This window comes from Lemur catta, chromosome 15 (genome assembly GCF_020740605.2).
Source record: "Lemur catta isolate mLemCat1 chromosome 15, mLemCat1.pri, whole genome shotgun sequence".
NCBI lineage: Eukaryota > Metazoa > Chordata > Mammalia > Primates > Lemuridae > Lemur > Lemur catta.
Genome location: NC_059142.1, coordinates 40,412,730 through 40,481,935, shown reverse-complemented (window position 1 = coordinate 40,481,935; position 69,206 = coordinate 40,412,730). Strand labels below are relative to the sequence as shown.

The window sequence follows — 69,206 nt, the reverse complement described above, 5'->3', positions numbered from 1 at the left end:
CTACATCTAGTTTGTTGTGAGAGTTGGTGACAAGGTCCACAAAGAGCAGATGGCACACAGGAAGGGCTTAATATGTTAACCCTTAGTAGGATAACCCCACAGAGCTGCTCAAGCACCCCTGAGCCCTGGCGTGGCTTCCCTGGGCGCATCGTCCTGGGGTGGCTGAGGGGCTCATGTGCCCCTGGGTGCTGCAGCTGTTCCTGGGGGTGCCCTTGAGTCTGCGGTCCAGGGAGGAGGGACTTTCAGTAGACTTGGGGCCAGGGACACCCCCAGCTGGCTGTGGCGTTCTGTCTCATTCCCCTGCAGGTGATGGAGGAGCTGCAGGCTGCCTCCGTGCACAGTGACGAGAGGGAGCTGCTCCAGCTGCTGTCCACCCCCCACCTCAGGGTAGTCACGCCACAGCCCCTGCCCGCCCACGCCTCTGTGTCTCCGGGGATGGGGGTGGAGGGAGCTCTCTTCAGGGAGACATCTGAGGGAGGCTGCTCAGCCCCAGTGTCTGGGGTGGTTGTCTCTCTGGCACGACGTCCCAGACCCTCCAGCCCACTGCCCAGCCAAGGCCTGCAGAGCCCTGTGCTCTGTGGGCCAGCCCATTTCTCTTGCTTTCCCGACAGGCTGTGCTCATGGTACATGACACAGTTGCCCAGAAGAATTTCGACCCTGTCCTCCCCCCTCTCCCTGATAATATCGACGAAGATTTTGATGAGGAATCGGTGAAGATTGTCCGCTTGGTGAAGAACAAGGAACCCCTGGTATGTGGTGCCCCCCTCCCTTCCCCACCCTTCCCTTGCACCCCACTGCCACCCAGAAAACTGAGTGACCTCCTGAGGTCTTCAGAGTGAGTGATGGCAGCTTTGTCAGGGCCGCTGCTGCCCCTGCAGACCTTTGTGTGTAGGGTAACCCCCTTTCCTGGGTGGATACAGCCCCCCTCAACTGTGGCCAAGCCACGTGGTGTAGTGTATAACCTGCACAGCTATATGGGGCGGCTCTGACCACCCTCTGACCCAGAAGTGGACAAATGCAGCCCCAGGGCCAACCCCAGCTCCTGGCTTGTTTCTATAACTGGGGTGTTTTGGGAGCACGGCCGTGCCTGCTCACTTGCATACGGCCTGTGTTTGCCTCTCCACAACCATGGCAGAGTCTCGAAGTTGTGACGGAGACTATGCGGCCTGAAAAGGCTAAAATATTTACATTTGGACTTTTATAGAAGCAGTTTGTGGACCCCTGCTCTGAATCCTGGGGAAGCGCAGGGCCCAGGCACTCCTCCGCCCAGCTGACAGTTTGTTGTCCGTTTGGTCCCGGTTCAGCATTGATTTACTGAGTGAAGGGACAGGGTTGTTTCTTAGCTGGAGGGAAGTGGTGGAAGTCCAGACAGTTGAGTGCTTGCTCTAGAGAACACCACAGCTGGCGTTCCTTATTTGCAACTCCTGCAAACAGATGAGGATCTCTTCTCTGCCTCTGTTTCCTCACCTGTCAAATAGGGAGACAGCCATCGGTTCGGCTACGTAGCATGGGCCCTCCTGTGCAGGCCCCACGTTGAGTACCTGCAGTTCAGAGCTGAATAAGTGATGGACAGAGATGCAGGAAGGTTTGCAGGTCTCAGGGACAAGAAGCCCTGGAGTTCTTACCTGACGACCTTTCTTCCAGCAATAATGATCTCATATAATTCAAATAGGTGACAAGGGTGAAGTTAACAATAAGTGTGCAAAGGTGTTTGCAGTGATGGCCAATAATAAATGGTTAACATTTGTTGAGCGCGTACTGTGTGCTAAGTGCCTTGCGTGCATTATTACCTGGTGTAATCCTTGCAACAACCTTCCACTTAAATGGGATCCCATACCCCAGAGGAAACAGGTGTGGAGAGGTTAAGGGACTTCCTTGCTTAAGGCCACATGCTTTTAGTAAATGGCAGAGCTGGGTTCACACCCAGAGCTGTCCAACTCCAGAGCTCTCAACAGTCCAGCCTGCGTGGTGCAGGGAATCCAGGCTCATTAGTACCTTTGTCATCCTAGGTGTCATCGTCACTGTGCTTCATGGGCCAAGTCCTTGTCCTGAAGCTCTGGCTGGGGCATAATTGGTTCCCCTCGGCAACAACAGAAGCCCCAGTAACCCTGTGGTTGGTCAGAGGCAGGTTGAATGTGCTGGCACATATTATCCTCATTACTGAATGTCTTTGCAAGTGGACAGAGCTGTGAAATGACAGAGAGGTGATAGTGACAGCATGGGGTTTGGCATCATATAACGCTTTCCACCTTACAGGCTGGGTGACCTTGAGGATCCTTAACTTCTCTGAGCCCCAGTCCCTCATCTAAAATGTCTCAGGGTTATTGTGCTCTGTAAACTGTAAAGTGCGGTGCTATGCTAACGGGAGACGTCGATTTTATTGTGTCCTCTGCAGTGGGAAGGTCCCCACTGATCTGCCTTCTGGGGTGGCAGATGGAGGGATGAGGGAGGCTGTGTTGGGCTCAGAGAGTCGGGGCCTGTGGTCTGGGACGGCTTCTTAGGAGCCTGCCTGCTCTGTGTCGGATGCAGGGTGCCACGATCCGGCGGGACGAGCGTTCGGGGGCTGTTGTGGTGGCCAGGATCATGAGAGGGGGTGCGGCAGACCGGAGTGGTGAGTGGTGGCAGTGCCTGGCCAGGATGACGGCCATCATCCCAGGGCCTTCCCCCTTTGCTCCCTGGCCTCCTTACCCGCTCCTGCTGGGTCACCTGTCTGGGATGCGCTTTGCTTTCTGGGGTTGGGGCTGGAATTCGCATCTCCTCCCAAGCCCAGTAGAAATTTTAATTGAAAGTGTAACAGGCATGGAGTACTTCGGGGCCACCAGGAAAGGGCTCATGCATTGGCTTAGCTTGAGGTCTATGATAATTAAGCACACAGCAAGGGCTTGGTGGGGGATTCCTAACTGGGGGGCAGGGATGACATCCTTCCTCCCAACCCCAGGTTCCTTGCAAGCTGTTCTCATGGGGAGAGGGTGTTAATGCCCCAGATTTGTTTGGGTGGAAAACAGGGTGAGAATCACTGGTGTGTGGAGGGACTGCTAAGCTGTGAGGCAAACCTGGTGTAGGGGACATTACCCTTGAAGTCCGGGGAATTGTCACAGAGAATCCTAGACCAGTTCCTCTCAAACATTAACAAGCATGTGCATACCCTGAGCAGCTTGTTAAAATGCAGGTTCTGGTGCAGCAGGTCTGGGTTGGGCCCGAGATTCTGCACTCCTCACCCGCTCCCAGGCGATGCTGCTGCTGCTGCCCGGTGCTGAGGGTAAGCAGTAAATAGGACCCTGCCATATGCAGGGACCCTTGTCGTCAAAGCAGAGGCTGATAGATGGTGTGTGTAACATTCTTGATGACATCTTCACTGGGGCTTTTAAGTTTCCTTGTTGAGACTTAGGAAGGCCATTGTTGGAGTGTGTCTTTAAACCCAGGAAGGTGAAGAGTTAATGATGTTCTTAAAAAAGCAGAGGTTCCAGTAGAAAGAACACAGGCTTTATACCTCCCGGTAGCTGTGCTCCAATACTAGCTCCATTCTTTCTTAGCAGCATAGCCTTGGGCAAGCTGCTTAATCTTCCTGGGTCTCAGCTGCCAACTTGTAAATTGGAGATTTGACTGGTGATTGTGAGACCGCCATGCCCAGTGAAGTGCCCAGGACGCAGGAGGGCTCAGTTTGCCCCAGTCCCACCTGCCGGCTTTACACCTGTAGTCTGCTGTGCAGTGGGCTCCTCGGGTACCCAGAGTGCAGAGCTCCGGGGGCCTCTTCCTGTGCTGATGGTTGTCCCTGTGTCTCCTAGGCCTGGTCCACGTGGGAGACGAGCTCCGAGAAGTGAACGGGATCGCGGTCCTGCACAAGCGGCCCGACGAGATCAGCCAGATCCTGGTCCGTGCTGCGAGCTTACGGGAATGTCGGGGGCTTCAGACACCGAGAACAGGGCGTTTCCTGGAGCCAGGGCAGGCTCTGGCTCAGCCTCGCTGTTGCCTTGAGGAGGCGTCAGGCACAGTGGCCTTACTGTGTGCCCGGGGTCTTCCCGTCCACCTGCTGCTCTCAGACCCACCCTTCAGCACAGCCATCCTCCCCGCCTCCTCCCTCCCTGCTCCCTTTCATGAGGACACTTTGGGGTCCTGGGTTCGAATCTTGGCTCCACCTTTTTGTAGCTGTGCAAGCTTGGACAAGTCATCAGATCATCTCAGTTTTCAATCTCCTTTCCTCTAAAGTAGGGATGGAGATGGTTTCTCAACAAACATGTGGTTATCATTAGGGCAGAAACATCTGGAACAGGATAAAGTCCTTTGCTACTATAGGGGATTCTAGATATTCAATGCTGGGATGAAAACAACCTCCGTCATCCATTCTGGGGAGTTTAAGTCAACACTGAAACTCCCCAGAAAAGCCCCCACCATAGCTTTGTTCCCTTTATCCTCGGGGATCTTCCTCCAGCATGACATTCCTTGCTAACTTCTGATTAGCAAGAGGACAGAAACAGGATGAGATCTCAAGAGGGGAGGCCCACTCTTTAAGGCCCTGCTGTAGGGGACCCAGATTGCGGGCAGGCCGTTCAGTCTTTTTGCCCCAGCTTTTGAGTACCAACCTCCTTGTGTTCCAGAGCCATGGTCGGGGAGTTCTGGGTAGTGACGCAGGGCCAGGAGATGATGTGGTGGGCTGTGCTTTCCTGGCTCGACAGCATTCTTCGTCGTGGGCCCCCAGCATTGGGGTGCAGGGTCTCTGGAGTGCAGGGAAGGGGACCTTCTAGAAAGCTGGGAGTGGCCTGATATTGGAGAGCTGTTGGGGAAAATGGAAGCAAAGCGGGAAATACTCATCAGGGCCCAGCCCTGAATCCGGCAGGAAAGAGGAACAGGAGACTGAAATTGGGTGTTCAGACGACCCAAAGGAAAGCAAGGAAGGGAGCCCTCTGGGGCCCTGGAGATCAGGAGGGGTGGAGAGGGGGGATTCAGTGCTTGGAGGATCCTTGGGTTCCCATTTAAAATCTCTGTCTGTTTGTCCTTTGAAAATGCAGATACTTGGTTTCTGAGTTTTGCTTTAGTTAACTCAACCAGGTCACCATCCTAGAAAGGTGGGCCTCAGGTGGGCTGTGAGTCTGACTTTCATTCTGAATGTCAGTGTTTGGACCTGAGAAGTAAGACTTGATCCCACGAAGGGTTGGACCTGGCAGGTGATGAGCCTCTGTTCTCTCTCCTTCCAGGCCCAGTCCCAGGGATCCATCACCCTAAAAATCATCCCCGCCACCCAGGAGGAGGACCGCTTGAAGGAGAGCAAGGTAGGGGAGGTGGGCTCACGGGGCCTCTCTCTGCTTGGGATCCAGTCTAGACTTTTAAAACGTCATTTGGGAACAGATCACAGACCTGGTCCTAGTAACCTTGGGTTTGCATTTAAAGAGGACTTTAATTCAGTCACAAAGTGATTCATTTGTTTGTACTCTGCCTCTTTCTAAACAGGATTTGACGTAGCTTACTAATCAAAGGCAAGGTTATTTGAATTGAAATAGAAAATCAGGGCCGTGAAGAGGAGGAGAAGGTACGAAATGTGCCGGATTCTGGACCAATTAAGTAATTGCCATTTGTTTAATTATTTGAGCCTACCTTACTTGGCCACCTCCTCTGTGCCAGGCGCTCTGCCAGATGCTGGAGACAGGGACGATTAGTGGCTTCGAGGGTTCCTGGTGCCAGGGAGCAAGTCTTTCATTGCTACGTGGAAGCAGGCAAGATTCTGTATGAAGAATTACGGTCACCTTGGAGGGCGTCACAGAGTAGGGGTGTTGGAACCGAGGCTTGAGGAGGAGGAAGATGAGTAGGACTTGGGGGGAAGCTGAGGCTGAGTCCTGTGCAGGTACAGAGGGTCCCAGGCATCACGGACAGGAGTGTGTGTCCGGAGCAGTGAGAAGGAGGTGGTGGTGGGTTTGCTGGGGAGGTGGTTAAGCCTGTGTTCTGAATGGCCTTGAATGCTTTGTTAAGGATTTGGGCATAATCCCTGCTTAGTTTGAGGTCTCTCAGAAGCTGACCCTGAGAAAAAGATTTGAATGCCAGTTGTTTGTTTGGGAGGCGACCTCAGGAAAGGCCAGTACAGGTGTGCAGAAGGGAAGGCAGCCAATCTGACAAGGGCTGTGTTATCAAGTAAGTTACTACTGTGGGCAAGTAGAGCTTAATCCTTCTGGGGAACTTGGGGATCCCCTGTAGAACACACACCTCCATCGTCCCACCCAAGAGACCTGGGAGCTGGGGAATCTATATACCAATTTCTGCCAGGCTGCTCCCAGGATTAACTCCTCGCAATTCCTGCTGTCAGATTAGGGTAGAGCAGGTTCCAGTGGCCAGAGAAAGTAAATCCTTAGACATAGAGGTACAGGTGCAGGTGTGGAAGTCCTTAGGCAAAGACATGCAAGTGATAGATGCTGGTGCCAGCAGCTGATCTGGAAGTCAGCCCAGGGTGCACTGAAATGGTACAGCTCTGGCGGATGGGGGAGCCGCCCACAAGATATCCCCATAGGTGGTGAGAAGCTCTTAAAGGTTTTTTTTTTTTTTAAGGAAGGGAGTGATGCAGCCATACTTGTGTTTTAGAAAGCTCCCTGGGGCAGCCACCTGTCCCTGAATTATAGAAGAAAACAAGGAAGCGTGAAAACGTGCCGTGTCCTCACCCCATCTTCTCCAGAGAGGGGGACTCCGGGGGGAGTTGGGGCTCGGCCAAGTCTGTGGCAGATGAGGCAGGACCGAGCTGTAAAAACTGTGGGTGTCAATTACCCACTGAAAAGTGATGCTGAGGAACCGGTAACAGTAGTTTTGTTGATGTTTGTGTTCTTACCAAAACATCGAGATTACTTATGTAACAGATGGCGTCTGACTTCCTTCGGAGCAGTTGGCATGTCAGAAATAACATTCGAGTTACAATTGTGCTTGCCTTTACTTTTTGTTCTAAGGATTAGTTGTTGCCGTGTGTGTGCTGTTGTGAGGACAGCAGGTCAGGTAAATAGGGAGATATTTAAGTGGGAAAGAGAAATTCAGTCCTCTGCCCATCTGTTAGGTTTTTGATTCGGGATGGATTTCCTGACGATAATATCCAATAATGGTTGAACAACAACAAGAACCCAGGTGCAATGTGTGTCTGATTAACTTTCTATTCTCAAGGCTGCTTGTTCTTCCTAAGTATGGTTGGTCACTGTCATTTGGCCTTCGATGCGGCTCACTTGGAGAGGGGCCACTTCACCGGAGCCCTCCCTGTGCAGGTGTTCATGCGGGCTCTCTTCCACTACAACCCCCGGGAGGACCGGGCCATCCCCTGCCAGGAGGCGGGCCTGCCCTTCCAGCGCAGGCAGGTCCTGGAGGTGGTGAGCCAGGATGACCCCACGTGGTGGCAGGCCAAGCGAGTGGGGGACACCAATCTCCGTGCCGGCCTCATCCCATCCAAGCGGTTCCAGGAGAGGTGAGTCCGGGGCGTGTCGTAAAGGGCTGGTTCCAGAATGGCAGAGGCTCGGGTACATGCCAAACCCCCAGTCTCTGCCGCCACTGCCAGCTCAGCCCACTGGGTGTTGTTCCCCAAGGTAAGTGCCAACTGCACTTGTGTTTGTTCTTCTTGTCCCCTAACAAGAGGGCTGCTTTAAGATTTAAAGAAAGGTATGGAAATTTATGTCATTAAGTTAACATATATTTTATAATGCATAGAGAAAGTTGAGAAATAAATATAACAATGTAGAAGTGCAGGACTAGGGAAAAAAAGTTACTCAAAGTCTCTCCACTATCTAAACAGCATCATTTTTGTCCTGCCTGTGCTTTTTCTGTGAGTGTGGCAGACAGAATGTGGGGTCTTGCCTTTTTTTTTAAACTTAATAATTTGACATTAGCATTTCCCATATTACTATATGTTCTATGCAGTGTGATTTTGATGACTATATAATATTTCATCAGGAGATACACCTTTCATTCCTGAGCAGCAAGTATTTATCATGAATTGAGCAGGCCTTGTGCCTGGCGTCTTGCAGACTGCTGTGGGCCCATGGTTTCTGCCTTGGAGGAGCTTGTAGTTTAGTTTTCCCACTTAAGTCAGGCATTCCTCAAGCGAACAGTTTATATAAATGAGATGGGCATGAGGGAGGAGGACATGGTGCTCTGCGAGTTCATATTAGAAGGTTACGCCCTCACCTGGGCAAGCAAGGAAGGCTTCTCAGAGGAAGGGTCATACCTAAGTGACTTCACTACTTTCCTTTGGCTGCACTTTTAGGTCATCTCCAATTTTTCACCTTTATAAGGCGGCAATACTTACCTTACACAGACTGTTCTGGGTATTTTAAATGATTTCCTTAGCATAGATTTCCAGAAGGGTAAAGTCTGGGTCAGCGGGTGTGGCAGTTATGACTGTGTCGCTTCCCTGTGGCTTATAGCCCTCTCTCCATCTCGTGTGTGGGATGCGGGTGACGACAGAAGCTCAGTGGCTTTTGTGGTGTGGTCCCCAGGCCAGGGCTGCCAGCATCACTTGGGAACTTGTTAGAAATGCAAATCCTTGGCCCCCACCCCAGACCTGCTGAATCAGAAACTCCAGGGCAGACTCTGATCTGTGTTCACGGCCGTTCCAGGTGCTTCTGAGATGCTGAGGTCTTGCTGTTTTCTTAGGGGAGCCCCAGACCCATCTGCTCTTTTGACTTGACGGATCTTGGCCACATCTTACCGGAGGGAGTGGGGGAGGGTTCTTTAGCTGCATTTAAATGTGGCAATCGAGACACCTGCAAGAACCCTGGGACGTTTCCTCAACTCAGAGATGAGGCCCTGGTCACCTGTCCACCCGTATTGGATCAGCCCTGGGGCTGGGCTCTCCCTTGCAGGGCAGGGGCATTACATTAGGGTCACTTTTGTCCTCAGCCTCTCTTGGGAGTCATTCTGCTGTCTCGCAGCTTCCTCAGCAATAGGGAGGCTGAGAGTAGAGAAGGGGCCTCGTTTTCTCAGGAATGAGCCCTAAGAAAGTAACGACCAGCTGGTGACCGTGGACACTGGGCTGGATCCCTGCGTGTGGCCAGCTTGGGCTGGACGAACTTTCCCAGAGGGAGAGACTTGGTTTCCTCCGCCTTGGGAACCCTTGGAATTCCCTGCGAAGCATGTGCCCAGGGATCCAGCCTCGGTTTCCTGAGTTTTCCAGAAGGCTCCTTTAAACTGATTCTCTGGCCCAGCTCATGGGCCCACCCATCCCCTTGTTTCCCTGCAGACGATTAAGCTACCGGAGAGCCACGGGCACCCTGCCGAGCCCCCAGAGCCTCAAGAAGCCCCCCTGTGAGTAGATGGGCATGGACGGCACTCTAGGGAGGGGCCGGGAAGAAGTGGGCACGGGACTAGGGGGGCCTCCGGAGGAAGGAGGGGGTGGGGAGAGGCATGAGGAGGGGGAACGGGGTGGGTGAGAGGCAGCTATTCCCCAGAGAGGAGCTTCTATATTTGGGACCCATAGATGACACTGGGGGATATGTTAGCGCCTCCCCCTAAATGGTGTGCAAACGCACGCGCACGTGTGTGTGTGTGTGTGTGTGTGTGTGTGTGTGTGTGTGTGTTTGGGAGCGGGTCTGCAGTGCTCATTAGAGTCCAGGGGCTCTCTGACCCTGCAGACTGAAGAAACACTGATGTTGGAAAGGAACAGAGAAGCCCTCAAGAGGTCCTGTGCCTCTATGTCAGGGCTGCTGGATTTATTTAGCAAGTGCAGATAAAAGACGCCCAGTTACATTTGAATTTCAGGTAGACGATGAACTGTTTTTTAGCATAAGCATGTCCTGTGCAATATTTGAGACAGACTTATACTAAGAAATGATGTGTTGCTTATTTGAAATTCAAGTTTAACTGAGTATCTTATATTCTGTCTGGCAACCCTGCTCTGTGTAGCACTTTACCTTTTAGGAAACACAGCCCCCAGCCTTTTTGCCTTTTCACCGTCACAGCAACCCTGTGAAGTGGGTAGCATTGGGCATCCCCTTTCCGAGATGGCAAATGGAGGTTCACAAGGTTAAGTTAAGCTGGGCTCTTGTTCCAGAAGGCCTGTGACCAGAGTCCCAGCTTAGGGCCTCATACAGAGAGGAAGCTTTTCCAGGGTGTGGCCTCTCTGAGGGTCAGGGGAGATCGCGGGGTCGTAACCGAGGAGAGGCCTGAGCTCGTGCCCTGTGACCAGGGCACGGCTGGCCTGCAGCTCTGCTCCACCTGGCTCCACCCTCTGGCATCTGCATTTTCCCGAACAAGTCTCAAAGCCCAGATGAGGAAGAGCAGGTGCGATTCCCACTGGAGGGTCCCGGAGTGAGCCGCTCCGTGGGCCGCTGCTAACGGCCACTTTTCCAGACGTGCTGTCATGTTGCAGGGGCTGCTGAGTGCATTGGCCTTGGGGCTGCCTGCACCAGTGATGAGCTGGCTTTCTCTGGGCTGCTAATGAGACACACACAAGAAGACTAATTAGAGCAGGTCTTGGGGTTTAATAATGGACCACAGCTCAGATCACAGGTTTGTTGGAGGAGAGAGAGAGGCCAGATGGTGGGCTCCTCAGGCACCCAGGGCTGTGGCTGCCTCTCAGCCGCAGGGCCCCTGCTCCCCTCCACTAACGCTGTTCCATCTGTCTTTTGTGCAAACCGCAGATGATCAGCCTTGTGACAAAGGTAGGCCTGGCATTTGTCCCCTGTGCCCATGGGCAAGGCCCCTTTTCTGTGGAATATCTAGGGCTGGAGGGGCTTTTTTTCCTTTCCCCACTCTGGGTGGCTGTGCCCCTCCAGCACTCTGCACACCTCCCCCTGCTCTGCCAGCTGGACCGGCCTATTCCTTGCTACAGGCAGAGCTGGTAGGGACAGGGTTCGAGGCCTGGGGGCCCTTCCCTGCCTACCTGGCACACAGGGCCCAGCCGTCCCCGTGATTGGGCTGGGTAGGAGACAGGAGATCGGAGGGTGGGGCAGGGAGGAATGAATCCTTCTTCCTTATTCACACCTGTCCCAACTCAGGGACGGGCCTGTGACCAGCACCCCCGCCAGGGCCCAGGAAGGCTATTTGGGCCCTAAGCATGGAGGCCTGAGAGAAACAACTTGTTTTCCTGGGGTGGCCGGGACATGGCATCATCCCAGAGGCACTTCCTGCCTGGCCCTCCCGGTGCTGGGTCCCTCTGGGTTGGCTGAGTGTCCCTCCCTCTGTTTGCTTCCCAGAGACCTGTGACTGTGAGGGGTACCTCAAAGGGCACTACGTGGGTAAGTAGCAGGGCTCTCCCCCCGGCACCCCCGCCCCCACGCACAGCCCACCCCACCTCGGGCTCTGGAACCCTCGAGAGCAGCTGAGCCTGCGGGACCCACATCTCCCCTCAGCTCTGTCAGCCAGAGGAGGGGCTGGGGCCCTACCCAGCCACTGGGCACAGAGCCCTCCATTAATACCAGTTTTATTATCCCGTGTTAACTGAAGTTGATTCAGTGCTAGCACTGCCACCATACGGTGCGGCACTCCAGAGTACCTTCACTTTGTTTATTTTGGTTTTGTCAGAGGCCTTAGAGATAGGCAAAACGTTTTTAAACTTTTGCTTTGAAGTAATTTCAAACTTACTGAAAAGCTGTAAGAATGGTACAAAGAACTCCCATATACTGGGCACCCAGATTCAACTGTTGACACTTTGCCATATTTTTACATGTATTTCTCAAGGCCAAGGACATTCTCAGGGTGATTATCAAATTCTGGGAATTTAACCTGGATACAATTCTATTATTTTCTATACTGTCATTAAAATTTCATCCGTTGTCTCGATAATATCCTTTAGAGCAGTGGTCCCCAGCCTATTTGGCACCAGGGACCGGATTCATGGAAGACAATTTTTCCGGGGTGGGTGGGGCAGGGGAGGCGGAGCTCAGGGGGTGATGCCAGCGATGGGAGCGGCTGTAAACACAGATGAAGCTTCGCTCACTCTCCTGCTGTGCAGCCTGGTTCCTAACAGGCCATGGTCCGGCACCCGTCTGCGGTCCAGGCATTGGGGACCGCAGCTTTAGGGCATTTTCTCCCGGTCCAGGATCCAATCTAGTACCACAAATTGCATTTGTAGATTTGTATCTGCATTTCACAGATAAGGGAATCGAGGCTCAGACAGAGGAAGAGACTTGTCCGAGGTCAGTCACATGCCGAGTAAAACAGTGACCTTGAATCCTAACTTGTGGATGCCAGGGATCACCCTGTCATTGTATTACCGTGCTTCCTGGACAGCCCCTTCCTGTAGCAGGAGAAGGTTGGGAGAAGTCAGGGGACTCAGTCCTACCTCCAAGTCTGGCCAAGCGGAGGAAATCTTTACTTTCTCCTGGGATATCCTGGGACAAATGCCACAGGGTCCCTTTGCTCCTCCCTCCAAGCTGGTCTTCGGAGGAGCTTCCGGCTGGGCTGTAGGGAGAGGCTGGGTGGCTCACAGGAAGGGAAGGCGTCCTCAGTAGCGGAGCCTCCGGAGCTGCTGACATATGAAGAGGTGGCCAGGTACCAACACCAGCCCGGAGAGCGGCCCCGCCTGGTGGTTCTGATCGGTAGGTGATGTCCTGGGTTCCCAGGGAGTGGGCTGGTTTCCTCCCCAGGGGGTAGGGAGGTCGCTCAGCAGGGACCCTGGTCAGCCTTCCCTTTGTTTCTCAGGGTCTCTGGGAGCCCGACTGCACGAGCTGAAGCAAAAGGTGGTGGCTGAGAACCCACAGCACTTTGGGGTTGCTGTTCCACGTAAGAGGGCCCGTGTGGGGGTGTGTTTGTGTGCACAAACATGAATATTTCTTGGGGACTTGACTCCGTAGATCCATCCTAATCCTTACTTTGGGTCTGAGGGACTGCCAGGCACTGTTTGCTTTAGGCAGATTGTGGGACCAAGGTATGATGGGAAGAAACTTACTCTCAGTGGTCCACTGGGACCCTCTGAGACAGAAGCTGGAAGACCACCTGCCTGGTTCCTACCTGGAGTAGAAGGTGAGTTCAGGGCACACTGCAGGCAAAGTGGAAGCCTCAACCTGACACTAAGGACCCCCATGTACCCACCGGATGGAGGTGTGACTCAGAGTTGCACTGTTAGGGGCGGGGGAAATTAGTGCAGATGATGTGGCGGGAGATGAAGCTGAGTCAGAGGTTTGGGAACATAATGAAGGTCTTATATGCTCATCTGAAGTGTTTAGAATGTAATCAGAAGATGAACAAAAGTTTTTAAGCAAGGGAATGACATGGTTGGAAAAGTGACCCTTGCAGCTCTACCAGGGGTGGGACTAAGATGCTACATGTAGAGCACAGAGCATCCCTGGGGTCCCCTCAAGGGCCAGAAGACACAGTCCCCAAAGATGCCATCTTTTCATTTGGAAAAAATTATGTGTTGCTTTGTGCATGTTCTTTTTCTGTGGAAGACCTGATTTCCCCCGGAAGTGTACATCTCAATTCTATTATGGAAATCAATGGGAAAACACTGTGTCTTAAAATTTTTGTTTGAGAGCCAGCCTTATTGGAAAATATCTAATCCATAAAGGGTCTGTCTTCATGTCTCCTTTTCTCCCGAATGAGAAATAATTGAATAAAGAATTAAAAGCATAGAGCAGGGTCAAATGTATTTGTGGCCTCTTGCTCTCAAAAAAGAAAAACAATGAAGAAATAAAAGCTAGGACTCAGGGTCCCTAATTCTTTAAAAGCCACGGCAGCTGTGAGGCAGTTCAGCAGAGTGGCTCAGGGCATGTGCCTGGTACGAGACAGACTGACACTGGCTCTGCTACCTACCGGCTGGGGCCACTGTGCATGGTGCTTAATCTCCCGCCCCTGAATTTCCTCAGCTGCAAAACGGGACGCCTCCTTTTGCCTACATCAAAGAGTTGTGTGAATCAGTGGTATGTCTGGAAAGGCAGAGAGCCTGATGAATGGAAGTGTTTGGTTTACACCCGCAAATCAGCAGTGGCCCCCCTGAGTGAGGGCACAGGTCTGCTACTGTCCCTGCTCACTGCGATGTGACATCTTTTTGCCCAACTTTCCTTCTTTTTTCTTGAAAAGATACCACCAGGCCCCGAAAGAGCCATGAGAAGGACGGAGTGGAATATCACTTTGTCTCTAAGCAAGCATTCGAGGCCGACTTACACCACAACAAGTACGTTGCTTGAGGGGCCAACTGGCTGTCTGTGTTTGTCACTGTCCCATAGGCCACTGGGCCTCCTGGGAGGGTGTCCGGAAAGGATGCGGGAAGCCAGAGAAAAGTGGTGTTGGGACGTCCGCTCTTTGCTAATTCAGGGATGCCCGGGCACTAAAGGTCCTTTCTCCTCTGGTGGCGTTTCAGGTTCCTGGAACACGGCGAGTACAAAGAGAATCTCTACGGAACGAGCCTGGATGCCATTCAGGCTGTTATGGCCAAAAACAAAGTTTGTTTGGTGGACGTGGAACCGGAAGTGAGTTCCTGGGCTAGTTGGGCATTTCCAGTTAGTGGAATTTATAACCTAGGAGATTGTGCATCTTAAAGAGCACTTGATCCCAGACTAGGGAATTTTTAGTCCAGAACACTGGACGTTAAATTTCCTTGGCTCGCCCTTTGAGAATCTGATGAAAGCTTTGTACCCGCAAACATGCTCCTCTATCCACAAACACTGCATTAATTGTAGGGAGCTCGTGGACCCTCTGGTGGCCCACAGTCCCAGGCAAAGCTGGGGCTGAGCTTGTGGCACCAGGCCACCCCCTCCCCAGCTGGAGCAGGTGGAATCAGTGGCTTAGGGAACCGATGAGGGGGGCAGTCAGGAGAACAGTTTGAAAGGGAAAAGGAGGGAGGAAGACATGACCCCGTGAAGTCCTTCAAACACATCTCCAGTTCTGCACACCCGGCATGCTGCTGGCTCTGCAGGGGCTTAACTGTCTTTTTAACCTTGTCTTTCAGAAAAACTTCCAAGCTTTGAGCTCAATCTGGGGATTTTTTTTTTCTCTATAGAAGCATATCTCTGATGTTATGATATAAACCGCAGGCTTCATTTTATACAAGTTTGCTTGAAACAAACATTTTCCAAAAATCACATTGTGCCTATGAAGGAAAACTCTCACTCATTTGGACTTACTAGGAGTTAGTAGTCAAAATTAAAAGTCCAAATTTCAACAATTTTTTTGAAAAGTGATTGTACTGTTTTTTTTGTGTGTGTGTTCAGATAGTGCATGCAGCATTTTAATACTGTTTCCAAATAGAGGCCCTTACATGGTAGATAAAATGCACTAATTTATACGATTTGCATATCAGAAACCTACGGTTGGCAATTTTGTTTCAAGTGATCTCATTTGCTTTGCAAAGCTTTTCTTCTTTGACTATCCAGAGGAGGCCTGTGTGATAGCACACATTGCGCATTAGCGTAGTCCAGATTGATGATATTTAACTAAATATTAATAGATACACATTGAGTTCTTGTTGTCCGACAGGAGCTGCACGGCAGAGGCAGAGCCTTAGAAGGTTAATTAGAGCTGGAGGGGTCAGAGCTAAGAGAGATGGTAACTCTCTGAGCTGAGGCTTTGGAACCTTCAGTTCTCAGCAAACATGCCTTCAGGGCCCCGCTGAGTTCAGTGTCAAAGTGAAGGACGAGAAAATGAGCAGTTGGTCTGCCTAGTAGAAGTCCATTGTCATGGGATCAGTGTAACCAGGACCTTTGCCATTGAGATTGTAGCATTGAAGCACAGGATCCTTGAGCTTTAAAAAGTGTGTTTCACAATAAAGTATTTCAAAAGTATATAATCCTGAACTTTCTCTCTCAGGCACTGAAACAACTGAGGACCTCAGAGTTCAAACCCTATGTTATATTTGTGAAGCCTGCAATCCAGGAACAAAGAAAGACGCCACCTATGTCCCCAGCTTGTGAGGACACAGCAGCCCCACTTGTAAGTTTAAAGCTGATCGTTTCTTTCCTGAAGGCCTGCAGGAGGCTGTTGGAGCGTAAGGGTGCTTGCAGCTGACAAGGGACACAGGACATACCTTCTGCACAAAACCATCTTTCCATTTTGTCTGTTGGCAAAACTTAGAGAAGATGGTCACGTGACCAGAAGGCTCAAAGTGAAACAGCCAGAAGTGCCTCCCAAACCAGGCAGGGGTGGCTTTGCCTGGGCTCACTACCTTCCACTCCCTTGTGTAAGCACCCTCCCCCAAAATATGACATCTGTCAAGGACCTGAACTGAGTATGACAAACTACACTCATCTGTTGAACTCCTAAGCCAAACCCCAGTATAAATTGCAAGGCCAACTATTAATAACAAGGTCATTATCATTGCTTTCACACCAGTTTGAATCATCAGAGAATTAATCTATTTCTAAAATTAGTAGATGAGATGATCTAATATGTTCCTAAATGAACTTCTGCTTCACTGTCATAGAGTCTCTGTTCAGCCCAGTGTGTGTCAGGACCCTCACCCAAAACCTAAATATTTGACCAAGTTCTTCCAGGACACATGGGCTTGGTGACTTATTTTTTCTGGTTTTCAATAGGGTTGGTTAGGGGAGTGAGATGGAAGTTGTTGCAAAGCAACCGAGTTCCAGAGTAGACTTTGCATGCTGTCCTGGGCAGCTGGTTTCAGCTGAAGGAAGCCTTCTCATGTCCTTCCCCTTGGTCAGGAAGCTCCCTCCAAGTAAAAATTTTGATGCTATCATGGTTCATACTAATTCCCTGTTTTAATTGTCCACAGGGATAAATTATTTAGAATGACATGCCTGGAAGGACTATTAGAAATTTTCTCCTTTAGGAACTCTAAGGAGATCATCAGCTTGGTCTAGCATCACTTAGAAACAGACAGTGTGCTCATCATGGTGGTGGGAATAGCAAGAACAAAAAATCAGAAACAACCTCAATGTTCACTAGTGGGGCTCAGTTTAATACCCTGTTATGTGACACTCGTAGGAGAGAATGGAATATTATTATAGCCATTTAAAAGTCCTGTATTTGAGGAATATTTGATACATAGCCAAATGCAATAAAATGTCAAATGAAAATAAATCAGAAAATTAAAAATTATGATTTTAATTTTGTGTCACACGCAAAGAAAATACATTAAAATGGTAAAGGCAGTTCTCCCTGAATAGTAGGCTCATGACTAATTTTTGTTTTGTTTTCTGTTTTACTATGTGTTTTTTTTTTTTTGAGAGGGAGTTTAACAGCTTTATTGAGATAAAATTCACATACCGCACAGTTCACCCATTTAAAGTGTACAATTTGGTGATATATTCACAGAGTTGTTGCCATTAGCACAATTTAAGAACATTTTCATTGTCCCCAAAAGAACCCTGAGCCCATTAGAATATCGCATTCTGTTTCCCTCCAACTCCTTCCTTGCTGTAGGCAACTGCTAATCTACTTTCCGTTACTATAGATTTGTCTCTTCCAAACGTTTCATATAAATGGAATCATACAACATGTGACCTTCGTATCTGGCTTCTTTTAATTAGTATGATGTTTTTAAGGTTCATTCATGTATCAGTACTTCATTCTTTTTTATGGCTGAATAATATTCCATTGTATAGAATATCACATTTTGTTTATCCATTCATCAACTAATGGACATTTTGGTGGTTTCTACTTTTTAAGCTATTACAAATAATGCTATGAATATTCATGTACAAGTTGGTGTGTGAACATGTGTTTTCATTTCTCTTGGGTGTATATTTAGGTGTGGAATTGTTGGGTTATATGGTAACTCTATGTTTAACATTTGGAGGAACTACCAGACTTTTTTCCATGGGAGCTGTGCCATTTTGCATTCCCACTAGCAGTGTTCAAGGGTTCCAATTTCTCCATATCCTCATTAGTGCTTGTCATTGTCTGCCTTTTGATTATAGCCACACCGGTGGGTGTGGTGTCTCATTGTGGTTTTAGTTTGCATTTCTTTAATGATTATTGATGTTGAGCATCTTTTCATGTGTTTATTGGCCATTTTTATTTCTTCTTTGAAGAAATATCTATTGAAATACTTTCCCATTTAAAAATTGGATTATGTCTTTATTATTGAGTTGTAAGAATTCTTTATATATTTTGCTTACAAGTACCTTATCAGATGCATGATTTACAAGTATTTTTTCCCATTCTGTGGGTTGTCTCTTCACTTTCTTGGTAGTGTTCTTTGAAAAATTTATCTATCTTTTCTTTTGTCACTTATGTTTTTGGTGTCCTATCTAAGAAACCTGTTGTCTAATCTGAGGTCATAAAAATTTCCTCTTTTGTTTTCTTTTAAGATATTTATAGTCTTAGCTGTTACATTTGGGTCTATGATCCATTTTGAGTAAATTTTTGTGTGTGGTGGGAGGTAGGGGGTCCAACTTTATACTTTGCCTTTGGATATCCAGTTGTCCTAGCACCATTTGCTGAAAAAACTGTTCTTTCCTCATTTAATTATTTTGGCATCCTTGTCAAGAATCAATTGGGAAAAAAATAAGGGTTTATTTCTGGACTTTGAATTCTATTCCACTGATCTGATCTGTATGTTTGTCCTTCTGCCAGTACCACACTGTCTTGATTACTTTACTAGCTTTATAATATGTTTCAAAATCAGGAAGTATGAGTCTTCCAACTTTGTTCTTCTTTTTCAATATTCTTTTGGCTATTCTTTGCACTTCCATATGAATTTTAGGATCAGTTTGTCAACTGGTTTTACTATATTTTGGGGAGATTTGTTTTATTTTAGAAATATTTCAGGATTGAAAGAATTTAATAACTGGGGGGAAGAGCCTTATTTAAAAAGAGTCAGGAAGGCATAAAGGAGAATACGAGGCAGCTTCCCAAGACACAAAGAAAGTTCTGCCAAATCGTCAAGTCCACAGGAAGCATCAGCTTTCTAGGAGTCAGAACCGTCCCTGGCGCATGGTTGTCTAAGAGAAGCAGAACTGCAGTCTGTTACCAGTGTCCTTCCAGCCTGACCAGTTTTGTCATCTGTTCCATTTCCTTTATTACCCACCACAATGCTGCGCTTCGAGCAGGTGGGCTAATGATGTAGTGCGACTGGCTGATGTTTTCCCTTGTCTGTGGGTCAGTTCACCTAGCAGTTGTGCAATCCCATCTTGCCCCTTTAGTGTCTCCAGACCCTGCGACCACAGTCATTCTCTCTCTCTCTCTCTTTTTTTTTTTTTCTTTAAATTGAAAGCTAGAAGCCACAGTCATTTTCCACACAAGTAAGTAGCAGGGTCACAGCGAGGCTGTTCAGATACAGAGTCCCTGGCTCTACTCCCAGAGATTCTGACGTAGGAGGCTTGGAGTGGGGCTCAGGCATCTCTATTTTTAACATACATTCCTTTCATGTGACTTTGATCATGTAGGCAGACCCCAGACCACATTTGGAGAAATTCCTCACAAAGGCCTGGGTTTTGTGTAATGTTAAATATTTGTCCATTATCTGGTACCTGAAGTTCAGATAGGGGGACTTATTATATAAAACACCCTATGGTCACGTATGTCCGTCTTTGCCACCCGCAAGTTAATGGGGCTTCTGCCTTCTGATCCAGCAAGCTAATCCAGCAGGGGGCGGGGGCCAGCGTCGGGGGGATCTTGCTTATGTGATCTTCAGGGCTGTGACTCTCTTGCTGAAGCCGTAAGTGGGTGAGTTCCACCTTTACAGGCCAGGAAAAGGGTTCAGGGGATCTATGGCTGCAACATAAATGTCACACATTTTACTCCATTAGAGATTTACTTGAGTTCCTTCCAGATGAAAATATTTACTAGGAAGATTGTGGTACCTAGCAAAAATTTTCCTTCTAGAATTTCTTAAATAGCTAAATGCTTCCAGGATGAACCATGTGAGTTCCCAGAGGAGGAGAAATTCTGGAAGCAGCAGACAGGTCCATAGGATGTGTGCATAATGGGGTGGGGGGGTGGGATTGAAGGTCCAGGGGCAGCACTGGGACACTGCAGAGTGCTTCTGAGTCTAAGAGTAGCCCTGCTAGAACATTCTATATAGGATCTAGAATTTGGAAGCATCTCCCAATTTAATCCAGTTTTTTTCCTCCTGGGAGAAAGAAGAGAAGAAATTATGCCAGACTTTGTGGTAGCAAGCAAAAACTGTTCCCTAGAACTTTAGAACGCATCTCCTGACATTGCAGATGTTCTCACTAAAGTAGGAATTGGGTTTTGATTGGTGACAGGGAAAAGAGGAGCAGGAAATATTTTGGAGTGTGGGTGTCTCTTTGGGAGGGGACAGAACTTACCCTCCCCACCCCCCATGGCAGCGTGAAGACACTGAGTCCCTAGAAGCAGAGGAGAGAAGGCAACAGAGGTCTGGAAAGGCACAGAAAGGGAAGTGGGAGAATGCCAGTGACAAATTCATTCTGTAGTTTTACTTAGAGTGGATCTGCCACTTTTTCTTCCAAAAACCAGGCTAATTGTCAGTCAGCTACCCACCTGAAATTCTACTTATTAGAGATTCTTTTGAATGAAGAAGCACACAGTGCCCATATTGGGTAAGAGGGGGTTCTTCTCTATACCTTAATGTTACATGTCAGGAAGACAGTCTTAAAGAAATCCAGTGCTCTAAGGAAATGGGGAATTTGATTAGAGTTGTCCCAGCACTTTCTTAAATAACTTCCCTTTGTCTACTGTGCTAGTGTTTGGCCTTGGTATGAGGAAATGGAAAGAAGAATTGAGTTCTGCATTATGAATTTAGGAGTCTGCAGAAGGGCGTTAGGGTTATTCTCCTTCTTCCCCTGGTTGATTCCAGAAATGCTAACTTTGCTTTTCTGCAGTTAATATTATTTATTGTTCTTTCTTGTAATTATTTAACCTGTATATTAAATTGCCATGCAACACAATAATACTTCTATGGAACTACTTTAGGGGCAGGAGATGTGAGGTTGACATATAATCACAGATAAGGAATCAGCATCCCCCAAAGCACTTCACGTCATGGCTTTCAGTTCCTAGGTCCCCAGTAGGAGTCTTATGGGTGAATGAATGAACAGCGATTATGTCTGCTGCCCATTAACTTTCTTTGAAGTTTGACGTGATGTTGTCCCTACTCTCTGTTTTTGTGTTTGCAGTTGGTTAGCAATGGGCACAGTCATCTGCTCATCACTTAAAAATTTAAGGGTGGAACGTGCCCAAGACAAAGGCTCTAGGTTTCTCATAGGAGAGCAGCCCAGTTCTCTATACTGCCCCTTTCCTTGCAGGACGAGGAGCAGCAAGAGATGGCCGCATCTGCCGCCTTCATAGACCAGCATTACGGGCACCTGGTGGACGCTGTGCTGGTGAAGGAAGATCTTCAGGGCGCCTACAGCCAGCTCAAAGTGGTCTTAGAGAAGCTGAGCAAGGGCACTCACTGGGTGCCTGTTAGTTGGGTCAGGTAACTGTATCCCAGAACAGCTTGGCTGGATGGGACTTTGAAGACCATGTAGTCCAGTCTCCCTCATTTCACCATCGAGGAGTCTCAAACGCAGAGAGGGGCAGAATTCTCCACAGATTCCATCATCAAGAAGAGTAGAAGTGGGAAGTCTTGTTCGTTGTTGGTTTTGTCTGTTGTTTTGCACTTGCCCCTCTTGGGATCGTGAGTTGAAAGGGGCATATCAGAAAACAACACATTTCATTCATTAAAGTGTCACAGGCAAGTTGACCCTGATTCTTTGTACCAAAGTTAAGTAGCCACTGTCTTTTTGGGGGTGGTGGTGGTTAATTTATACAGCACTGATTTGTAGAGATGTTTAAGCTTTATAAACATAGTGACACTTCATTTATCTGAGTTTGTTGGAAGCTAAGTTGTTTTACTCAAGAGGATTTTCCATGCAGCTGAAGTTCTCCTGTCTTCAAAGCACTAAAATGTTGATTTTAACTTTTTTTTTTTGATAGTGAGTGCTTGCCTGGTAATAGAAAACTTGGCTCTCTGCTTTTTTAAATAGTGAGCGTACATGACCTTTTTCTGGAAAACTGAGGCACACTTGACCATCAACGGGAATTACTGTGCTATTCTGTAATGCAGTAGTGCCTTCAGGGTCTCTTGAGGAATGTAAGGCCACCTTCCCCTTTCTAAATACCCTCAGATTCCTAAAGTTGAGCCCTTGCTTTGTTTGATTTGTCTGTATCACCAGTGGTCCCTCTTGTTACTGACGATCGCCTTGGTTCTAGCCTGTCCCTACACTGAGATTATAGGGGCTCCTGTTGCGCTAGATTGTGGGGAACCAGATGCCTCTCCCTGTTAAAACTATGTCTAAGCCATAGTAAAGCATTTCTGTCCAAATAAAAGTATATAGACTCAGAGTGTGGGCCTGATGGGTTGTCTCTGAGCAAAAATGATGAATGTCACACAGGATTTGTGATTTTTCTTAGCTGCTCGGAGGGTTTTATTTGTTATTAATAACCAGCATTTGTAAGTCTTTGTTCTGTGCTGGATGCTATGCTAAGGCCTTTATATACATGACCTTGACAAATATACCAAGCCAGTGAGGTAGGATTCTTATCATCCCATTATATGAATAAGAAAAAAATAAAGCATAGAAAGTTTAAATAATGTGCCCAAGCTTCCATAGGTTAAAAAAAATGGCAGAACTATGGTATTTGAGCCTAAATCTCCCAAATACCAGAGATGATCATTAGCCACTATATTATACTGCCTTGTTCTTTTGTGGTCTCATAACTAAGGCTACTCATTAACATAATTGACTTATAAGTGAGGAATATGTTCACAGCTAGAATTAACAACAATTTGCAGTGTGGCTATAACTTCTAAGCCTTAAAAGAGGCTGCTTACACATGCATACATTTTCAAACTCTTTTACTTATGAGAAGAAAAGGAGGCCAGGTCAAAGGTGAAGCACCAGGGAGAAGGTTTGCTGCTCATTTAGAAATTTCTATTTTACCTTCTTAGAGAAGGACACCTTTGCAGTTCTCTAGCTCACTAACCTGGTAGGTCCACCTAACAGGGTCACATTCTTCAGAACTTTCTAGCAAAAGGATGGGGACTTCTTTGTATTTACAAAGTATTGGATTCTTATCAGATGAAATTAGTCTTGAGCTGTTACAGAGAGAACCAGGCCAGGGAGGGCGGCTACCCCCTGAAGCATGAATGGCACATGCAAAGTTGTTTTGCAGGATAACTAGGACCTACAGGCTGCTCACAGGTTAAACACACACACACACACACACACACACACACACACACACACAAATTACTCTTGAACTCTTCAAAATACCTTAAGGAGGCAACATGATGGAGACCTAACCAACTCTTAGAAGTCCAGGTGGTTTTTCCTCTAGTGTTGGAATATGATGGTTGAGCAGCAGTTGACATTTTTTTTCTGTGTTTCATACCATTCAACACACATTTTCTGCTGCTTACACAGTATTTTTACACAATTGTCAGATGAAATGGTAGCAGTACATCTGTTCTGAGTCCATGGGCAAAAGTTTTGAAAAAGTCCATCACTCCATGCCCCTGCAACCAATAAATCTCCTTATTTCAAACCCCTCAAGATGTACCTTTTTTATTCTTGAGTCTTCAAACACGGGTAAATTCTCTGTGTCTACAAGAGGAGAGACTGTGAGCTCTAGAGGAATTTTTTAGGTCGGGATGTTAAATGGGTGGCATATGCACTGCAACTGCCCATTCCTGCACCTATGGCAGACATTGTTAATTGATCACGGCACTCTCCTGTTGAATCTAGGCACTGCCTTTGCATCTTTCTGGACACAGTGTTCAGTATCAATTGAGCATAATTAGCAAGTGAGTTAATCCCATTTTCCATCCTTTATCCAGTGATTTATAAGCCTCCCTGCCACCCATTCCACTCTTTGCAGAAGATGGGTTTAAGAAAGTTACAACTATCTGCCATTCACAGGCAGTGCTCAGATATGTTAAACATTAGCCATGGTGCTTTTACCATTGTATGTTTGGATACATACGTGCTTTAAAACATGTGGCCAATCAAATTGCGAATCCACTTATCTAGTGTCACGGCATCTACGCTACCAATCATAGGATCATGCATGCAAACAATGATAGCACTTGATGACTTATTTAATAATAACTACAGACTTCAATATATGCACAAAGCCTATTTTTAATCAGATAGTTAAGAACCAATAAGCAGCATTTCTTTATTTGGTGGAGTTAATACTGATCAGTTGCTTACTCCTTGTTTTCCTGCCCTTTGAATACAGTCACCAACCATTGCTTCCTTTAAAAGTCAGGCTTGTGGTTGCAGAACAAGATGGTGTCAATTCACTTTTTCCTCCCCCTCTCCTCTAAATTCAACTAAATACCTTGGAAATTATTCAACAGACAATGATAAAAGGACTCTGAGAGCTGGAAAGATGATGGTGGCTGACTAGGGACTTCGGGACTTGAGAAACAACAATGTGGTGAGTTCCCTGGGTTTTCTCTTTATCTCCTATATAACTGAGACTGGGCTCTGGAGAGACCTGCAACCCAGAACTGCCAATGGGCATAGACAGAAAAAACGAAAAACCAAAAACCAAGAAAAGCTTGTTTTCTGTGGCCGAAGGATGGAGAAGGGAAAGCCTATAGAGACCTAGTGGGGATCCACAACCCTAGCTCCATGCTGGGTCACTAGCAAGTTGGGCATCTTGATTTTTTCTTTAAACCTTTTGAGATAATTGTAGATTCACATGCATGTAAGAAATAACACAGAGAGAGATCCTGTGAAGTCCTTATCCAGTTTCTCCCAGCGGTAGCATATTGATTGCAAAACTACAGTACAGTATCGTAACAAGAATATTGACATCGATACAGTCAAGATATAGAACAGTTTCATCATTGATAAATGGGATGTCATCAAAATGAAAATATTTTGCTCTGTAAAAGACCTTGTTAATAGGATGAAAAGAAAAATTATAGACTGGGAGAAAATATGTACAAAGCACATATCTGGCAAAGGACTTGTATCTAGAATATGTAAATAACTCTCAAAATTTACTATTAGAGGCCGGGCGCGGTGGCTCACGCCTGTAATCCTAGCCCTCTGGGAGGCCAAGGCGGGTGGATCGCTCAAGGTCAGGAGTTCGAGACCAGCCTGAGCGAGACTCCGTCTCTACTAAAAATAGAAAGAAATTATCTGGCCAACTAAAAATATATATAGAAAAAAATTAGCCGGGCATGGTGGCTCATGCCTGTAGTCCCAGCTACTTGGGAGGCTGAGGCAGTAGGATCGTTTGAGCCCAGGAGTTTGAGGTTGCTGTGAGCTAGGCTGACGCCACGGCACTCACTCTAGCCCGGGCAACAAAGTGAGACTCTGTCTCAAAAAAAAAAAAAAAATTCACTATTAGAAAAATAAAGAATCCAATTAGAAAATGAGCAAAAAACATACATAGACGTTTCACCAAAGAGGACATAAAGATGGCAAAGAAGCACAGGAAAGGTGCTCAGTTTCACTAAGCATTGGAGAATGCAAGTTAAAACCACATGAAATTTAACTCCACACATATCTGAATGGCTAAAATAAAAAATGGTGATAACATCAAATGTTGGTGAGGATGTGGAGAAACTGGAGCACTCATCCATTGTTGGCAGGAATGTCAAATGGTACAGCCACTCTGGAAAATAGTTTTGTAGTTCCATTTTAACTGAAAACAGACTTACCATATCACCCAGCAATTGCACTCTGGGGCATTTATCCCAGAAAAATAAAAACCTATTTTCATGCAGAAACTTGTGCACAAATGTTCATAAGCAGCTTTATTTATGATATTTTAAAAAAAACTAGAAATTACCCAAATGTTCTTCAGTGGTGTGTGGTTAAATAAATTGTGGCACATCCACACCGTGGACTGCTACTCAGCAATAAAAAGGAATCACACTATTGCCACACACAACTTGGATGAACCTCAAGAAAATTATACTGAGTGAAAAAAGCCAGTCTCCAAAGGATGGACACGTGCTGCGTGATGCCATTTATATAACACTCATGAAATAACATAGAGATGGGAAACAGATTAGTGATTGCCAGGAGTTAGGGATGGTGATACAAGAGTGTCTTTTGATTTTTTTTTTTTTTTTTTGGTAGAGACAAGGTCTTGCTAGTTGCCCAGACTGTTCTTTAACTCCTGGCCTCGAGTGATCCTCTTGCCACAGCCTCCCAAAATGCTGGGATTGCAGGCGTGAACCACCGTGCCTGGCCTAAGCGTGTCTTTTGATAATGGTACAGTTAAGTATCTTGAATGTAGATGTGGTTACACAAAGCTACACATGTGACAAAACTGCATGGAGCTATATACATACATACACAAATGAATGCATGTGTAACTGATGAAATCTGCACTCTGTGGATTGCACCAATGCACTCTGTGGATTCCACCCAGTTTCCTGGGTTTGATATTGTAATACAGTTATGCAAGATGCTAACGTTGGGGGAGGCTGGGTGAAGGGCACAGGAGGCCTCCCTGTACATTTATATGCAATCCTGTGAATCTGTCATTTCAAAATAGAAAGTTTAAAAAGTCAGTGTGATGGTTAATTTTAGGTGTCAACTTGACTGGATTAAGGAATACCTAGAAACCTGCTAAAGCGTTATTTTGGGGGTGTGTGTGAGGGTGTTTGTTTCCAGAGGAGACTGGTCTGAGTGGACTAGGTGGGAAAGATCTGCCCTCAGTGTAGGTGGGCACCATCCAATCTGCTGCACGTCTGAAGAGAACAAAAACAGCAAAGGTGAGCACGTAGATCTGTCTGCTGGAACTGGAAGACAATCTTCATCTCCCGTCCTTGGATAACACTCCAGGCTCCCCGGCCTTTGGACTTCAGAACTCCCACCAGCACCCCCTGCCCCTGGGGTTCTCAGGCCTTGGCCTGGGACTGAGAGTTACACCATCTGCTTCCCTGGTTCTGAGGCCTTCGGACTTGGACTGAGCCATGCTACCAGCATCCCAGGGTCTTTGGTTTGCAGCAGGTCTATCGAGGGACTTCTCAGTTTCCATAATCTTGTGAGCTAATGCCCTTAATAAATCCCCTCTCATCTGTCTACCTATACATCTATCGATCCTATCTCTCTGGAAATCCCTAATACAGTCAGGCTCAAAACCAGCACGATCATCATAGAAGCCATGCAACATTGTCTCACCGTACGTGTTGAGACATTGTCACTGTTGCTGCTCCCTATACGTGAAAAGAGTACTCGGAAACTCAATTCTTCATTCTTTTCAAAATTTGTGTATTCACAGAGGAACTAATGACATTTGTTCCTTGTGCTGTGTGAACCTCGATGTTGTCATGTCCTTTGTTTCTCATTTTGACAATTCTGTACTTGTGGTTGGATGATCTCACTCCACTTTTTGTTCCCCCCCAGGATGGTGAGTGTATGTTTAAAAGAGAGAACACTCAGATATCTCTCTCTCTCTCTCTCTCTCTCTCTCTCTCTCTCCCTCTCTCTCTCTCTCTCTCTCGTCTCTCTCTCTCCCTCCCTCTTGGTAACATTTCTTTTCCTAGCCCCAAAGAGAAATGCTCACTGCATCCTTCCTTCTACCTGCCCCATTTTGGGATGAGAGTGTAAAGCATTTGGGTCCCTTAAATGTGACTTACTCATTTTATGTTCCAAGCTTTATTGAAGCATCCTAAGACTGAGCATTCAGCCACTCAGGAGTGTCTTGAGATTTCAAGCAGCCAAGAAATCTTAGGGCTTTCCCTTGTGTCTTTTTCCACGGTGAGTAACCTGTATTCAACAGGGAAGAGAGAGGGAGACACATCAGTTATACAAAACTATTTTCTGGAAAACCCAAGTGTCCATTTATCCTTCTCCCTTGGCGTGTGTGGGGGAGACCACTTAGTCATTACTAATGATGTCAAATAATACAAAATGCCAACATGACAGTACTTTTGAATACTGACGGAGACCTGTAACATAACTTGGGTACAACTTTAAAGCCACGAGGCCTCCAGTTTGTCTTACTGGAACAAGTCACTTCCCTTTAGATTCCCATAAAGCCGCAAAGCTGTGACAAAAATTCAATGTCATTTCCTACACGTATGGAGAGAGGAAACAAAGTCAGAGAGACCTAAGTTCCCTGAACGGCTGACCAACCAGTATTATGTGAGAAGAGCAAAATCCATCCCCTTAACTAGGCCCCTCAATCACCATTTATGGGGCTATTTAGGGCCTTGGTACCAACTGTGATCCTGCTCTGTAGCAAAAAGACATACCTAGTCATCTCAGGAGAGAAGATATCTTGTTGTATTTCTGATATAGCGCCTTGAGTTCTTGAAGGAAAAATACCAGAAAGGTTTATGTCAGTGCCATGACGCTGGTGCTGCTGCTTAAGTTCTAAATCTTAAGGATGGCTCAGGAAAGGTTTACAGACCAAAGCCGGGGAATACAGGTTTTTTATTAATGAAACATCACAGATGAAGGGCCATTCCTAAATGCAGCAAATCAACCACTTACGGGACTGCGTACCCTTCATCCCTGTACATTTCCAGCCTTTCTTAGTGAATTAAGGGACAAGGAAAGATGCTAGCAGAAGCTTTCTGAAACTGACACATCATTGTTATGAAACTGACACACAATAGCTTTGCTTCCGAGCTGTCCTTAGCTGTTTGTTGGATGGTTTGTGCCTGTTAGCTTCGTACGCTTTGGATGGGTTTTGTTTTAAGGATTCTTGCATTTCACGTGGTCTGGCCCTTGCTGTTTAGGGACCCTTCTGAGACTCTCTCCAGGCCAAACGCAGACAAACTCTGTGTGTGCCTGGCATATAACAAGAGTGGCCACTTGCCTGCCAGTCTGTCTCAGATGCCCTGCGGTCGTAGTGGGGTTTGCGATCACCAAGTCTCTTCAGAATGGCCTGGTTTTCCACGGTGATTCTCACTAGCTCGCGGTTCCTCCATTCTCTGTTTAAGCTGAAAAACACAAAACCTCGAGATGGGTAAAGAAGGAAATGCTCCTCCTGGATGGGAGTAGGGAAGGAGATGAAGTCATGATGTCATAAACTCCCGGTCACCTAAGTGCAGGGAATAAACTGCTCCACTGAGCCCTGAGGCCCCCAGGGCAGCCCGGTGAACCACACTGCACTCTGGGAAACGTGCAAAGCATTTACAGGTTTATATCTGTGGTCCTCAAACTTGCTGCCCACTAGAAGATTCTACTTTATTGGTCTGGGGTGGACCTTGGGCATCTGTATTTCGTAAATGTTCCCCAAGCAATACAATGTGAAATCAGAATTGAGAACCTGTGGTTTATGTAATGGGAGAAGGTCTCCCTGGGGATAAATCACAAATGGCTGGTGACAAGTTTTGGTTCACGTCACTCCGCTCAGCTTTCAACTTATACCAGGATACCGGAAAGGCATCTTGACACCCCCCCCACCCCCTCTCACATACACACTCCACCAAATTCTAACCCTTGCATATGCTTCTTTTGTAGCCCTGACCACACTGCACTGGTATTTACATAAATGTCTCCCCTATAAGATCTTGAGTTCTTTGAGGTTAGGAAATATACATGTCATTTCCTCTTTGTATCCCTGGTGCCTAGCAGATAGCAGTTGCTCAGGATATGTTTGTGGAGCTGATTTTAAAATGTGTGTCACAGTCCCAGCTATGGTGCTAGGGTCTGAATGTCTGTGTCCCCCCACACCCTCCCCCCCATTCATATGTTGAAATCCTAACTCCTAAGGTGATCCTATTAGGAGGTGGGGCCTTTGGGAGGTGGTTAGGTCATCCTAATGGAATTAGTTCCCTTATCAAAGAAGTCTGAGAGAGACCCCTTGCCCCTTTTGCATGTGAAATTATAGTGAAAAGATGGCTGTCGGTGAAGCCAGAAGCAGGCCCTCACCAGACACCAAATTTGCTGGTGCCTTGATCTTTGGAACTCCCAGACTCTAGAACTGTGAGGAATAAATTTCTGTTGTTTATAAGCACCTTGTTTATGGTATTTTGTTACATTTAATAGCATTCTATAAAGGCCTAAAGCACGTGGTCATCATTTTACAAAAGTGTGCTGTGAATTCTTGTGACAAACTGAATAGGACTCTGAAAAGTCTCTTAGATGAAATAAAGGTTAGCGCTTCACTGCGAGAGAAAGGTCCCTATTTTTGAAGTTTTCATTGTCTTTAACGTGGTCTCTTTGGTTATCCCTCACGATAACTTCCCTTATGTACTCTCACTTGGGAGAACCTCGCACTGAAACCCACAGGGAAGGTCAATTTTGACTTTCCAAAAATGAAACGAAGAGAAAGAATACACTACCTCTTGGTAAAATATTCATTCCAGCAATCCACTTTGGCAGGGCCTCGTTGGGCATTCGCAATTTTCTGGCACAGTTGCTTATTTTCGTACTCGATTTTGTCGATTTTCTTTTGTTCATCCTGGTAAGAAACCGCACCCCACCATGGAGACATCACTACACTTCCTCCAGCACACGATGGCTTAGCACCCCCCTTCTCTTGGATTGTGGGAAGGGGGCACACTGAGGACCACAGTGGAGACTGGAGGCAGAGCTTAGGAAACGGGTGATGTGTATGGGAAGAAGTATTAACACATCGTTGAATTCGGCAGGTAGTTAGAAGGCTCTGGGAAATTGGACCTCTTTAGGACATAGATTAAAAATCCATAAAATACATCTGAAGATGGCAGGAACAAATACCTGTAGTTTGCTCAATTTTAAAATGTGATGTGTGTGCGCCACTGGAGGTTTGGTATCAACAGTAGGCTTCGCTGGAAGAGGGATAAAAGAGAGTGGTGTTATATCACAGGAATGCCAATGCAGCCTCAGAAAACCAACTCACATACAGGCAATGACCCTGGCTAATGGATGATTTTGAATTATGACCTTAATCTGGTTCAGAAATTTCAGTTTGGTTTAATTTCCCAAATGGACATCTCTGAAGAGTTTTGAGCAGAAATGAAAGAATGGTGAGGACTAGAAAAAGTAAAATTTACAGAGATAAATGTCCTTTTTATTTTATTTTAATTATTCATTTTTTAAAGATGGGGTCTCACTCTGTTGCCCAGGCTGGAGTGCAGTGCAGGATCATAGCTTATTATAACCTTGAACTCCTGGGCTCAAGCGATCCTCCCACCTCAGCCTCCTGAGTAGCTGGGACTACAAGTGTGTGCCAACCCCCAACCCCAACTAATTTTTCTACTTTTTTATAGAGATGGGGTCTTGCTATATTGAGACCAGACTGGTCTCAAACTCCTGGTCTCAAGTGATCCTCCCACTTCAGTCTCCCAAAGTGCTGCGAATATGGGTGTGAGCCACTGTGCCCAGGCCAAATGTCCTTTGTAATCCAATGAAAGAACCTCTCTCCCACCCTTTCCCAATATTATTAGTCTGTCCATTGGGTTCTGAAGGCTTATCTTCTTTCTAAGCTACCTTGGCTTTAAAGAGTTTAAAATGAGTGTTTCCATCAAATGAACTCCCCTGTGGAAGATAAATTTTGCTGGTGATGCTAATGTCCTCTTGACCAAACTCAGCAGATAAGGCCCTATCATCCCAAAGCCATGTCCCGGTCTGGTTTACTGTCAATATCTCCATGGGGGAACCCTTCCAGAATCCCTGAGAGCAGTGGCCAGCCCAAACTGCCCACGTACCTATTTGGATTCTATTCTTGTGAAATAGGTAGTGCCCAAAGTCCAGTTTCTTTCTGAAGGTTGTGCTTTGCCTATGATTAGAGACGATAACAGGGTAGGCCAGATAATCCAGGGAATTGTTCATCTTCTCTTCCTAGTCTCACTTTAGAAATGAGGTACCCAGGCTCCTCTGTGAGGTGCTTAGCTGTCCCCATGGCAGGTCGTCATAGCTACCCAGTTGTGACATCAGGGACCAGTCTCAGGAAAGGAGTAGGAGCAGCAGAGCATGGCTTCTTCTCTGGGCTTCTATTTTTAACGCTAACCTCGGCCTAAGTCAAAATGAGGGTCAAGGAACTCACAAGCTTCTCCCCCTGCCTACATGCAGATGCTGCCAATCCACACCAGAAGGAAAGGAGTGGTGTGCTGGGAGGGGTGGGAAGGCATGGGGTGGAGGTGGAGAAATTTTGGCCTTGGATACATATCTTGGGCTGTGAACCAAGCAGTCTCCACTGCAGTGGTTTCCCTGAAGGTGCAAGATCACAAGCTTTCTGGGGAGGGGAAAGGTGACCTTGACAATAACCTGATCCATTCCCTTCATTTTGCAGATGAGGAAACTCAAGTCCAGAGCAGCAATGAAGCTCCTCAAGAACCAAGTTGGTGGCAGAGCTGGGCTCAGGATGTGGGTTCCCTGAATTCCAGAGATCATATTTGCTCTTTTGAGGAAGGGAATTGCCAGTTTTCATGACAGTGGGGGAGGGCAGCTTTCTTTCAGAATACAGACTGTGTCTTTTGAACTTAGTGGGAGCTCAGGAACTGCTGGGGTGCTGATACCACGTGGCTCCTGGTGAGCTGACAGCTGCTCCAGGAAGGGCTGCGGAGTCTGATTTAGCTCCACACCAGCACAGGGTGTAGCACCCAGTGGGTGCTTGACACATTCGCTCATGCAGGGAGGAAGGGCTAACTAACACTGAGTGCTCATTATGTAGTGCTGGGCGCTTTCCTTGAATGTCACATTTAATTCTTCCAACAACTGTAGGAGTTAGGTACTATTATTATCTCGATTTTTTTTTCTGAGCAAACGGCTCAGAGAGGTTAATTCGCCAGGGTCAGAATTCCAAGCCTGGCTGGTGCATACAGCCCAAGCTTTTGAGCACGATGCTGACTGTCCATGAACGTTGAAAGCAGATGTGCCCCAGAGTAAGGCTTCCCAGACTCTGCCCTTCGTAGGGATCTCCTGGCGTAGGTAAAATGGACATTCCAATCCAGCAGGCGAGGAGATTCTGCGTTTCTGGCAAGGGTCGGGGAGATGCTAACACTGCTGGTGGGCAGCAGCGTAACAGCTCACACGCGGAACCCGAGTGTCCCTGTAATCACGAAAAAACTAAGCCACACCTTGGTGTACATTTATTAGGTACATTTATTGCTCTTCCACTTGGCTCAGTGAAGGAAGTTACTGCACTTCCCAGTTGACAAAAGATACACAAGCTGCCTTAGCCTGGGGTAGGGAGAAGACCCCCGAGTCAAGAGCGCGGCATCGCCCCCCACCCCGGGGACGCGCCCGGGGGTCTCGCGGATGGTCTGCTCGGCGCCCAGCGGCGCGCGTCCTCCCCGGCGTGGAGCGCGGGTGGCCCACGCGTCACTGCGCCCGCGCTCCGCAACTTCCCGCGCCCGGCGGGCCCGCCCCCGGGGCGGGGCGGGGCGGCTCCGGCTGGCGAGCCCCCGCCCAGCTGACCCGCCGCTCTCCCCCTAGCTCGCTGCGGGCCCCGGCGCGCAGGGCCGGGCAGCCGCCATGTCGGGCCCGTTCGAGCTCTCGGTGCAAGATCTCAACGATCTGCTCTCGGACGGCAGCGGCTGCTACAGCCTCCCGAGCCAGCCCTGCAACGAGGTCACCCCGAGGATCTACGTGGGCAACGCGTGAGTCCCCCTCGCCAGCGCACCCCGCCGCCCCTGCCTGGGGCGACCCGCCCACCCGGAGGCGCGGGTCGGTGGAGCCCGGCGCGATCGCCCGTCCGGGAGCACCGGGGGTTGGTGGGGAGGGGACCGGAGTCGACGCCCACCCTCGCGCGTGGGGCCGAGGGGCTGGACCCCGGCCCGGCCCAGCGCCGTCCTTCCCTGTCGCCGGGTGCCCGGAACCCGGGAGCGCCTGGCCCCCGCCCTCAGCCGCCACCCGCTTGGGTCTCGGGCGGGGTCGGGGCTACCGTGTTCACTTAACAGGTGGCCCTCTGTCGCCCGGCCAGTCTTCTGCCCGCGCGTCATGTGACAGCTGCCTGGTTCTGCAGTGAGGTCACCGCGGAATGTCTGCCTTCGCCGCCATGGCAACGGGCTGACGTCACAATCCGGGCGTGGAACTTACCCCCGCCCGGCAGGCGCAGATCAGGGAATCTAAATACCCCAAACCTGGGAGTTCAGCGAGCTGGGCCGGGATTTCCTGGCCTCTTCTCCCACCTTCTAGCTAGGGTTTGATTTACGTGAGATTCTAGAACGATCCAGTGATAAACCCATAAGGACCTGAGCCGTCACCTAGAAAAGGTTCCAGACCTTCTCACCACCAGGAAATGCATTTCTTATTTATTACTTACAGGTTCTTTTGTCAGATTGATTTCTCCATTTTCTCTTATTCAAACTACTAGTAAGAATTTCTCAGCAGCAGGAGACAACCAGTGTTAATTAACCTGAAAGGCTCTGAAATACCAGCCAAAGGAAAGAATAGATTAGCATGCCTACACTGCCATCTCTGAAGACCCAGTGATCAAAGTCCTAAGCTCCATGGGCCCAGCCAAGGGACAGCATGTTGAAAACCCAGAACTAATCCCTCCTCTCATTTACACAGGAGGAAATGGTGGCTCAGAGTAGTTGAGGGATTGTGAGGACAAGGTCAATGACTCGTTCATGTCTGTATCCCCTGACCTCTGCTAGGACCTGCTTCTTAACCTGCCAAGGACTGCCACAGAAATTTGGGTCATCATGGAGCTCGAAGGGGTCCATGAGGCAGGCCCCAGCCTCACGGGGACAGGTCTTGTCTATTCCATTATTCAATGTTCATGCATAGCAGAGGCAGTAATAATGATAATGGTCAATTTGTTTAATGTCTAATTAGTATTAGAGAAGGGAGATGAATGGGAGTGACTCTTCAAAGTGTTTTTTTCTAGCAGCCACTGCTTTATAGTTTGCGTATGAGCAGGAGTAGCTAAAACAGAGTCCCATGGTCCCAGCCAAAGGACCTAGTAATTGCAGAGTTCTGGGGACACCCTCTCCACCCTATCCCCCAACTACCCAAGCAGCAAGTGGGCTTCGGCAGCCTCAAGATCTCTGCTTGCTTGGGCATTTTGGCCACTCAGCTGTCCCTGCTTTCCAAGTAGGAACCAAGGGTGTGAACATCTGGTAGTAGCCAGAGTGGCAGGTGCTGATTGCCCTCTAAGGAAATCTGACCTTGACTTGGCCAGGGGTGTGGGAGGTGCTCAGCAGGGATGATCAACTGAGCATCAGGTACTAAGAGAACTTGGGCTCCCGCACCTGTCGGGAGTCCCTTAACATCAGGGCTCCAGCCTTGTCCTCACAGGGCAGAGATGGAGCCTGTGTGAGCCACGTTTGCCAGGTCTTGAAGTTTTGAATGGATGTGGGCATGAGAGCAGAGTGAGGTGGAACACAGAGCAGGGCTGGGTGTCGGGGGAAAGGAGGTTTCCTCCCTGCTCCGTCATCCGCAGCTCACAGGAACACATACGCGTCCCTCCACGTGTCCTGTTGGGCCAGAGCTGTGTCACATGGTGATATTGCAGTCCTTCCCTCCTCACAGGGCTGTGAACTGGGCAAAGGAGATCATGTAGGAGGTGGCGTTTTGTAAAATGTAGACTGCTGTTTGATTCGGGCTGTTTTGTGAGATGAAATAAAGGGGCCTTGGACCATTCAGATCAAGTATTTTGTAACCCCCATAGTTCTGCTGGGCTGCTTGCTCCCCAGGTGCTAACTCACCTGTGAGAGCCTCAGAAACATGGCCCGTGGAGTGTGGTAGGAAGGATCCTTCTGTGGGTGGGGGTGGGACATGACGATTTCATTCCTTTTCGCTCATTCGCCCCCTATTTATTCAGCACCTACTATGTGCCAGGTACCGCAGCAGGTACCCGGGGAGACAGACCTGAAACAGATATGGTTCCTCCTCAAGGAGCACGGAGCCTGGATGTCTGAACAAAGGAGCACCGTCAAGCATTAGAATAGTAGCATCACTACGGTGTCAGGCTCCATCAATGGACTAGCCCATTGAACACTCGTAACAACCCCAGGGAGTAGACACTGTCATCACCCCCATTTCACAAAGAGGGAAACTGAGGCACAGAAAGGTTAAGTGTCTTGCTCAAGGTTGTCTGGCTGGTGATGGGGCCGCATTCAGACCCAGGCAGTCTGGCCCCAGAGCCCATTTTTAACCACTTGGCCTTCCCGCCACCACAGGATAGGGAGATGGTGCCAGATGGGATGGAGGGGAGATGAGGAAGCCCCGCAGAGGGTGGTGAAAGATGAGAGGGTGCGTGTCTACAGAGGAGGTGGGGAAGGGCATTCCAGGCAGAGGGGACAGCGTCGGCGTGAAACCACCAGTCTATTTGGGGAAGCTGCTGGTAATATGATATGGCCGGAGTGCAGGGAGAGATCATAAGATGAGGCTGGAGCAGCCGGCAGGCCCAAGGGTTCCTTGCTTTGCCAAGAGGCTCAGAGCCTTCCCCACCCTCCTCCCCCTGGGCCTGCCAGTTGGTCAGTTAATGGCCCCTTCCCGCTGTCTCCTGTCCAGGTCTGTGGCTCAGGATATCCCCAAGCTGCAGAAACTGGGCATCACCCATGTCCTGAATGCTGCTGAGGGCAGGTCCTTCATGCATGTCAACACCAATGCCAACTTCTACAAGGATGCCGGCATCACCTACCTGGGCATCAAGGCCAACGACACGCAGGAGTTCAACCTCAGCGCCTACTTCGAAAGGGCTGCAGACTTCATTGACCAGGCCTTGGCTCAAAAGAATGGTAAGGGGCCTGCCACCCAGGTAAAAAACGGGGGCTGCTTTGACTGGACTATCCTAGAACACGGGCCCACAGCAGGTCTCATCTCAGAAACCCTCTTTTTTTGCATCTCCTGCAGTAAGTGACCTGGAGCCGTGGCTCGCTCTCTGCTCACCTGGCTGCCTATCAGCTATAGGACACGAGGTGTTGCAGCTCACGCACACAGTGGCAGCACCAGGCCCTTGCATTTGATTTGACTTTGGCTGAGGGTTGGTTTCCAGCCACTTACACATCCTCCACCCCCAGTTCAGACAGCCTTACTAATGAAGAGGATTTGTTATTGTCTGTGAGGTGAAGGAACCAGGGCTGGTGGGTTCAGCAGCTCTGAGGTGGCGCCTGGGCCAGTTTCTTTCCCTCTCTCTCCGCTCATGGTCACAAGATGGGATCCGGTCGCCACATCCCAACAGGACAAAGGGCAGCAGATGAGGCAGCCATCTCTTCCCACGTTTCTCTCTTATTTTAAGAGCAAAGACAGTATTCCCCAGGAATCCTCCTCGCGTCTCCCTGGCTAGGTGTTCGCATGATACCTGGCAAGGGGAGATGGCTCAGCAAACTGTGGCCCCCAGGCCAAATCTTCTAGCAACTTTTTAAATGCTTCCTGCAGCCCTAAGTATGAAGAAGGACTTCGGGAGCACTGCTGAGGCGCTGGCAGTGGGACAAGGCTTTCCGGCAGGAAATCCTAGAAGGCCACAGGGCAGACAGCAGCTGAGCAGGCTGGGCCACTTGCCCTTTCTGCTTTTAGCTGTTTCTCTCGGCTCCTCTCTTGACCTCTTCCTCCCTCCCCACCCCACACTCTCCCAGGGGAAGTGACCCCCGTGAGGGGTGATTGGCCTTGTCTCTGCTACGCCCAGCAGCCTCCCATCCAAGTGATTTCCAGGGGACAGACTTCATAGGCCACTGGCTGGCACATGGCCAGGGCTTCAGAGAGAGAAGTTTTATCCACTGGGGAGTCTGCAGACTTTACTGTGAGGCCCCTCATGGTCCTTCATGGTCACTGTCACCCTCAGCCCTCCACTTCAGCTGTACTGAGCTTGTCACCCTCTGTAGATGCAGAATGAGGGGCCCAATGGAGGGGGAGGATTGTGCTCTTCTCATATAATATTGAGTGGTTGGCTGTTCAGGGAACTTAGGGCTCTCTCACTTTGTTTCCTCTTTCCAACCAGTCAACTAGGAACATGCCCTGACGTTTTCAAACCTCCCACTTCAGCCCAGGTGGGCTGGGTCTTCAGTCTAGAAAGTTCTGTCTGCCTCTCCCTGCCCTGTCCTCTGGCAAACTCTTCCTTATGCTTTAGCACTGGGCATGTGTCTTCTCTTCCGTGAAGCCTTCCCTCAGTCTGGCTCCACTGTGTCGCTTGTCTGTCTCCCCAGCACCTGATGTAGCATCAGGCACATAGTAGGTACACTGCAAGTGATTACTGAACACATGACCATTCCGTGGGCTCTAATGCCAAGTGTAAATGCCTCTAAGATTGGCCAAGTGAGTCGACAGAAAAGTGCTGGCCTTTAATGGTGTGTAGGGCTCAGGGGACCCCGGTGCCCATCACTAAGAGAGCTGGGTGGGTGGCTGGTGGGGGGATAGAAGGGGGCAGTCACTTGCAGCTGGGGAGATCAAGGGAGGCTTCATGGAGGAGGTGGTGGCATCTGGGCTGGGCCTGGGGGATGGGTGGTAGGCTCTGTGCATCTTGGACATGCTGCATATGTTCCAGGTGGTAAGGTGGCTGCTCTGCGGGGGGTCCCTTTCCCAGGGAAGGGGCAGGGGCAGGGGTAGCCCCACTCTTAATACTTTAGGCATACTAGCCAGACAGTGAACAGGCAGGAAAGTGGAGGACCCCCTCTGTATTTGAGAAGTGCTGGAAAAGTTGAGTGGTGTTCTGGGGGTTGGTGTTGGGAGCAGAAGAGACCCTGGTGGACTTTGGGGTGACAGGTCTCCTTCCAGATAATGGCGTGTAGAGGTGTCAGTGGGTAAAATCCACTCAGTGGTCAGCACTGTTCACTGGGCACCTACCATATGCTAGAGATGTATATACCCCACAGTCCTCTCAGGGAATCCGCCCTCGGGAGGAGGGAGAGTAGATCTGTGCACGGCCGGCAATAACATGGGGCTGGGGCTGCTGCAGTTGAGCATGTACCAGGTGCCACCAGAGGGCTCCGAGTATTGGGTGACAGTTACTGCGTGCTCACCTTTGCGAGGCACTAACCTAGCAGCTTTTTGTGTCATCTCCTTTAAACTCCCAGCCACTGTATGCGATGGGTCTGTGGGCACAGATGAGAAAACTGAGGCACCGTGAGGTTAGGTGGGTCATAGAGTTAATAACCAGCGTATTGGTCAAGATTCCCCAGAAAACAGAACCAATAGAACATGTTGTTGGCCCTCTGTACCCGTGGGTTTCGCATCTGTGGATTCAACCAACTGCTGATTGAAAATATTTTGGAAAAAAAAAAAGCTTGTTGCATCTGTACTGATCATGTACAGACATTTTTCCTTTGTCACTGTTCCCTAAACAATGCAGCTTAACAACTATTTACATAGCACATGGAATGTAAATACATATTTACATTGTGTTAGGTGTTATAAGTAATCTAGAGATGATTTTTTTTTTTTTTTTGAGACAGAGTCTCACTCTGTTGCCCAGGCTAGAGTGCCGTGCCGTCAGCCTAGCTCATAGCAACCTCAAACTCCTGGACTCCAGCGATCCTACTGCCTCAGCCTCCCAAGTAGCTGGGACTACAGGCATGCGCCACCATGCCCCGCTAATTTTTTGTATATATATTTTTAGTTGTCCAGATAATTTCTTTCTATTTTTAGTAGAGACAGGGTCTGGCTCTTGCTCAGGCTGGTCTCAAACTCCTGACCTCAAGCTATCCTCTCGCCTCAGCCTCCCAGAGTGCTAGGATTACAGGTGTGAGGCACCATGCCCGGCCTAGAGATGGTTTAAAGTATATGGGAGGATGTATGTAGGTTATTTGCAAATACTGTGACATTTTATATAAGACTTGGACATCCACGGATTTTGGCATCAGTGAGAGGTCCTGGAACCCATCCCCCATGGATATGGAGGGACAACTGTACCTATTCATATATAATATATATGATTGTTTTAAGTCATCCTTATTACAGGGATAGGATTTATTTTTAATATATTATGTATGATATTGATTTATATATATTCCTATACATATACATATGATTGATTGGCGTCAGGTCATATTTGTATTTTGGAATGACCCTCCAGCTGCTGGTGGAGTGTGGAATGGTGGTGGTGAGGGTGGAGGGAGAGCTCAGTGTGGAGGTGTTGAGGGGGCACGAGTGAGAGGTGACAAGGATCTGAACTAAGCACTCTGTGTAGGGAGAAGCCAAGGTGTGTGGCTCACGGGGCCCCCTCTAACATGTGGGAACTTTGCTGACATCAGGCTCATTCCTTCATTCCTTCACCTAACACTGGGGACTCGGCAAGGAGCAAAACACGAGACATCCCTGCCCTGGGGGGCTTACATCTCGGTGGGAAGGTGACAGTAAACGAGTGAGGATGATCCCATCCATGGCATGTTGCAGGGGAATAAAGCCGGGAGAAGGGGATTAGCCAGGGTAAGTGATGGGACTGGGCTTGTGGATTTAGTGAGGGTGGATGGGAAAGGGCTTCCTGGGAAGGTGACATTTGAGCAAAGCCCTGGGGAAAGAGGAATTGCAGGCCAGGGCTGGGCTGGAGTGGAAAAAGAAGCTCAAGAAGGAGATGATGTCACAGCTAGGGGCCAGATTCTGTACAGGCTCGTGGGCCATTTGGGGAGCTGTGAGAGGGCGTTTGTGTTTGTGTGTATGTGTGTTGCTTTTTTGTCTTTATTTATATTTGTATTTGACGTGCGTGTCCTTTCATTCTTTAAACTGCATTGTTGAGGTGTAATTGACATTCAGTAAACTGCACATACTTCAAGTACACAGTTCAGTAACTTTTGACATGTGTATACAGCCGTGAAACCATCACCACAGCCAAGATAGTGCACGTGTCCATCACTCATGTCCCTTTGTGACCCCTCCCTCCTACCCCTTTCTACTCTTCGTTCCCTAGCAACTACTGATCTGCCTCCTGTCACTAGAGATTAGCGTGTGTTTTGTAGAGTTTTCTATAAATGGAATCACGCAGTATGTACTGTTTTCTTTGTCTGGTCTCTTTCACTCAGCATAGTTATTTTGAGTTTCACCCGTGCAGTTGCAGGGATCAATAGATCATTCCTTCTTATTGCCAAGTAGCATCCGTTGTATGGATGTACCAGCATTGGTTTATCTGTTCACCTGATGATGGACCTGTTGTCTCGGTGTTTTGCTTTTGACTGAAGCATAAAATACACATAGAGAAGTGCCCATATCACAAGTGTGTAGTTCACTCCCAGGGTCACCCTGTCCAGGCTTCCAACAGCACAGATCAGTTTCGCCTGCTCCCTGCTCGATAGCATCATACACCTCGTGTTTGTGTTGCTTCTGATAAGTTGTAGATTGCTCAGTCTTTTTATTTACCTCTTCTACTGTTGCTGGGCCTTTAGTGGTTTCCAGCTTGGGGCCAAGATGAGCAGTGCCGCCTGCGAACACTCTGGTCCGGGTCTGTTCGTGAACACATGCGCACATTCCCGTGGGGCACGGACCTGGATGCAGGTGTTCAGCTTGAGGAGATAAAACCGCCACCGTTTTCCAAGGTGGTTGTACCAATTTGCACCCTGCCTCCCCGAGCCGCGCAGAAGAGTTGTAGTGGCCCCACATCCTCACCGGCACTTTGTGTTTTCCGTCTTTTGCATTTTGTCCATTCTGGTGGATGCCCAGTGGCATGACATTGTGCTTTTAATTTGCATTTCATGGAAGAGTTTCAGCTAGAGTCGCGGGGTGATTGGATGTCCGTGGCTCACCATGTCTCCCCGTTTCTTGCAGGCCGAGTGCTCGTCCACTGCCGTGAGGGTTACAGCCGCTCCCCGACTCTTGTCATCGCGTACCTTATGCTGCGGCAGAAGATGGACGTCAAGTCTGCCCTGAGCATGGTGAGGCAGAACCGTGAGATCGGCCCCAACGATGGTTTCCTGGCCCAACTCTGCCAGCTCAATGACAGACTAGTCAAGGAGGGGAAATTGAAACTCTAGGGCGCCCCCGCTGCCTCCTCTCCAGAGGTCCGCCGGGGAGGCCCTGGTTGAAGGTGTCCCAAGCCGCCATGTTTAGGAAACACACTGTACCCCGCTCCCAGCATCACAAGGCACGTGCCCACAAGTCTGTCCCTACACAGTCCTGGGCCACTTTCCCCCTGGGGAGCACATAAAGATGCTTGCTGAGGAGGGCATCCTCGTTCCCTGGTTGTCCTGTTGTAACTTATGTCCCTTTTCCTGGGGTGGGGGCTTGGAGGGGGAAGGCCTGTGGCCTGCATGCTTCTTGACAGCCCAGGGCAGGAGGTCTGTGGAAGTGTGAGGCCGGAGATGCTCACAGGGGCCCCTCACAACCTCCCCTCCCTACCCCCAAATCCTCTGCTGAGAGGGAACCTCAGCACCTGAGCCCTAGTGAAGGACCTATGCAAACGCAGGCCCCCTCCCCACCACGTCTATGCCCCCTAGTGTCCCTGCAGCCTTCCACACCCTGTGCACAGGCAGAGTTCTCGAGTCACGAGCTCTGAGGCTGGGGCGGGGGTGTCTGTCAGTTGTTAGTGGATGGAAAGTCCCACAAGAGGTTGCATTTTAATGATTTTCTTGGGGTTAATTGGGTGGGCAACAAATTCTCCTGGAAGCCTCTCCTAAATCCATAGAGTTTTTAAAATGTGAATCTTTGGATGGTTGAATTCAGAAACCACGGCTTTGGACTATTTCCCTCGGACCTCTCTCAGTCACTTCGTCTGTTAGAAGAGCGATGCTTTGGGCATGGTTTTATTTTTCTTTTTTAGAAAACAGGGTGTTGAAGTCCAGCCTATTTAAAAACCCCACCATTTGGAGAATTACAAGGGTTTCGTCCTGAATTACAGTGCTGGCGAGCCCAAGCCACTTGTGCTAACTGCTTTTTGTCTCAGTTGCTATTCCTAGACCCGAAGGAGGAAGCTGGCCAGTGACAGCGCGAGTGCGTGGGTGCATGTGCGGGTGTGCCTCTCGGAAACGAATGGTCCCAGGCACACACCCTACCCACTTACAGGTGCCAGTGGAGGGTCCCTGGAGAGACTCAGAGACATGGCAGAGTGGCCAAATGGATCCTTTATTGGTGGTAGAGCAAACAAACAAACAAAAAGAAACAACCTTTTAAAAGACTTTTTAAAGATGGTATCAGAATGCACTAGCACTCACGTGTGTGCACATTTGCCAGAATATAGGAGTTGTGTTTTGGACACAGTCTTGTTAGGACTTTATGTTATTGTTGTCACGAAAAGTGGTGAAATGTTGGTTATATTCAGGGTCACTCTGGGCAGAGAGGTGGTCCACAGCCATGCCCTTGGCACCCAGCACATGGGTGTCTGAGAAAAGTTTGTGGAATTAAACTCTTTTTGAGCACCAAATATATATATAGGGCATTGTTCTGGCGGGTGTATCAGACTCCCAGAAGCCTGAATTCATGGTAGGATTACTTGCAAGGATTTGCAAAGGAGTCTTACCTGAACTGAAAGAAATATCAGGGACTTTTGTTAACTATTTAAAATTCAGTTTTAAATTTAGATTCAGATTTAGATTCAGGCAGTGTTAATATGTCAAGGTGGGGAATGTGCCTTTTTCAGAGTTGACCAGGAGCTCCCAGCCAGGACAAAGAGAAGCAGGTGTGCTGCAAGTCCCCACTTCCAGGTGTGAAGATCTCTGATGACACAGGAGTGGCCCTGTGCAGCCTGGACGTTCACTGTCCCCTTTTCTGTGTGACCACAGCAGCCCTGAACAACTAGGATCTGTCTTCTTTTCCAGATATGGGGCTGTCCAGGCAGATCCACTAAGTGAGATGGCCATCCTCTAAACTGTGTGCCTCATGTCACAGTTTTCAGGTAGCCTTCCTGCTTAATCTAGCTTGAGCCTCACAATAACCCTGTAAAGTGGGTAGAACTTATTCACATATTGTGATCTTTTAAAAAAAATAAAAGGGAACTGGGTTTCAGAATGATTAAGGGTATGGCCCCCAGGGTTGTCCGGCTCTTTAAGGCAGAGCAGAGGCAAGAGTTCAGGTTTGCCGCTCCCTGAAGCTAGATTCTCTCTTTAATACAATACTCCTCAAGAAATGAGCTCCCCGGGAGTATCCAGCTATGCTGCACATGCCCTTGACCCAGCCTTGCAGAAGGAAGTAAAAAGGGTGGGTCCCCAATTGGGTTAGAATGTGCAGCTCTTGTTCCAGGCGACATGTAGCACCCCTAAGTCAGAGCCTTCTGCTCTGCTCCTGGAGGAGGCTCTGGGGCTGGGGCTCCCCTCCCATGCCCAGGTAATGGTCACCCCACAGGACAGCCACAGCTACTTAGGTGAACACAGCAGTTTGGTGTGGCTGGTTCACTAGGACCTCCCGAAGGCCTCTTTGTGTGGGCATAAGGGAGAAAAAGCCATTGGGCGAATTACTGCCTTTCCTTTGGGACTACTTTTACGTGGATAACTTAGGATTTCTTGATAGTTTTTCATCCCAGAAACCTCATATTTGCTTTACAAGATTTAGCTCCTAGTACTTTAAGTAAAATATTAATAAAATTCTACTGTGTAAGAGCCAACACATGCCCAGCTGTGAGTGGGAGCTGTTCCTGGACAGTTTTCCACCCTCTGGGAAGTGATGGGATAGGAACTCAGGGTGCCCTACTTCCTCCCCAGACCTGATCCCTTTCTTCCGACAGAACCCCATCCAGGCAAAAATCCGAGGGCCAAATGGTTTTCTTCGCCATCTTAAAACAATATACCTTTCCACAGGCCGGTCTGTTTCCCTGCCACTCTGAGTTATCTTGAGAGCAGAAACCTCCACCTATCAAAAGAGGGGACTCATCTAGAAGGCCTCTAAGGTGCCTTTTGGCTCTGAGGGGTCTCTAAGAATCCCTGCTTGGAATTTATTATATAATAGCACCGCTGGGAAATGAGGGCATGTGAGTAATAATATGCTGGCCAGCAGGTGGCGCTGCGTCCCACCCGTGGTGATGGATGGTTCAGAAAGGGGAATGTTGGTGCCTTTTGTGCTGCAAGTTAATGTTAAGATGCTAATGTTTTAATCAAAATAAGCACTGACCTTAAATATAAAGATATGAGGTTTTCTCACAGGAAATTTTCTTTTTCATAAAACGGGTGTCAGAAATGACTGAAGAGCCAACAACGATGGTCCTTCAAAGTCCAGACTTTATCCTGATTGGAAATTAGAGACCATTTCAAGTTAAGAGAGCAGATTGGTTGAAAGCTTAACTTTTGTTCCCTCTTACTTCCTGCCAAATTTTATCGTAATTTGATTGTGAAAGAGTGAATTTTCTGGACAGAAAAGGGGGAGATATCAAATCGGTTAACAAAAAAAACAAGTTTAATGTTCATTGTATCACAAATCAGTGTTAAAACACTAAAATTGTAACCAAAATAAATGTCTTACATTACAAAGAAATCATCTTTTTTGTCCTCATCACAGTTGATTTTCTTTTACGCTTCTATGCTTAGCTTTTATGTTTGCTTTTTCTAACTCTTTAAAATAATTATCATCTAAAAATCAGCCATCCTTAGCTGGTTGTAGGTTCCATGAGGGTCATATTTATACAGTAGCTATTTGTGGAACATCTCTCCAGTACCAGAAATTTTCTGTGTTAGGAATATTCTTGGGTAGAGTGGCCCACCCAAATGAGGAAGGTAAGACTTGTGTATTTAAGAAAGAAGGGGGCCGGGTGCGGTGGCTCACACCTGTAATCCTAGCCCTCTGGGAGGCCGAGGCGGGAAAGCTGGAGGTCAGGAGTTTGAGACCAGCCTGAGCGAGACCCCGTCTCTACTAAAAAAAATAGAAATAAAAATTATCTGGACAACTAAAAATATATATAGAAAAAATTAGCCTGGCATGGTGGCACATGCCTGTAGTCCCAGCTACTTGGGAGGCTGAGGCAGTAGGATCGCTTAAGCCCAGGAGTTTGAGGTTGCTGTGAGCTAGGCTGACGCCACGGCACTCATTCTAGCCCGGGCAACAAAGTGAGACTCTGTCTCAAAAAAAAAAAAAAAAGAAAGAAAGAAAGAAGGGAACTAGGGTGACAATTTCAAGTTGGTCTCCCATGATTGGGTGGCATTTTGAGATTTGAGTGATCCTGCTAACAGGCAATCCCAAAATATATCCTCTGTCCCCAGATATCTTAAATCCTGCTATGGGCGCTATGTTCCTTTTCTCTCTGAATTAAAAAAAAAAAAAAAAAGAATTGAGAATGTGGGTGTCTTTTGTCCCAGACAAAAAAGGCCTGAGCAGAGAAAGAGGCTCTCTGGGCTCCATCCCTCCTCTGTCACATGTGGCAGTTACACTGGCTCACTGTTTGTCAAGCCTCTTTGACAACATAATCTTGATGGTTTTACATAAAATCTTAAGGCATAAAACTACTAGATAAAACTGGTAAAAGTATTTTTTAAGTATAAGTACTAAAAATATTTTAATGAAAAGGTAATACTATATATATATATATACATAGTAATAAGTTTAAACAATATAAAAGGCTTATAGTGACAAGTGAGACTCCTCTTACCCCAAATCTTTAATCTCTTACCCCAAACCTTTAATCTCTCTCCCCAAAGGAAGCCACTATTAACTATCATATCCTTCGAGAAAAACCCCATGCATATGTAAGCATACACATGTACATATGTGTATAGAGATATCTATGCTTTGTTTTTTCTGAAATGATATTTTAGTTATTTCTTAGAGTTCTACCCCATTCATTTTAACAGCTACCTAACATTCCATTGTGTATGGATGTGCAAATAAGGACGGTGATGTGGACATCTCTCCGTGCAGGCAGCCGCCTAAAAACGAGATTGCCCTCCAAATCCAGGTATTCCCTTCTTGCCACTGACCAGTGGGAGCAAAATCTGTTTAAAAATGCAGCCAATAAGGAGAACATTCAGTTTCCATTAATTAGAGACAGGGGCTTCCTCGAGAACCAAGTAGAGAATGACACCAGATGACCTTTGAGATTTCTTCCAGTTCCAAGATTCTATGATCCCAAGGAGTTAAAGGAGCATAATGTACTTTCCAAATTTGGCCTGTTTTTCAAAGTCTGGTCCAAATGCTGTGTCTTACCATGAGAATCCCAGATCCACCCCAGGGGGAAGAGATTGTTCTCTCCTTTGAAGGCCCGGTAACATTTTGTCCTTTCAAAAAATGCGTCTGGCCAGGATGTAGAATGACAGGAACTCTCACTTCTGGTAGGAATGCAAAATAGTACAACCACGTTGTAAGACAGTTTGGCAGTTTAGTTTCTTGTAAAACTAAACATACTCTTAACTATACAATCCATCAGTCACACTCCTTGGTATTTATCCAAATGATTTGAAAACTTGCATCCACATAAAAACCTGCACATGAATTTTTATAGCAACTTCATTCGTAACTGCCAAAACTTGAAAGCAACCAAGATGTTCTTTAGTAGTTGACCAGATAAACCATGGGTCAAGACAGTGGAATATTACTCAGCACTAAAAAGAAATGAGCTGTCAAGCCACGAAAAGACATGGAGGTACCGTAAATGCATATTATTACGTGAAAGAAGCGAATCTGAAAAGGCTATACTGCATATGGTATGATTCCAACTACATGACATTCTGGAAAAGGCAAAGCTATGGATATAGTAAAAGATCAGCAGTTGCCAAGTGTTGGGGAAAGTGAGGGAGGGATGAATAGGCAGAGCACACAGAACTTGGGGGCAGTGAAAATACTTTGTATGATACTATAATGGTAGATACACATCATTATACATTCGCCTAAATCCATACAATGTACAACACCAAGAGTGAGCCCTAATGTAAACAGTGGCCTTTAGGGGACAATGATGTATCAGTGGAGGTTCATCGATTGTAGCAAATGTACCACTCAGGTGGGGGATGTTGGTAACAGGGGAGGCTACATATGTGTGGGCACAGGAGGTATATGAGAAATGTCTGTACCTTCCATTCAATCTTGCTGTGAACCCAAAACTGCTCCAAAAAACAAAATTATCTTTTTAGAAAAAAAGCATCCGAACGTTTTCTCAGTGGCACCAGCCACTTTCTACTTGGTATTGGAGGTATTTGGATGAAAAACTTACTTCTTCCCTGGTATGGGAGCTTCTGGAGGGGGAGTGTGTGTCCCCTTTGCTTTATTAAATGTTTGGCAAGTGAACATAGAACAGGCAGCTCCGTAGGAACAAAAGCTAGTAAATCATCACATGGAAGAACAGCCTTTCTAGAAATTAAGACACAACTATTAAATTTAATATAAAAAATTAACGGCCCAAACCCAGTGTTGGCAGCCTTGGTTATGAGTTCAATTGTGTACCCACCCCCTGAATTTATATGTCGAAATCCTAATCCTCAGTACCTCAGAACGTGACCTTATTTGGACATAGGGCTGTTACAGATGTAATTATTAATAGTTAGGATGAGGTCATTAGGGTGGACCCTAATCTAATCTGACTGGTGTCCTCATCCAAAGGGGAAGAACGGCCTGCAACACATAGCCAGGCCTACCAAACTCTTCACTCCCTCAGACACCGCATTCACCTCTGGAAATAACCCTAATGTTAAAGAAAAAAAAATTATGGAATACTACTCAGCAAACATAAAAAGGAACAAGTTACTAATATGTAAAATTTGGATAACTCTCTGGGAAATTATGCTGGTTACATAGTGATCAATTCCATTTACATGGCATCTTTGGAATGAAAATATTATAGAAATGGAGATTAGATTAGTGGTTGCCAAGGGTTAGGAGTGGGGAAGGAGGGCGAGGGAGGGAGGTGGGTGTGGTTACCAAGGGCAACCCGAGGGACCCTCATGGTCACAGAGCTGTTCTTTATCTTGACTGTGGTGGTGCATCCTTGAATATACATAGGTGATAAGATTTCATGGAACTAAATACACACACGTGTGCATGCACATGTGCACACACACACACAAATGAGTACAGGTAAAATAAGATCGGTGAGTTGTGTCAATATCAACATCCTACTTGTGATGTTGTCCTATCATTTTTCAAGATGTTACTGTTGGGAGAAATTGGGTAAAGATTACACAGAATCTTGTATTTCTCTTACAAGTGTTTGTGAATTTATAATTCTCTCCAAATAAAAAAATTTAATTAAAAAAGTTACTTTGTAAGAGAATGTTCATAGCAGCCTTGCTGAGGATAGGAGAAAATTGAAAATAATCTAAACTACCCACGACAGGAATCAGCTAAAACCCTGGGGGTTTAACCCCAGGGAATGTTGTCTAACTCTGAACAATGACAGGTCTGTGGACTGAGTAAATATAAAGATCTGTCAGTGACTTAACATTGAATGAAAACACAGATGACACCACTGCAAGTTTTCCTTGGGCCATTCCGTGAAGACCATTCCTATACACTGGCAGACCATAATTCAGTGGAGTGGAGATCATTTAGAGGTTCAAGTCCAGTGGATTCTTCCTTTTTCTTTTAATATTACTCCAGTTGCAAATAAAATAATGAAATCAAATCAAATCAAATCAAATCCTGAGCCTCGCCATTCTCCAGTGGCTGGCGCTTCCTTCTGTCTCCAGCAGGTGGCAGAAGTGTTCCAAGGATGGTTCCCATGGTCTCTCCAACGCGGACAGTCCGGCAGCTCCCAACAGCAGGTGGGGCTCTAAGTGCCCATCCCGCCTGCCTGAGGACCGCCCCCCCCCCGCCCCCCCCAGGCATCAGAACGGTCGCTCCGAAGTCCATTGCAAGAAGGCAGTTGTCTGTCCCTGATAGGGTTAACAGTCCACATTCCAGAGCAAGGGAAAAGGACTGGCGGGTCACAGACAAGGAGGGGGGGTTCGGAGGCCCAGCTTCTCCCAACACTACCGGCTCTGTTGGGAGAGATAGATCACCCCCAACAATGGCCACAGCTGTTTTCTTCTGCCCCGAAGGAAACTGACTTAGGAAGCAGGTATCAGAGAGAGCCCTTCCTGCAGGGGCTTCTGTCTGGCTTGTAAAACTGTCAGAGCAGCTGCATTCATGTGTCAGGTGATGGATGGTGGAAAGAGGACAGTCGGCCGCAGATGGACACAGCAACCTACAAGTTGAGGCAGGTGGCAAAGGCCTTGCAGAGGCTCCGCAGGTGGGGCGTATTGATTCATTGCCCAGTTAAAATACCAAGGGGATCTGGGCCACAGCCCTCTTCCCAGCCTCCCTTCGGGGCTAGGAGCCGGAGAGCCGTCCTCAAACAATCCGTCTTCAATGAAAGCTTCCGCTTGGCCCTACTTTCTTTTCTTGCACCTCAGGTGTGAATTATCTCCCCCGTGCCTCTACCTCCCGCTCCCCGTGCCCCTCGTTCTACTCAGGGCTGAGGTGGCAATTCCTCTTGGCTTCTTTGCCGGGAGTAGGACCTGAGATGGCTTCTTGGAGCACACCCCGAGGTATGCGCCAGTGATGTCTTCCATATAGGACTTGAAGATGGTTTAGAAAAATGTAGCAGGCTGGGAGGTAAAAAAAAAAAAAAAAAAAAAAATGTCAGCACTAAAAATGCTGGCCTGGGCTTTTGCTAAGGAAAGGAATTCTCAGTTTCCACCCCCACCCACAGCCTGGCCAGGGAAATAGCTGCCTTTGGCACATCAGCCTCGGAGCTGCAGTGAGTGCCCTGGCTGAGCAGTGCCTGTCACCGTGCACAGGGTCCCCGAGGAGCATGAGCTGAGGTTTCCTCTTTGTGCTTCATCACCAGAGTGTGAGTGACCTGCTCATCCTCGACTTGTACCCAGAATCCCGCCCATTTCTCCCAAGCAGGGACCTTTGCTCTGGCCCTCCGGTTTTCTCTCTTGCCTTCCAGAGAGTGCCAAGAGAGGCTTTCTTGGTCAGGATAATCAATGCTGAGACTCATGGAAGCGGGGCCAAAGGGATTTCTTAAAAAGCATCCTTCTGCCTCTGGCTAAGTCTGTGGGGCCAAACAGACACCCCTAGGGCCATTTGTTGGTGGGGTGACAAATGAACTTGGCCTGAGAAATGGGATCAGCTGGGCTCAGCCCTGTGGACGGCTCAGAGCTGCACATTTTCTGTTAAGCTGGTCCACAGCTTGTTTTGAGACTGCCCGAGGGGCCCAGGGAGGCAGACAATTAAAAGCTGGAGCTCATTTTGATATCTGCAAACCACAGCCGCCTGCACGTGGGAGGTGCCAGAGAGCAGACTTGGGCCCTGCCTCACACGCCCCCCTCTCTCTGGGTCACCTGGGAGTGCCAGCAGCAATTTGGAAGTTTGCTGAGCTTGAGGAGAAGTCTTTGGGGAGGGCCTGCTCTGAGCACACCCCTTTCCCTCCTCCGGGGCTGAGGGAAACATGGGACCAGCCCTGCCCCAGCCTGTCCTCATTGGCTGGCATGAGGCAGAGGGGGCTTTAAAAAGGCGACCGTATCTGGGCTAGACCGGAGCCTGTGCTACTGGAAAGCTGTGTGCCCTCCTCCGGCTGGCACCATGCAGCTCTCTCTAGCCCTGTGTCTCCTCTGCCTGCTGGTGCACACAGCCTTCCGCGTGGTCGAGGGCCAGGGGTGGCAGGCCTTCAAGAACGATGCCACAGAGATCATCCCCGAGCTCGGAGAGTACCCCGAGCCTCCGCCAGAGCTGGAGAACAACAAGACCATGAACCGGGCGGAGAATGGAGGGCGGCCTCCCCACCACCCTTTTGAGACCAAAGGTATGGGGCGGAGGAGAGAATTTTCAGCACAAGGGGCCTGGGGAGGTAGCTGGGAAAGTTTTAGAACCTTTTCTTTAGGAGGCTTTGAAGACTGGGGTAGACCACCAGCCTCTGCCAGCATCAGTGGAGGGACAGGCTTGCCTGGAGGCAGGGGGGACGGCATGCCAAGTGCAGCCTTGGAATTCAAGTGCAGGGCATGAGGCTGGCAGGGGGGCAGCTGAGGTGCTGAGGGTACGGCTTTGGGACAGCCTCAGGGGCTCAGAAAAGAAAAGGTTTCAAAGAATCCCCTCCTGAGAATACAGGAGCCAGGTCCAGCTGCTGGACCACTGCGGGGGGGACAAGGCGAGGGAGCCTCAGATCTATGGAGTGGCACCTGCTGGGTGCCAGATGCTCTAGGCGGGCTGTGGCTGGCTGTACTGTACCCCTAGACCCACCTTATGGAAGCCCCATGATGTGAACCCCTAGATTGAAGATGAAGAAACTGAGGCTCCAGAGACTAAGTGACTTGGTAGTGAGTAGAAAAGCTGAGATCTGAACCTGGTTTGATCCAATTGCAGGACAGCCCTGGGGGAGGGGCTGAGATCCCTGCATACACTGGGAAGGGGATGTCTGTTGCTTCCCTCACCCACACCTTTAGCCTCTACCATGGGTGGCAGCTGAGTCCAGGCCCTGAGGGGAGGCAGCACCCTCTGATGCATGGAGTGGGCACAGGTGGCACCATCTGTCTTGAGCCCCTACCCCAGACCCAGCTTCGCCTCATTCCTAGAGAGAGAGCCTGACCCTAGGCAAGGGACAAGGCAGTGGGTTCCCGGGTTCCTGGTCAGGCCTGTGCCGAGAAACCTGGCGGCAGTGTGCACACGTGGCTCTGCAGCCTGCAAGAAAGGCTGGGGTGGGGGCTGAAATGACACTTCAGAGTGAGGGCCTGGCTGCCCTCTGGCCATTACCCAGGTGGGAGAGGAGCCCACTGCCCAGGCTCTCGCATGCCATCCCTGCCTGCCTTACAACCTGCTGGGGCTGTGGGGCGCTGACAAGGGCCACCCAGAGGAGGCCAGCCAGGACCCTGGGAGGGCAAGGGCACCCCTTCCCCCACCTCCCCACCCAGGTCAGGAGTCAACTGAGCTCGAGTGACTGCTTGAGGGCTATAGGGAACCCAAGTTCACCTCCCTGGGCTCCCATGAGAAGCCACAGCCCCTGAGGAAGCCACACACTCAAAACAAAGTCACGCTCTGCAGAGGAAGTGCCTGACCTAGGGGCACTATTCTTGGAAAGCCCTAAAACAAATTTCCCTGGGCAAATAGTCCACCCACACACACTGCCCCTGCAGGGGTGAGGGTGCCAGACCAGCCCAGAGCCACGCCTGCCCTGTTGTGTTTGCTGGGGTGGGAGGGGAGGGTGCCTTCTCTGCCCCTACTCTGGTTTTGGTCTTAGGACTATTTTTCATCCCTTTGTGTCACATTGGAACTGTCCCCATGAAACCCTCGGGGTTGGACAGGTGCTCACATGAAGACCAGCTATTTAAAAAGCTCCCACCCATCTAAGCCCACAGTAGGAGACGTGGTCAAGGTGTGTGCAGGGGCCAGGCCAGGCCTCAGAGCCCAACCTCCCCTGGCCTGGGCAGCGAGCTTGCATCATCATCAGGTGCCCATTCGAGTGACACAAAGCAAGGGGTGTGCCCAGCAGACAGCCGGGTACACAGTGGGTGCTTGATAAACGTTTGTGGTAGCTGAACCAGTAGGTTTTGGGTCAGAGGTTAGTCCCCCTCTGGTAGCAAAGCTGTGTAGTAAAAACTAGCCCTAACCTTCCCCTCCCCCCACCCCCAGCCAGCCTCCCAGGGGTGCTGGAGCACATGAGCTTCTTCCCTTGTGCAGACAAGAGGTGCTGGGGCCCCAAGGAAGCGGAGTCAGGAGACCCAGCTCTGCCTGTTGGGCAAACTCTCTTCTCTCTCTGGGCCTCAGTCCCCGCTGCTAATGAGGGGGTTGGACACACTGCTGTTGGTTCCTTTCAAGTCTAATGAATTCCTCTCCTGACCACCTCCCCTTCCATCTCTCGCCTCCAGAGCAGCCGTGCTGATTTATTACCCTCGATTAACCTCTACTCCTTTCTCCATCTCCTGTCCACCCCTCCCAAGTGCCTGGAAAAGGAATTTGGGAGAAGCCAGAGCCAGGCAGAAAGTGTGGCTAATACCTACCCTGCCCAGGCCAGGGACCCTGCCACACAAGTGGGGCTTAAATCAGAAGAGGGCTCGCCCCCTAGGAGAGGAATATTAGCAATGCCTGGTAAGAGCCAACACTTCCAGCCCTTACTATGTGCCCAACGGTGTTCCTTGCATTCTATGTGTAATGGATTAACTCACTGAATCTTCAGGACAACCCATTTTACAGACTGGAAGAGGAGGGAGGTTAAGTAACTTGCCCAAGATCGCACAGGTAGTAAGTGATGGAGCCCTGGTGTTTGAACCGCAGGATCTTTCCACGAGCCCCAGAGTATCCGGGACCTTCCTATATATAATAGGTGCCCAGGGGCAAAAGCCTCTGGAGGGAAGGAGTGAGGCAGGCTCGGGGAAAGAGGGGCTGAGGAGGAGGGGGCCGGGCCGGGCAGCCTGTCACGCGCGCCTCTCTCCGCAGACGTGTCCGAGTACAGCTGCCGCGAGCTGCACTTCACCCGCTACGTGACCGACGGGCCGTGCCGCAGCGCCAAGCCGGTCACCGAGCTGGTGTGCTCGGGCCAGTGCGGCCCCGCGCGCCTGCTGCCCAACGCCATCGGCCGCGGCAAGTGGTGGCGCCCGAGCGGGCCCGACTTCCGCTGCATCCCCGACCGCTACCGCGCGCAGCGGGTGCAGCTGCTGTGTCCCGGGGGCGCGGCGCCGCGCGCGCGCAAGGTGCGCCTCGTGGCCTCGTGCAAGTGCAAGCGCCTCACCCGCTTCCACAACCAGTCCGAGCTCAAGGACTTCGGGCCCGAGGCCGCGCGGCCGCAGAAGGGCCGGAAGCCGCGACCCCGCGCCCGGGGCGCCAAAGCCAACCAGGCCGAGCTGGAGAACGCCTACTAGAGCCCGCCCGCCCGCCGCGCCCCCGAGTTTCTGTCCTTTGCGCGCGGTTCGATTGTTTGTATTTCATTTTAAATGCCTGCAACCCAGGGCAGGGAGCTGAGACCTCCCGGGCCCTGCGGAATCCCGGGCGCCTGCAAGGCCCCCCTCGCCCGCCCGCAGAGGGGGTCCCGCAGGGGAGGGGAGAGAGTTGAGAGTCACAAACACTGAGCCACGCGGCCCCGCCCACCGGGGCCGCCTACCTTCGCTGGTCCCACTTCAGAAGAGGCAGAAACAGAAGCATTTTCACTGACCTGGGGTTTTAAGGGAGCGCTGGGGAGTGTGAAAAGTCCGGGGCCTGGTTAAGAAAGTTCGATAAGATTCTCCATCCACCTTTCTGCCCATCATAAAGCCCATATCGTGCCAAGAACACAGGACTGGGGGGGTCTGCATACGGTTTCTAGTCCTGACTCTGCCACTAACTTGCTGTGTGATCTTGAACACCATTCTCTTTTGGGACCTCAATATCCTTTTGTAAAGTGGGGATGGGGGTGGGATTAGGATTTCGAGGAATGTACCCTCATGTATTCCGAGGACTTGTACCTTTTGAATGGGCAGAGGAGAGCTAGAGGGAGAGAGAGGTTGAATTGACTCACTACCAAGGTCACTTCCAGAATTCAGAGTTGTGATGCTCTGATCTGACAGCCAAAGATGAAAAACAAGCAGGAAAAAAGAAAAGAGTCTATTTATGGCTGACATATTTATGGCTGACAGACTCCTGGAAGAAGCTGCTGTCCTTCCCAGCCTGGCCTCCCCAGATGTTTGGCTACCTCCACCCCTCCATCTCAAAGAAATAACACCATCAATTGGGATAAAGAAGGAGAGGGTCCCAAGGGTGGTGGGAGGGCCAGAAATCACACACACACACCCTCGTTCCCAAAGGGCAGCATCCCTCCTCCACCCCATGGCTATATTTTAAAGTCACCTTCTGAACAGAAGTTCAAGGTTCAAGGATGCTGGGCTTACAGGTCCAAGGAAGAAGCCACCACACACTCAAAGACCAGCACATCCCTTTTGAGGCAACTCCTCCTGCCCACCACTTAGGGACACATTTCTGCCTAGGAAACAGCTTCTTGCTGCTCTCACATGTGAGGACATACCTTACATTAAAAGAATACCATCGGGGAAAAATGACAAGTGCTGTACATATGCTGAGAAACTGCAAAGCATAATAGCTGTCACCCAAAAATCCTTTTGAAAATCATTTCCAGACCTCTTACTTTCTGTGTAGTTTTTAATTGTTAAAAAAAAAAGATATTTTAAACAGAAGCACATGCCGTATGAAAGCCTACAGGACTGGTCGTTTTTTGTAATCCTTCCACATGGCACTTGTCCACAAGAATGAAAGTAGTGGTTTTTAAAGAGTTAAGTTACATATTTATTTTCTCACTTAAGTTATTTATGCAAAACTTTTTCTTGTAGAGAATGACAATGTTAATATTGCTTTATGAAATAACAGTCTGTTCTTTCAGAGTCCAGAGACATTGTTAATAAAGACAATGAATCATTACAGAGAGGATGTGGTCTCATTTTGTCAACCACACAGAATGTCATTTCTGTCAAAGTTCACACCCTTCCCGTGGTAACTAGGGCTCCAAGCTCGTAGATACCTTTGCTCTCTAGTGGCCCTCGTGACAATTATGTCTTCCTTTGAAAAGTCATGTTCCTCCCTTCCTTTCCAAACCTAGACCACATTCCTTCACCCAGGACATTGTAATAACCTCAGCCTGGTCTCCGCGACACCGTGTTCCAGAAAGGCTGTTCTCATCACACCACTCCCCTGCTCAAGAACCTTCAGTGGCTCCTCTTGCCCAAGATCAAGTCCAGCTTTCCCAGTCTGCCTGATTCCCACCTCCCATTCTGCCAAGCTTCCTTGCTGAAGTGACCTCTAAATGGTCCCTCTGACTCCCGCCTCTTTAGTTTGCTGTCCCCATTTTCCACCCCCAGTAACTCCTACTCTTTCTTTGGGATTCATTTTACTTAGCACCTATTCCTTGAACCTTCCAGAGATGTTCCAATCTCCAATGATCCCTCTCCTCTGATGTCCCAGCCCCTTTTGTCCACACCACTCCTTTGGCTCCTGATTCTGTGTCTTCCATTTGACATTCATTCGTTGAGGATCTGCCTAGCCTGGCCAATCCCTGCTTAGTCCTGGGATAGACACGAAGCCAAGTACCATTCTGGACCAGCTCACAGGGAGCTCGGTCAAGCTTTTTTCCAAGTGTGAATTTTATGCCTCCTGGTGAACATGTAAGATCTTCAAAAGCAGGGACAATGTCTCTCAAAGTCTTGCCTCCCCAAGGTGCCCAAATGTGGTGGGTGCTAGCTGAGATTCAGTAAATACTCTCCAGTTGCCATAAGGAGGGATGGTCAACTGGAGAGCTTTAAATTAAGTCCAGCCTGTCTTGGGGGAACCTACCCCCCAGGTAAGCTGAGGTCCCTCCTGATGACTTTTCAGTTTAACGTCTGATGAACCTTCCTAAATCCATTATCATCACCAACAGGTCTTTCATAGGTGTCAGTGGATGTTGCTGGCTGGACCCTCCTGCAGCTCCAAGCCCCAAGGAGGCCTCAGGGAGACCCTGCAGGAACTCGTGCACTATGACGAGTGTCCCAGAGCCCAGAATGTGAGAGCAGGTAGGGAACAGACATCGTGCAGCCCTGAGAGGCAGTGTGCTACAATGGGTGGGGACACAGGCTCTGGAGCCAGGTTTGTGTTTGCATCTGAGCAGACTGAGGCACTAAGGGGTTAAATGTTTTGCCCACGGCCAGCCCCGGGCTCAGTTCCTAGCCCTGACACTCTCTCAAGCTGCTCAGAGCCAGTGGGCACGTGGGCACATAATCAGATCACACTGTTCTGTACAAAGTGTTACGGGAACCAAAGACAGGAGTGATTCACTCTGTGGAGGGACAAGGGATAATGGTTAGGGAAGGTTTCCCAGAGGTGGGTGCTGCTTAGAGATTTGCCAGGTGGAGAAGGAGGTATCTAGGCAGGGGACAGGGCCCAGGCAAAGGCTGCAAGTTCAAGGCTGTTCGGGGGTGGAAGACTCCACCATTCCTCAACATGGACTGAGTCCTTACCGTGTGCAAGGCAACGTGGGAGCACGGGGATTCCAAGCAATGCCCAAACCTAGGGTCTGCTTTCTGGGACCTGAAGATGCAGGAGGGATCAGCCCAGGCTACAATCCCATTACCACGAGGGGAAAAAAACCGGAAGGCTAAATTGTAGGTCAGGTTAGAGGTTATTTATGGAAAGTTATATTCTACCTACATGGGGTCTATGAGCCTGGCGCCGATCAGAAACGGAACAAAAACAGGCTTAGCTGGGAGGGGTGGCATTTCACTGTGGGGAGCACATGTTCTGGGGGTGCAGCCAGACTCGGGCTTGTATTAATAGTCTGAGAGTCAGACAGACAGAGAGACAGAAGGAAATAGACCCCTCCACCACACACACACTCTCACACTCCGTGGGGGGTCCTATCTATACAAAAGAAACTCAAAGGAGCTACAGAATCCTAAAGTTCCCTTTTTCCTTGAAGTAGGCAGGACTTGGGCAGCCAGCGAGGGCAGAGAGGCTGCAAAAGCCACTTGTGTGTGAGCCAAGCTCAGAGTCACAGACACTGAAAGCTGGTGCTGTGTCTCACCCCCGCACCCACCTGTTCCCTGACACTAGGGCTGCGCTCCCTGCCCTGTTCCCTGATCATTGATTATAGCTCTGGGGCTTGCATAGTCCTCCTGCCACACCTGCACCCCATTCTTGGAATGAGCCCTCTGTCTTTATCCTGGTCCAAGGGCAGGCAAGGGCTCAGACCTCCAGCAGCTTGGACCAACAGCTGGAGTTTCTTTTGTGGCCAGAGGTGCAGGAGGCAGGGGATGCTCTTCCCAATCAATGTGACCATGTGCCTGCTTTGTCCAGATGGTCTCCATTTGCACCTACCGGCCCACTTTTACTCTCAAAAATGTCCCAATTTGGGTAAGAAATTCTTCCTGCGGATCAACCAAGGCCCAGTCGCCCATTTCCAAAGGCTGGTCCCTCTGGCTCTCTCCCCTCCTAGACGGTAAAGGCCCAGGAAAGCAGAGAGTCTTTTTCACCAGGGCACCCCCACTACTCACCATACAGTAGGGGCTTAATGTGCATTGTGGTTGTGTGGGTTTTTTTGTTTTTTTTGCAGACAGGGTCTTGCTCTGTCCCCAAGGATAGAGTGCAGAGGCACCATCATAGCTCACTGCAACCTCCAACTCCTGGGCTCAAGCGATTCTCCTGCTTCGGCCTCCTAAAGTGCTAGGATTATAGGCATGAGTCATTGTGCACAGCCTGCTGCTGCATTTATTTAGGATTCCTTCTCTTGAGAGATTATGTGGGTGGCATGGGCTGAGAGGCCTGTGTGATGGTGAAAAGAGGCTGTTTGCCCAGACATTAGGTCTCTAAGGATAAGACACAGCTCCTGCTCTCAGATGACTTACAATCTTGCTGGGAAGTCAGTGGAAAATGAGGGTAAGAGGGATCACGTGAGTATGTAGTCATTTGCCACCAGAATGGAGAAACCCAAGATGATAGAGGCTTCAGGGGATCAGGGCCTCTATGGGGTCCCAGCAAGTGAGGACTGAGCTTTGAAGGCTGCCGAGGATGTGGAGGGGCAGAGAGGAGAGACAGTGGAAGCAAAGGGAACAAGAGGGGCTCCACCAGGTGGGGCGGGGTAGGGTGATGCTGGCTGGATCGGACACACAGCAGGTTCTCTCTGTTCAAGTTTATTCCACAGGGAAAGAGAAGCCAGGAAGGGGAGCAGAGTGGGAGTCGGGTAGAGGCAGATGCTGTCAGTCATGGTGGGAGAGGCCGAGGCAATGAGTGCCGAGGAGAGAGGGCTTGAGTCCCTATAATGGTGGTGCCGATTCCTGCAGGGAAGGCGAGAAGCTGGGTCGTGGGTGCTGAAGGGTGCCCTGCAAGACATTCTGCTCTCCCAGAGCCTGGCAGGGCTGCTTCAGAGACTGAGCCCTGCAAGTGCATGGCTGTTTGTGGATAGAAGAGAACCAATCCCCCATTCCTCAGCATGCACTGAGTCCTTTCTTGCCGTCCCTTCACTCAACACCCGATTTCCCTGCAACCGTTTGGATGCCCGAGCTTGGGTCCTGCCCACCAAGAAGGCCGGAGCTAGCAGCAGGCAGCTGCAGGTGGGAGGGATTGGTACCCAAGAGGGAGTCAGGGGAGGGAGATGGAAGGAGAGGAGCCCAGAGTGCAAACCTCCCCTGCCTGACAACTTCCTGAGGGCTGGTCCTTCCAGCAGGTTGAAAGGAGAGGAAGGAAAGTGGGGCAGGAGAGGAAGTGGGAGGAAGGAGAGAGTGGGATGGGGAGGAGAGGCAGGTGTTCATTCATTCATTCCACTGCTGCTGCCTGTGTGCCAGCTGGGAGCCAGGCACTGCCCAGGTTCCAGCATGTGGTTGTGATCATGGAGCCCCATGAAGCTCACAGCTGGTGCCAGCAAGGAGATGGATGGTAGGTGGGTAAAAATAATTGTTCAGCGTAATGCTTGGGAAGAAAAATAAAGCTGGTGAGCAGACCTGGAGGTGGCCAGGCCAGGCCCCTCTGAGGAGGTGGCATTTGAGCTAAGACCTAAGTGCAGCAAGGGAGTGAGCCACACAAGGACCTAGGGGTGCATGTGCCAGGAGGGGGAACAAGTGCAGAGGCCCTGAAAGTGTGTAGGAGGTGGTGGAGGGACACTGCTAATTGCCTTGGGTGACTTTCGGGGTTCTCTGTGCCAAGGCTGCTAACCCCTGATCCGGAAGCCAGTGAGGACGCGCGTGCACGTGTGTGTGTGTGTGTGTGTGTGTGTGTGTAAGACAGAGTCTCTCTTTATATGTTCTCCTAGCTCTGTATGTCAAAGACCAAGTGGTTCTAGAGAAGAATAATATGCATATTATCAATTATGTAGTTATACACACCTTTATTCTTGAAGCTTTTGATAGGTTTGCTTATGTAAGGCTGTTAGCATTGGGCAGATGTATTACAAAACAGGAAAATGGATGCCCTTGAATTCCTTCTAGGACACACATATGTTATAAAATTTGTATGTAATTGCAGAAAAGCCTGCAGTTTCCCTTTACCAGATGCCCACAAAATCCACCCTTTGATGGAAGCAAATGATTAGCTCGGCCCGGGAAGGTGCAAGCACAGATATGTTGGGTCTTTCCTGCTGCAGCTGTAGCCCGGACATGTAAATATATGTAGATGGACACATGTATTTTCTATATATGTGTTTATTCTACCAGCTAGGACCCCAGGTGAGGGAATGGAAATCTGACGGGTAAGAAGGAGTCTAGAAATGAATTTCTTCTGGAAAGATTCATTCTCATTCTCATTCTCTGAACTGTAGAGGAACAGTCTCATCCGTGAACATGCTCAAGTCACAGCATCCACTGCAAACCCTCTTCGAGAAGACTCGCTTTCATTGTGCATACACACACGTGTACTGTCTTTACTCTGAATATACAATGCCAAACTCCAGGTATTCCAAACGCCTCCTACGTTTGCCCCTTGGTTGGTAGAGTCCAAAGATGGTACTGGCATCCCAGGGACCATGAACCATGCTGAGGTCTGGAAGTCATATCAGGTCATAACGGTGGCCAGTTCTGGACGAAACACCAGACAAGAGGCCAGGACAATACCCCAGCTCTGCTCAGAGGCCAAAAGCAGCCAAAGAAGGTGGGGGTTCTCTGTATGTATTGCCTTCCGGGGTCTCCCAAGATCTGCCTCCTGCTCTACCCAGGGAGTGCTGTGTGGAGGCAGAGGCTGGCTCGGGGTCCCTTTCTCCAGCCTTCTCCCTTCCATCCTCTATAGCAAATGGACTTTCCTTTCTCTGTGTTTGAAAAAACAAAGTTCAAATTTTTTTAATTGCAGAAAATTTAATATTTTAGCATTTTTGCTTCATATGCAGTATTCCTTTTTTATATAAAACCAATAGAACATTATAGGTAAAGCTCTCTTTGTATTTCTCTCCTTCCCCATGACTTTTCCTCCCTCTCCAAATCCATGTTTTTATGCTTTTCTATGTATATATTATTAATAATCAATATACAAAAGTGTGCTTTTAAATTTTGCATACATTTTATCTACTATACATATTCTGAAACTTAGGTTTTTTTTTTTTACTGAAAATCATGCTTTTAAGATCTAGCCACGTTGAATCATTTAAAATTCCTGAACAGTATTTTATGACTATACCACTATTTGTTTATCCATTTTTCTACTGATGGACAATTATGTAGTTTCCAGTGTTTTCTGATCGTAAGCAATGCTGTAAGGAAGATGCCCACGTTAGTCTCCTGATATGACCTATGATAGAGTTTCTTCAGGACAAAGAGTGCTTTAATACATGAATCTAATCATGTCACTTCCCTGCTCAAATTCCTCCATGGTTCCCTATTACCTAAAAGATCGACTCTAAACCCCTTAGCTTACAAGAATATGATCCAGTTTCTGCCTACCTGTCCAGCCATGCATTTGACCACTGACCTCCTTGGTACTTTATTCTCTGCGATATTGTATTTCTTTTAATTTCCAAATGGTCCAGGATGGTTTCAAGCTCTGTGCTTTTGCATATGCTCCTTAGTCTACCTAGGACCCCCTCCTCCCACTTCTCTGGCCTGGAAAGTCTTCTCTCTAAGTCTCACCTTGAACGCTGCCTCCTCTGCAGAGGCAGCCACTGTGCCAGGTACAGGCTGCACTATGGGGCTGCCCGGCGGCTGAACTTGGCTGTCTCCCTTCTGGACTAGGAGGTTATGGAGGGCAGGCCCTGGCCTTTGCACATTTGTAGCCCCAGTGCTTTTGCACAGGACTCGGCCAGAGCCAGGACTCCATAAATACTTGCTGAATTAATAGATGTTTGGCCGGTGGGGCGTGATTTGAGCAGCAGGAATGAAAAGCCCAGCTTCCTTAAAGCTCCGCAGCAGGCAAGAGCTCTGGGACAACTTTTCAAAAGCATTTCTTTCATTCAAGTCCCTCCGTAGCTTTGTAACGCTGTGGGGGGAACGGGCCCCTCCCAAGGAACGAAGTGCACGGTTGTTTACCCAGGACATTATCAAGAGCCCAAATTACAGATATCTCTATCACTTGGCCAACAACTTGGTGTTGCGGTGTCGGGTTATTTCTATGTCTGAAGAAAACAGCTCAGCTCTGACTAAAGAAATAAATGATATCATTTTTCATTCAGGCAACCAGATTCCTTGGTACAAAAGGCTCCCTGGGGAGAAAGGCTGGGACAGTGTGGCTCCTCCGAGACTATTTACATCTGTCAGTTTCTCTAATCTCTTGCCTTCCTCCCTCTGTTTCCTTCCCTTCGCACAGGGCCCGTGTTGAGCCTTGTACTTACAGGGAGGGCATTGGAGCCATCATCCCCGTCCCCACGTCCCCACGTATGCGCTGGGGAGGGGCGGGGGAGGGTGTTTGGCCCAGTGGCATTGGTTTTTTTTTTTTCTTTTTTTTAGAATCCAGCCTCAATTTAAGATAATGACTCTCCTTGTTCGCCAGTGATCGCTATTTGTAGGGACTTATTTTCCCCCTGTCAATTTGGTTAAGAGAAGTTGAATGTAAAAGGGAACATTTTCTAAAAGTGCTGCTGGGCGGTTTGCAGGAACTGGACTGAGGAACATCTTCTAGGTCACCTGCTCTGTGAGAGATGGATGCCGTCCTTAAGTGAGAAGTGGGGATGGAAAGAGACTCCCCAGCCTTCTATGACAGCATCAGATGGCTCCTTAAAATGCCACTGAAACCTGGGGTAACAAGGGCCTGAGGAATCATTTGGTCCACCCTTTGCCAGCCCCACCCCGTCCCCAGCTAGTGGCTGGTCGGTGTCCTCCCACCCACCCTGGCCCTGGCTCCCTCCACCACCCACCCCGCCTCTCTTTTAGTTCCTTGAAAGCACTATGATTTTTTTTTAGTTCCTCGAAAGCACGATGAGAGATTATGACAATGCTGTTCCCTCCACCTGGGGCACTCTGCCCGAGTTCTCTGCCTCCCATCTCAGCTCAAATGTCACCTCCTCAGAGGCCCTGCCTGACCGCCCCATCTAAAACAGGACCCCGCTGTTCTCTTTCTGAACCCTTGTCACAATTTGTCATTTTGTATTTGTGTCATGGCACGTCTGCCTCTACTGTCCGACCTTGAGCTCTATTAAGGGACTGAGCTGGCTTGTTCCTGAGGCCTGACACCACGGAGCCGGGCACACAGCAGGTGCTGAGTAAACGCTTCTGCATCCTGAGTGAATGCAGGCGGGTACCTGCTGGCTGCAGATTGAGCTTGTATCCATTTCTGGACATTGAGGGGCATAATGTGGACATCAACAACTTTGCTCAAATAGATTTTTCTGTGTTTATGATTATTTCTTTTCCCCAAAAGGGTAAATTTCTGTGGCTCCTGACATATGTTGCTTGATTGCTTTCCAGAAGAGAGGTACCACTTGACAATACATGACCCAAACAGGGCGACAGAGGACCCCATTTCTGGCACATATTAATATGCAATAAATACATGTTTAATAGCAGGCAGAACAGAAAATTCCCTGGGCCGTGGGACAGCAATGCTGTTGCTGGAGGGAGAGCAACCAGATGTGTAACCCTTGGGGGCCACTTGAAGTACAATTGTGCAGAATTTAAGGGTCATTAGTAAATGTTGCTGAACTGAATCCATGAATGGATATGGCAAAGGCTGTCTGCAGATTTTAGAGCAGAGCAGATGGGGTGTGGTTCTCAGGCCTCCCACAAGGACTAGACGTCACAGTGTGATGCTTGTGGCAGGACTTCATTCAGGGCCCCGCCATCAGGGGGTTCCTGCAGCCTCTGCGCTCCACCATGGATAACTCCCTCCAGATTTAAATTCCTGTGGGCCTGATTGCTCCAGCTGGGGCTGGGGTGGGAGGTGCTGGAACCCCACAAATGAGGGCCTCATCAGGACTGCATGGAACAGGATGGAGGCAATTTGCTCAAAGAAAAACTAGAATGGAGGCAAAAGCAGTAGCTCGCCACTAGCCGAACTGCTATGCGCCAGGGCTGGTTGTCAAAGTGTGGCCGTAGGCCAAATATGGCTGTCATTTTACAGCCCATGAGCTAAGAGTGGTTTTTACAGATGAATATCTGCAAAATATGGTAGGGAATATCAACTTTGAATCCCAATAAAGTGAAATGTTGTCAAAAAAATTCATTCTCATTAGTAAACCTGCATTATAAAAAACTGCTCCCAATTATTTTGATTATATTTACGATGTCAATAAAAAGTTTGTGGAAATTTGTTTATTCTCTTGTTAAGGAAATACCTACAGAACATTCTCAGTTCTGCCTCTTGGCTTGCAAACCCAACATATTTACTATCTGGCTGTTTACAGGATAAGTTGGCTGCCCCTTGCTCCAGGGCAGTGCTTCTCAAATTTAACCTGGAGAGTTAAATCAAGATTCTTGGGCCCCAGTCTCAGAGATTCTAATTCAGCAGGTTACACATAGGGTTACCATACAACTGGTCAATTCCATGCGTAGGTGTATAACTATGAGATTTGAAAACATATTTCCATACAAAAACTTGTACATGAATGTTCATAGCAGCATTATTCATAATAGCCAGAAATTGGAAATAACCCAATGTCAATTAATTGAAGAATGGATGTATACAATATGTATATCCATACAGTGGAGTATATTTAGCTGTAAGATGAAATGAAGTACTGATACATCCCACAACACAGATGAATCTTGAAAACATGCTACGTGAAAGAAGTCAGACCAAAAGGCTACATATTATATGACTCGGTTTATACGAAATGTCTAGAGTAGACAAATCCTCAGAGACGGACAGTAGATTATTCTTGCCGGCCATCTGTGCCTGAGCTTTTCCGGTTACACTCAGGGGCCCTGCTCAGGCTTCTCTGCAATCTGGTGTCTCCTCTGCTGGGTAACCTCAGGAAGGCCACTTAACCTCTCTGAGCCTCAGCATCCCCTACAAAATAGAAACGACGATACCCATCTCAGAAGGATGTTATGAGGACCAAATAGGTCTCCACCCACTCTGAGGACATCCTAAGCTTTTTGTTCAAAGTCTTTTACTGGACTATGAGAACCACTAGGGAAGGCCTATGTCCATGTCCCAGAGTCTAAACATGAGGCCTGGCACTTAGTAGATGCTCAAAGAACTCTTATGGAAAAATGAAATGAGGACGGGCAGGCCCAGGAGTGGAGTTTGTAGTCAGTGAATCTTAATTCCTTTCCTTTCCTTCCCTAAGATATTCCAGGGCAACCTCTGCAGATACATATTTTTTTTTTTTTTTTTTACCAGCCATGCATGGTAACAGGTCCATTCGCCCAACTTCCTTAAAATGAGGGTCACCACCACACACAGGCTTTTTGGTGGCTTTCTGGTGGGAACAGATGTGGCTTCGTGGGCGGGTCAGCAGAAGCACAGACATCAGAGACTCGAGGGGTAGGATCCCAGCAGGCCAAGATGGCACAGCTATCTATGGCTGCGTCACAAACCACCTCAAAGTTGGTGTTTTATTAAGTTCACAGATTCAGAGGGTTAAGAATTTGACGGGGACCCAACAGGGTGGCTTGTCTTGCTCTCCAATGTGTAGGGACTGGATTGGGAAGACTCAGATGGCTGGAGTTGGCTTGAAAGGCTAAGTGTGAAATCATCTGGGGACTTCTTACACATATCTGGGGCCTGGACTTGGATAGCTCTGTGGGGACTGTCACCTAAATTGCCTACAAATGGCCCCTCTACGTGGTTTGGGCTTCCTCACAGCATGGTGGCCTCAGGATAGTTGAACTTCTTACATGGAGGCTCAAAACTCCAAAGGCAAGTTTTCCACTAGCAAGGCAGAAGCTGATGGCCTGAGATAACCTAGACTTGGAAGTCACATAGCATTACTTCTCTGTACTCAATTGACTGAAACAGTTACAAGCCTGCCAGGATTCAAGGGGAGGAGACATAGACCCCATGTCTCAATGGAAAGAGTATCAAGGAATTTGTGGCCATGATTTAAAATTGTCACACATTCCCCACTGGTTGCAGCTGCACGTACAAGAACCTAGGACAGGGCCTGGTTCAGGAGTAGGGCTCAGGAGTTGCTTACCAAGTCCCAGGCTCTTGGCCTGATGCTGCCACTAACTTACGCTGTGTAGGTATAAGGTAGGTCCTTCCACCTTCTTTGCCTCCATTTCCCCACATGACACACAGGGAATAAAATGCTGCAAAGTCAGCCCATTTCCTTGTTGCTAGAGACCCTCCCCTTCACGTGCATCCACAGCTCACAGCAGAGAGAGATCAAAATGAGGTAGGGGCACCAACAGACTCCTCTCAACCAGTTGGGGAAATACCACAGTAGAGGAGACTGTCCTACTGTCCATCTGGAACCCTGAAGAGGTGGCCACCCTGCTCTATCATGGCACCTAGGGTCAGCCAGGGTCTCCCTGGGCCCTACAGTAGTGAGGGGTCGGCTGATTTTCCAGTGCTCCCAAGGAGGCATGGAAGGGGCCAGGCAAGCCCTGGTGGCTCTGCAGGGCCTCGGGTGCAGGGTCAGGATGATGCAGAGTGTGTGGACTGATGACCACAGAATAAAGGACATAGATTTAGCAGACACCAACGAGGTGGCGAAGACCATGCCCAAGAGGCTAGCAAGGCCGGATACCAATGACAGTGGCTCAGCTGTCCCCTCCTCCAGCTCCCCCTCCTGCAGTACAGCAGCCCCTGGAACTAAGGAGCTGCCCTGGCGAGGGAGATGAGGCAATTCAGAATAGATTAAATTTAAGTCCAAAATGACTGAGCTCAGCTGAAATTGATTAAATTAAGTTTCCTGCAGCTGGGCAGAACAAGGGGCTCAAGGAGAAGTATAGGAAAATGAAGCTGCATTTTTAGAAACTCCAAGATTGTAGCTAATTCATTTTTTCTTTCTGTCCAGCCAGGGTTTGGCTGAGATCTCAGACCTTTCCAGCTGTGACATCCGCTGTGGCTCTGATCCCCAGGCTTTTCGACCTTGCTGCCACTGCTGCTGCTACACCTCAGGGGACTGCTAAAGTGTGTGCAGGTCAAGTCCCAGAGGGGCTCTGCCTGACCAAGCCCTGAAATGTGGTTTGCCCCGGAGTCCTTCAGACAATTGATACTGTTAAGAAACCACCGCCTGCAGGCCCTGGGCTGGGCCATCGGTGCTCAGCTCTGGGGACAGTCAATTGAATAAGACACTGGCCTCATCTTCAATGTGTTTGCAATCTTGTGGTAACAAACAATCAGAAGCCACTGATTCTAAGACCCTAATTAGGAATTGCTGCTGGTTACTGCTTTTGTTAAGAATTGGCATCAGCACATCTCGGGCTAATTAGTCAATAAATATTTACTGAACACCTACTATGTGCTAGGTTCTGTTCTAGGTGATTGAGATACATCAGTAAACAGACAATAAAAATATAAATAAATGGGCCCTGAAGGTCTGTTTTTATCTCTCTGCCCCTCTTGGTCCTGGAGAAATAGGTGTTGGTGCTTCAAACTGAACAACCAAATGATAAATTTCATTCTAAGGCATTTCCCACCCGACCCTCACCCCCTGAACTCTCATCCCCCTTTGATCCCCAGTCAAGGCCAATTTCAAAAATCCCTTGGTACTCAGCTGGGAGCTTGTAGGCCCCAGACAGTCCTTTAGCAGCCTGTGGGAATGTCCCAAGAGGAACATTTTTTGTCAAAAGAATGCCAGGAGTTTAATTACTGTGTGGCCCATGGAGGTGATTTCCATTTGTCAGAGCAGAGACCAGACAGATCCTAGGAAGGCCGGTTGCGCAGGGCTGTGGCCGCTGTGGCCTGCTCTCCCTGGGGCAGGATAAGCCTGGGGCCCATGCCCGGGGTGGGGGCAGCAGGAATGCTTTGAATGCCTCCTCTGCATGTGGCCTTGGTTTTACACTGGCTACTGCAAGCAGTTTAATTAATAAATGTCTACTGCTTGTCATTTATCATTAGCAAAACAGAAGGGGTTGCAGGTGGGGGGCAGTTAAGAGGGCAGGGAAGTCTTGCTCAAAACAAGGTGCATAGAGAAATTAAAGTTTTCCCCATCAGTCGCATGGGTTGGCTGCTGTTGGGCACTCCCACGTTGCTCTCCTTGGCTTCAGAGGCCAGTCTCATCTCTCTGGCAGGGCTCCGCACCAGTGGTAAGGGTTTCATCCATGATTGTGTTCTCCTTGTCAAACCTCAGGGAAGGACTGTGTTGCGTGGTGCGAGTGGGCAGGAGATTGAGTAGAATGTGCCCAGGAGACTGCAAATTGGAACTCTAGCGTGGATCCAGCCTGAAGTTGGATTTTGGTTGGCCTCAACCACGTTTGACAAATTGGAAAATTTTACGTAAAAATCTGAGTTTCCTGCTTCTCTTGAAAAAGAAAGATGTGGCAAGATCAAGCCCTCTTTTTCAGCAGGGCAACAAGCTGCAGATGGCCAATTTAGGCAAGCAGGGGAGCTATGTGAGGTTGTGTGGGTTGTGCACTGCACAAAGGCACCTGGCCGATGGGACAAATTGAGGCTCCAGACCAGGCTATCTTCCCAGCAGAGGTCCTATAGGCAGGATGTGGGCCTTCCACTACACCACCACCTCCAACAATCCTGTCCGGTTCATTTATGTTACCTGCCCCATTCATTATGTTATCTGCCAACTACTTGGTAAGCAGTTGATGTTTTGACTCCTAGCACTCTTTCATTTTCTGTACGTGAGGAACTCCTCTTCGTCTTTCAAGGTTCAGCTCAACCCTGGTTGTACCTTCTCTGTATCTTCTCAGCAGCCCCCACCCTTCTCAGGGTGGCCTGGCCGATCCCTTTATTGTAAATTGCACCCCCCAGCATTCCTGATCCCTTGCCCTGAGTATTTTTCTCATCACCACTTAC

At 48.7% G+C, this 69,206-nt stretch overlaps 4 protein-coding genes across 7 annotated transcripts in view; 3 read left to right on the top strand and 1 right to left on the bottom strand.

The window, feature by feature from the left end:
* Positions 1-22,203, top strand: part of MPP3 (MAGUK p55 scaffold protein 3) — a 24,614-nt gene extending 2,411 nt beyond the window's left edge. Inside the window, exons 4-18 of one of the 2 annotated variants that reach the window (XM_045526678.1) lie at positions 307-387; positions 612-749; positions 2,530-2,611; positions 3,786-3,871; positions 5,193-5,267; positions 7,227-7,423; positions 9,194-9,258; positions 10,593-10,613; positions 11,148-11,189; positions 12,327-12,491; positions 12,595-12,675; positions 13,972-14,065; positions 14,252-14,360; positions 15,697-15,819; positions 21,078-22,203. In XM_045526678.1, the coding sequence (XP_045382634.1) occupies positions 307-387; positions 612-749; positions 2,530-2,611; positions 3,786-3,871; positions 5,193-5,267; positions 7,227-7,423; positions 9,194-9,258; positions 10,593-10,613; positions 11,148-11,189; positions 12,327-12,491; positions 12,595-12,675; positions 13,972-14,065; positions 14,252-14,360; positions 15,697-15,819; positions 21,078-21,254 (1,536 nt within the window). In that variant the 3' untranslated portion in view covers positions 21,255-22,203. The remainder of the gene's footprint in view (positions 1-306; positions 388-611; positions 750-2,529; positions 2,612-3,785; positions 3,872-5,192; positions 5,268-7,226; positions 7,424-9,193; positions 9,259-10,592; positions 10,614-11,147; positions 11,190-12,326; positions 12,492-12,594; positions 12,676-13,971; positions 14,066-14,251; positions 14,361-15,696; positions 15,820-21,077) is intronic. The other variant, XM_045526677.1, reaches the window with a different exon arrangement.
* A 5,842-nt stretch (positions 22,204-28,045) lies between these two features.
* On the bottom strand, positions 28,046-31,556 carry CFAP97D1 (CFAP97 domain containing 1). The gene is given in 5 exon segments (XM_045526676.1): positions 28,046-28,102; positions 28,615-28,738; positions 30,086-30,204; positions 30,483-30,553; positions 31,433-31,556. Coding segments are annotated over 5 exon segments (495 nt in total).
* Positions 31,557-33,072: 1,516 nt separating this feature from the next.
* DUSP3 (dual specificity phosphatase 3) lies at positions 33,073-46,836 on the top strand. Of its 3 annotated transcripts, none has more exons than XM_045526673.1 (4): positions 33,073-33,325; positions 36,189-36,415; positions 41,367-41,473; positions 46,307-46,836. In XM_045526673.1, exons 1-4 carry the CDS (start codon positions 33,201-33,203, stop codon positions 46,541-46,543), a joined length of 696 nt encoding a protein of 231 aa, XP_045382629.1. In that variant the 5' UTR covers positions 33,073-33,200; the 3' UTR covers positions 46,544-46,836. The 3 variants fall into 3 exon arrangements, with proteins under 3 accessions (XP_045382629.1, XP_045382631.1, XP_045382630.1); XM_045526675.1 differs by lacking the exon at positions 46,307-46,836 and adding an exon at positions 42,481-44,999 and having other exon boundaries at positions 33,124-33,325; XM_045526674.1 differs by lacking the exon at positions 46,307-46,836 and having other exon boundaries at positions 33,126-33,325; positions 41,367-41,775.
* Positions 46,837-50,718: 3,882 nt separating this feature from the next.
* SOST (sclerostin) lies at positions 50,719-55,824 on the top strand. The gene is made up of 2 exons (XM_045526672.1): positions 50,719-51,234; positions 53,859-55,824. Exons 1-2 carry the CDS (start codon positions 51,015-51,017, stop codon positions 54,278-54,280), a joined length of 642 nt encoding a protein of 213 aa, XP_045382628.1. The 5' UTR covers positions 50,719-51,014; the 3' UTR covers positions 54,281-55,824.
* Positions 55,825-69,206: the final 13,382 nt, after the last annotated feature.

Coding starts and splice junctions, on each gene's coding strand:
- DUSP3 (XM_045526673.1), top strand. CDS start 33,201: ATGTCGGGCCCGTTCGAGCTCTCGGTGCAAGATCTCAACGATCTGCTC. Junction 36,416..41,366: donor GGCCTTGGCTCAAAAGAATG/GTAAGGGGCCTG, acceptor CGTTTCTTGCAG/GCCGAGTGCTCGTCCACTGC. Junction 41,474..46,306: donor TCAAGTCTGCCCTGAGCATG/GTGAGGCAGAAC, acceptor TCATTTTAACAG/CTACCTAACATTCCATTGTG.
- SOST (XM_045526672.1), top strand. CDS start 51,015: ATGCAGCTCTCTCTAGCCCTGTGTCTCCTCTGCCTGCTGGTGCACACA. Junction 51,235..53,858: donor CCACCCTTTTGAGACCAAAG/GTATGGGGCGGA, acceptor CTCTCTCCGCAG/ACGTGTCCGAGTACAGCTGC.